We start from the raw sequence: 72089 nt of genomic DNA, 5'->3' as shown, positions 1-72089 counted from the left end.
CCTCAAGACTGTCCCCATATGCTCCACCAATATGTAACAGGGTACTTGGGCTTCAGGAAAGTCCTTGAAACCAAAACCTTAGGTCTGCGTCTACTTTTTTTTTTCCCCAAGGTAGAGTCTCCCTCTAGCCCTGGGTGACCTGAAATTCACTATGTAGTCTCAGGGAGGCCTCAAACTCAAGGTGATCCTCCTACCTCTGCCTCCTAAATGCTGGGATTAAAGGCATGTGCCACCACACTGGGCTTTTATTTTGTTGTTGTTTTGCGCCATCTGCTTTTAATCAAAGAATTGATTTAAAAAAAAAAAAAAGACTGAGAAGGATAATTATTAAATTATATTTACTTAGAGAAGTACAGAGCCACGGAAAGGCACCCATGTGGCTAAAGACTCCACTTGGAGGGCCTGGGAAAACCATGGAAAGAAAATAAGGTTTAAAGAGTTCCTGTCCTGTGTGGAGCAGGTGGGGGTAAAGAGCTCATGTGGAGGGTAAGGGCTAGGAAGCTCTCTCCTGGACTCGGCCTAGCCCAGGCCCAGCTGAGGAGAAACTTGCCAACAGCTGGAATTTCCCAAGTGATCAGGCAGCTCAGAGCCTTTTAAAATATATTTTATTTTTAGCTGGGTGTGGTGGTGCACACCTTTAATCCCAACACTGGGAAGGCAGAGGTAGGAAGATTGCTGTGAGTTTGAGGCTACCCTGAGACTACATAGTGAGTTCCAGGTCAGCCTAGGCTACAGCAAGACCCTACCTCTTAAAAAATTTTGACAGAGGGAAAGAGAGAGAGAGAGAACGGATACACCAGAACCTCCACCCACACAAATGAATTCCAGATGCATGTGCCACCTTGTGCATCTGGCTTACATGGGTCCTGGAGTATTGAACCTGGGTCCTCTGGCTTTGCAGGCAAGTCCCTTAACCACTAAACCAGCTCCAGCCCACAACTTACTTTTAGTAGGAGTTCTGCATCCCTTATAGTGTAATTTTTAAAAATCCCTTTCCTTTATTTTTGAAACTACTAGAGTCAGTGAAGTCAATTCTTGTGTAGTCTATCTCCATTATGAGTTATCATAAGCCTTTGAGTAGATATGTCCATATATCCAAAGGGTTATTTTCTACCATGAATCATTCAAAAGGCAGTGAAGGTCTCAATACATTTTTACATACGTAAGTTTTTTTCAGTTTGAGTCATCTCATGATCTCAAAACAAACAAACAAACAAAAAACAATCAACCAACCAACAACAACAAAAAGACACAAAACCCTGAAGGCCCGTGTTTTAAAAATCTTCATTCAACTTTCCACCAGTGAAGTTTTCAACACATTTGAAAAATGGAAAGTCTGAATGCTTTCACATTGTTCACATTCAGTTTATTCTGCACGGAGTTTTCCCCACCACTGTGAGTTCTTTTATGTGAAGTAAATATAGATGAAAGAAGAAATTACCACATTGTTTACATTCATGGCATTGACAAGTTTGGGATCTTTCATATATTTGAGGGTAACAGGGTTAAACAAAGAACTTACACATTGTTTACATTAATAAGTTTTTTCTTCAATATAAGTTTGTGTAATTGAAGTGAACTGTGACACATAGAGGCTTTACCACATTGATTTCATAATGGTTTTTCTCTGGTATGATTTCTTCATACAACTGAAGATAATTATGTTGTCTAAAGGTCTTACAGTATCTTTTGCACTCATACGTTTTTTTTTTCCAAAATGAATTATTAATTCATTACAGAAGAAAACTGTGGTGTCTAAAGTCCTTACCATTGTTTACATTCACAGTTATTTTCAACAGTGACTTTTTTCATGTCTTTGGAGTAAACAGGGATAAATGAAAGATTTACCACATTGTTTACATTCATAGGGGTTATGCAAAGCATGTGTTCCTTTATGTCTTTGAAGGGAACTATGACCCTTGAAGGCTTTACCACACTGATTACATTCATAGGGTTTTTCTCCAGTATGAACTCTTTCATGCAATTGAAGGGAACTGTGATATCTAAAGACTTTACCGCATTGGTTACATTCATAAGGCTTTTCTCCATGATGAGTTCTTTCATGTGACTGCAGGGAGCGGTTACTTTGTAAGGCCTTATCACATTTTTTACAATGTTTTTTCCCAGTATGAGTTCCTTCATGTAATCGAAGAGAACTGAGACGACTAAAGGCTTTATCACATTCTTTGCATTTATAGGGCTTTTCTCCAGTATGAGTTCTTTCATGTAATTGAAGGTACCTCTGAAGTCTAAAGGCTTTACCACATTCTTTACATGCATATGGCTTTTTTCCATTATGGGTTTCTTCATGTGATCGAAGGTAACTGGGACGACTAAAGGCTTTGCCACATTGTTTGCATTCATATGGCTTTTTCCCAGAATGAGCTTTTTCATGCAACCGAAGGGAATTGAGATATCTAAAGACTTTACCACACTGTTTGCATTCATAGGGGTTTTCACCAGTATGAGTTCTTTCATGTGTTTGAAGCAAACAGGGATACATGAAAGATTTACCACATTGCTGACATTCATAAGGCTTTTCTCCAGAGTGAACTAATTTATGTCTATGAAAGGAACTGTAATGGCTGAAAGATTTACCACACTGTTTACATTTGTAAGACTTTTCCCCAGCATGGATTATTTTATGGTGTTTAAAAGAACTGTGATGTCTCAAGACTTTTCCCCATTGTTTACATGCAAAGGGCCCTTCTCCAGTATGAATTCTTTCATGTCTTTCAAGGGAACTGGGAGAACTCACAGCTTTTCCACAGTGATTACATTCATTACATTTTGCTGCACTGTGAGTTCCTCCTTGTGTGCAAAGTGAGCTAGGACAAACAGAAGCCTTCCCACATTCCTTGTATTCATAAGGCATCTCTTCGCTGTCAGTTTGTGTATCTGTTCCCAATAATCTATGCAAACCTAAGGATTTTAAACACATCTCATATTCACAAGGTTCTTCCACAGTGGGAGTTCTCATGGAAGTTTGAATACCTCTAAGAGAACTTAGGGTATTTTCATCTAGTTTACATTTATATCGTGCCATTCCATATTCCTCATGCTTGTATGGTTTGTATCCAGACTGAGAAAGGTTATGCCTGTTAAGGGATGAATAACATAAGAAAACTTTCCCACACATACTGCACTCACATGGATTTACTCCAATAAAAGTTTCTGTGTGCATACTGAGATGTGATATTCCACTGAAGGTGTCTCCAAATGTATCACCTTTGTTATCATAGAGTGTCTCTACAATGAAACTTCTGTAAGAAATGAGAAGCACATTAGTAATAATATATTTACTAATGACACATTGTTCTCACAATGTAGTCAGTTTCCTAGTACTGTTTCCAAATGAAGTGTTTTACAAACATTTGAACTGCTTCCTCACAATGTACTACATATTCTTAGTGAAAATTTACTAATGAGTAAATTTAACATTGTGCTTATTTGCTTAGTTTGCTTGCTTTTAAATGTTCATGGCACATTAAGTTTACCCTAAGGGACATTTTCTTCCACTTGTGTATGTAGATTACCTTATGTTCTTTCTACGATTTTTAGGATCATCTTCAGTGCTCTGGTCTTTCAATTTGATTCCTAAAATGTAGACACAGAAAACGTATTCAAAATTACAGAAAAAGTATGAATTTCTAGCTTTAGTGACCTGGCTAACTTATTCACCAAATTCTTCCCTTTCCATATTCTAAACTGCAGTACAGCATTAATAACCAAGAAATACTTGTTCTCTAACAGACAAATGAAAGATGATGATATTCTTACCAACAGCACTGAGGTTCTGGCAGGTCTCCAGCATCACATCTCTGTACAGATTCTTTTGAGAAGGACCAAGCAAAGCCCACTCCTCTTGGGTGAAGTTCACAGCCACATCCTCAAAGGCCACCATGTCCTAAAACAGACCACATACTTGAGTAAAACAATAGGTCAGGGGCTAGGGACATGGCTCAACATTGCTGTCCAAGTATGAGAGTCTGAGACTACTCAATTTCAATGCTCCAGCACCCATGTAAAAAGCTGGATGTGGTCATGCACAATCTATAACCCCAGTCTGCAGGGAGGTGGGGAGGAGACGAAATCACTTGAACTTGCTGTCTGAAAATGTTGAATGAGCTGAGCATGGCGGCACAAGCCTTTGATCTCAACAACTGGAAAACAGAGATAGGAGGGTCACTGTGGGTTCAAGGCAAGCCTGGAACTAGAGTGACTTCCAGGTCAGCCTGGGCTAGAGTGAGACCCTACCTGGAATAAAACAAACAAAAATGTTAAATGAGAGACACTATTCCATGTGAGCACACCGATAAGTAATAGAAGACACCTAACATTCTCTTCCAGCCTCTGAAACTGCATGTGGCCACACACACACCTCAAAAATAAGGAAAGAAACAGTATGTCAGACTGCCAGGACTGTGAACCTGCACTCAGTTGACAAGATCTTGTCGTAATTCTGTGGTTTATGCATATTTATTTCATGGCACAGCAGTTCTTATGATACCACTATTCAGAAAGAAAACAGCAGTAGTAGGGACACTCATTAAAGGGCCCAAAGAGTGGGCTAACCCAATCTATGTACAGTGGATCTTTACTACCTGTTATAACAAACTCCTGCCACCTGCAGTACAGAAGAACATTGACATTAGCAGTCATTAGACTGTTTGTTCTTAGAAATTTCTGCTGACATCTTTTGAGTTTCATTGGCAGAGGGAAGTTAAAATTTTGAGTTGTTTGCCATGTAAGCATAAGTACCTGCGTGTGTCCCGGAATCCATGAGAGAGATGGGTGAGGTGGATGTGCTACTACTCTCAGCACTACAGAAGGGGAGGCAGGATGCTTGGGGATTGCTGGTTAGCCAGTTTAGTTGAATAGGTGGGCTCTGGATGTAATAAGACCTTGTCTCAAAAACTGTGGGTAAGAGCAACTGAGATGACATCTGGCACCGACCTCTGGACTCCACATGCTCACAAGTGCACAAGTATCCATGCACAAATATGTGCAGACTCACACATGCATTAACTTGCATGCATATAATGCTTGCACACCAAACACACACAAACAGTAATTTACTTGGAATAAATGAGTGATGTAAATATGGCATTTCCTCCTCATCTGTTTTCCTTCTGAAAGCCTATTAACTTGTTCTAGATTCACAGATTACCTAAAGGATCAGCCTAAAAGACATGCTTGGCAATGAGTCCAATGGGCTCTCCTGGAAGACACTATTTCACACATGTTGTCAAACAACTTCTTAAATGGAGAAATGAGCCAATCCTATATAATTACATGATTACATGACAGAAAGCATTTAGAATGCTGAAAGAAGCTTTCTCCAGGTCAAATTTCACTAAGTACTAAATGTGATAGTTCATCAGTACTTCATCATTCTAATTCAATACTTAATTATTCTAAAAGAACAATTTTTGAACTTCTATTGGGTAATTTCAAAGCAGAATTTTGGGACAAAAAACAGCATTTTTTTTAAAAAAGAACTCAACGTAGCCATGTGTGTTGGTATGGGTTTATGGCTATAGCATTCTGAGAATAAGATGGAAGAGCCATTTGATCCTAGGAGTTCAAAACCAGCCTATGAAATGCTGTAAGACCTCCATCCTGGAGGGAAGGAGAGGGAGAGGGATGTTACAACAAAAATGTCACATCTTCCACATTATACTTATAAAGTCCCATGACTCTCTAAAACAGACATTATTAGTAGTTGCCAAAATCATTTTTCATCCTACTAGGGACAAGTGTCTAGTAATTGACAAAGTGTTTGAACAACAGTGTGATGTCTTACCTAACATGCATCAGGAATCTTAAAACTACATGTGAACACAGGCAAAAATAAATTTTCCACCTTTAACAATGAAGCCACCACCAAATGGCACCTAACCCATGATGACCCAGGATGGCTCATGCAGACACCTGCAGAATAACTACAAATAATGCAGTGTCTTACATGAATGGCCAGTGTCAAGATAAACAACTTAAGCTGTAAAAAGTACTTCTCAACAAAGTAACTAGATGCCCATACTCCACCCAGTTGTGGAATTCTTGAACCAAGAGACTTCAGTGTGGATTTTCTAGGTTGGCTTATAGCTAAAGTCCTCTTTAGCACAGCAGAAGAGCTATTATAAGGGATATCTGAGTTAACAACCTGGACATCTTGGAATGGGTACTCATGTCTTCTGAGGCATTAGTTCTCCCAGACCGTACTCTTTTTTTTTTTTCTTTTTTAATGTTGTGTATTTGTTTGCTTTCGTGAGAAAGGTTCTAATGTATTATATAGGCTGGCCTCGAACTTCATATGTGGCCAAGGATGACGAGCTCCTCATCCTCCTGTCTCCAATCCCAAGTGCTAGGATTCCAACAGGCGGTATATGCGATGCTTGGGATGTGAGCGAGGGATCCTAATCCGCTAGGCAAGCTCTACACGTCGGCAGCAACCCCCGCTGGCTTCCCGACGGACCCCAGAAGCACCACGACGGGGACCCGCGCCGCCTCTCGCGCCGGGTCGGCGGAGCTGCCCAGAGGCCGCAGGGCCGAGGTCCGGGTCACCGCCCCGAGCCCAGCGGACCGCCCAGGACGCCGCTCCGGCCCCGCCCCGCCCCGCGGGGAGGACGCGACCCCGAGCCCGCGGCGCCAGGGCGGCTGCGCGGGGAGGCCGGAGCCACCGGCGGCTCTGGCGGCTCCCGGCCGGTCCTCCCGGTCTGAGGACAGCCGGCCCCACGCTCACCATGTCCCGGCTTCGGGGCTCGCCCGCGCCCCGCAAGCAGCTCCCACAGCCCGGCACACGGCCCCGAGGCGCCTCACACTGCCGCAGACGTCAATGGCGGCGACCGCACAGAGCTGCGCTAGGCCGAGCGCTGACCCCACCCCCGCCCCGCCACGGAGGTCCTGATTGGCCCGCGCTCCCCCTGTGAGCCTTGAGAGACAGGAGCTTCCCTAGCTGAAATGGAGAGGACCACTGCATCCTTCCCCGCCCGGGCTTCAGTCCCTGAGACAGAATTTGCCCAGCTCTCGGGATACTTGCATTCAAACAAAACTTGAGCTTGGCCTCATGGAGAAGGCCTTGCGCTCTTGATGAACTCAGTAGGTTCTTTCTCCTGGTCTAGGGTCGCTAGTGTGCACAGTATTATAGACTCGATGTCGATGGACTGCTCCCCTTGTCTCAAAGCCTGAAGTGCGCCCCGCCTACCACAGCATCAATTGCCCAATGGCCTCCAAAATCAGAAATATCAGGTAAGGCTTGCCAGGGATTGCTCACATATCTTCAACTGCATATTTTCAGGTAGGAAAACAAAAACAAATAAACAAACAAAAACATGCCAACCTGAGTGTGATGTTGCACACCTCTCATCTTGGAGTTGATAGAAAGACAGGCAAAATGATGGGGCCATGATAAGGGGGAGTCCATCACCTCAAAGTCTGATTAAAGCCTTTCATCAGCCAAACATTGCAGCTGGGTGTGATAGTGGACGCCTTTAATCCCAGCACTTGTAGAGGTAGGAGGATCGCTGTGAGTTCGAGGGAACCCTGAGACTACAGAGTGAATTCCAGGTCAACCTAGGCTAGAGTGAGACCCTACCTTGAAACACCCCCCCCCAAAAAAAAGAAAGAATTGCAGCTCAACTGACTTGGTTATGAGATACAAGACCAAAATTGCAAGGGTCTTGTTAATATTTCTTATGCTCATGTGCCGTTAGGGGGAAAAAAGGAGATCATAGAAAATGGATTATTAAGTGCCCATAATAGGCCATAAAAATAATGCCTTGACAATGAATCCAAGGCAAGATGGTTCCCATGAGCTGGAGGGCCTGTGGTTCTGCTCTAGCTAACAGTGAGGCCCTAGTGAGATTCTGAGCATGTACACCAGAGCCTGAAATTCCTGGTCATTGTGGCATGGCTCAGGTGATGCGTAGCTCTTCTTGTGTACATAGGATTCAGAAAGGCTTATGTCTGGTTCTGAAGGTCTGCTTCTGTCATGAGTTGCTCCAGAAGGCAGAGGGCAATTGGCTTTTTTCTGTGTCACACAGCCCATAGTGCCCACCTGAAGAGGGAAGGTACCTGTGTGTTGGCTTGTTCAATTCCCTGTGGGAAAAAGCTTGCAAGGGGCCCCTCACCTGAGCCTGGTCTCCCAGGGGCAGGTCTGGTCCAGGTAAAGCTAGCAACCCTTTCTTTGAGTTTCCAGGTAGAAGCTGAGAAGAGACCTTTGCAGGTCCTCCTGTAGGGCCAATGTGATCACTGCCCTTGCCGTGATGGAGGTTCTTTTGCTACAGGGGCCAGAAAGGAGCATGCTCTTGAGGGTTCCCTGCTCCCTCAATGGGACGTGTGCCCAGGGCACTCATAAGGTTCAGACAGGTTGCGATATCTCTCCAATCAGTGCAACAAGAGCCTAGGTAGACCATATCCTCACCACTAATAATGCTTCTGACATTATAGGTGGGGGTGAGGTGAGCAGAGCTGTGGAGGTCCTGGAGCTTCTGCTGCTCTGCCATGGCCCATGGATCACTGGAGGTTCCTGACTATGGTGAGGCTTCCTATTTGCTGCCTGCTGGTCAGAGTTTGGAGCTGTTCAGTTCTGGAACCAGACCTGGATTCTGTCTTTTGGACCAGTTTAAGCCTGGCAGAGGAGCCAGGGGATCAAATCCTCTCAAAGATATCCACCAGAGCTCTGATTTCAGCCCCACCAATGCCTGTGCACTGGTGTCTACCTGATGGATGGCCACCTGGTGGAGCCCAAGGTCCAGGCTGTTTCTAGGGCTGACAGGGCCCTTGGGCAATAAAAAGCCAGCAGATTCCCGTCAGCTGTGCCTCAGATGTACTGTCCTTTGGTTCCGGAACCAGGTTATATGCGAGCCACAGGCCACATATTTTTTAGGCCATTTGTCCTCTAATCCTTGTCCCTGCATTGTGAGCAAAACCTGCTTATGGGACATCCGGTTAAGATGGCAGCGTAGGCACCATGCCAAAGCAGCTGGGGGGGGGGGGGGAATACCAAAAAAAAAACCCAGAAACTCAGCAAAATGCACACTTTTACCAAAAAGTGAGGTGTACAGGAAATTGAAATGGTAGTGGAGAAGTAGAAGAGATCCAGAGCATCCAGATCCCAACAGGCCCACAAAAGCGGCCCCGTCAGGTCCACTGACTGTGGCAGTGGCAGCACACCAGAAAGCCACCAGGCACAGCTCGAGCCACAGGAAAAGCCAAGTGAGGGGAGCTTCCACTCACAGTGGAGCTCTCCACAAACACTAGAAACGTGAAGGGAGAGTGGCAGTGAACGATGGAGGAGCAGATTGCAAGGTAGAAGAACACATGCAACAGTGAGAGAACTAGAGCAGCAGAGGCTCCCTCCCCTCCCCTAACACCTGTGCCCAGCTCCAGCAAACAGAGCAGCAGTCCCGGGACCGGCAACGCCAACTTTAGCCGACAGCAAGACCCAAGCAGAAGCAGAATCTGGCAGCAACATCAGCAGCTCCGGCACCGGCAACAGCGACTACAAAGGCAGCAGATCCAGCAGCAGCAGCTCCAGCAGTAGCACGGGCGGTTCCAGCAGTGGCAGATAAAGCAGCAGCAGCAGTGGCAGCAGCAGTGGTGGATCCAACAGCAGCAGCTTCAGCAGCAGCAGTAACGCTTCCAGCAGCAGGGGTGCCAATCTGCAGGGCCACAGTTGCCAGGCTCGGTTTGCCCCACAGGAAAAGCCAGTGCCCAGCTCCAGAAATCAGAACAGCAGCCCGACGACCCAGGCAGCAATTTGACTGAGACCAAAATCATCCAAGGTAACTGGGATTGCACCAAGGAAGGGTCTCACTTGGTCACAAGCTGACTTGGATCCCTCAACAGACCAGAAATCTTAACCTCTTTGTTGATAGAGGATCTGGTCGTTATAATAACTACTTTTGCAGACATACTCGGGGCTGTTTTTGATTGAATGTGTACAGTGTTTAGTTAAATTTTAGAATCTACCTGTATTTTATTCCACTCAGCCTGCTTGAATACTCCTATAGCAGGGAAACTCAACCCCTAAGAACATCTTTGTAGATACTCTGAGAGTCTGAAGAGCCACACCTAACACATTAAGGTCCTACCCTGAAAATATATTACATCAAATCAATTGATACAGCTAAGAATACACAGCTAGCTAGAAAATCCAAGCATTACCTTAATCCAAGATGCACAAATATATACATTATAACACAAGAAACACTAAAAAGCAAGACGATATAAATCCACCTAAAAGTATTAATGCATCAGAAATGTCCTCCAGTGAGAAAGAGTTAGAGGAAATGCCTGAGAAAGAGTTCAAAAGAATAATTATAAATATGTTCAAAGAGGTCAAAGACCAAAAGAAAACAATCAAAGTAGAAATCAAAGAGGAAATCAAAGGAATCAAAGAAGAGGCAGGACACCAATTTAATGAAATAAAGAAGGCAATACAAGACATAAATAGGGAAATAGAAATAATAAAGAAAAACCAGTCAGAATTACTAGCAATGAAGAACACAGTTAATGAAATAAAAAACTCTGTAGAAAATCTCACCAGTAGGATGGATGAGGGAGAGGACAGAATATCTAACCTAGAAGACCAGGTGGTAGACCTAATGCAGTCCAACAAAGAGAAAGACAAACTTATAGAAAAGTATGAGTGGGAATTTCAAGATATTCGGGACACTATGAAAAGATCCAATATAAGAATTCAGGGCATAGTAGGAGAAGAACTCCACTCCAGAGGCATAGTAGGCGTTTTCAACAAAATCATAGAAGAAAATTTCCCCCAAATTGGGAAAGAGGTGCCAATGCAGATACAGGAAGCCTTTAGAACCCCAGCCAGACAACACCCAGAAAGAACCTCTCCTCGCCATATTATAATCGAACTTCCAAACACACACACCAAAGAAAAAATATTGAAAGCAGTTAGAGAGAAAAATCAAGTTACCTACAAAAGCAAGCCCATCAGGATTACAGCAGATTATTCAACACAAACTTTTAAAGCCAGAAGGGCTTGGAGTGATATATTCCAAGTTCTGAAAGATAACAACTGCCAACCAAGGTTAATTTATCCTGCAAATTTATCCATTCAAATCGATGGAGAAATAAAGACATTCCATGACAAAAGCAGGTTAGAGGAGTATTTGAAGACAAAACCAGCTCTACAGAAAATACTTGATAGAATCCTCCATGCTGAACAAAAGGAAAAGCACACATATAAGGAACCTAGGAAAAACAAGCTATACTCAAATGCCAGTTAACAGAAGAGAGCACAGGTAGAACCAGAAACACACACACACAAAAAAATGGCAAACATAAATACACACCTTTCAATAATATCTCTTAATATCAACGGCCTCAATGCCCCAACGAAAAGACATAGATTTGCAGACTGGGTTAAAAACCAGGATCCTACAATTTGTTGTCTCCAAGAAACTCACCTTTCTACAAAGGATAGACATTATCTTAGGGTGAAAGGTTGGAAGACGGTGTTTCAAGCAAATGGGCCTAGAAAACAAGCAGGGGTTGCTATCGTAATATCAGACAGGGTAGACTTTAGTCCGACGTTACTCAAGAACGATAAGGAAGGTCACTTTATATTGATTAAGGGCAGACTCCAACAGGAGGACATTACAATCCTAAACATATATGCACCTAACATGGGGGCTCCCAAATTCGTCAAACAAACACTATTAGAACTAAGGTCACAGATAACACCAAACACAGTGGTGGTGGGTGACTTTAACACCCCACTCTCATCAATTGACAGGTCGTCCCGGGAAAAATAAACAGAGAGGCATCTGGACTAAATGAGGTCATAGAAGGAATGGACCTAACAGATATATACAGGACATTTCATCCAAAGGCTACAGAATATACATTCTTTTCAGCAGCACATGGAACATTCTCTAAAATAGACCATATATTAGGACACAAAGCAAATCTTAACAAATTCAGGAAAATTGAAATAATTCCTTGCATTCTATCTGACCACAATGGAATGAAACTACAAATCAGTAGCAAGAAAGGCTATAGAACATACACAAAATCATGGAAACTAAACACTACACTACTAAATGATGAGTGGGTCAATGAAGAAATCAAAAAGGAAATCAAAAAATTTATAGAGTCAAATGATAATGAGAACACAACATACCAAAATCTCTGGGACACAATGAAGGCAGTTCTAAGAGGTAAATTTTATAGCCTTAAGTGCCTATATTAAGAAATTAGAAAGGTCGCAAGTAAACGACATAATGCTTCGCCTTAAAGCCTTGGAAAAAGAAGAACAAGGCAAACCAAAAATCAGTAGACGGGAAGAAATAATAAAGATTAGGGCAGAAATTAATGAAATAGAAACAAAAAGAACAATCCAAAGAATTAATGAAACAAAGAGTTGGTTCTTTGAAAGGATAAACAAGATTGATAAACCCTTAGCAAATCTGACCAAAAGAAAGAGAGAAGAGACACAAATTAATAAAATCAGAGATGAACAAGGTAACATCACAACAGATTCCAGAGAAATTCAAAAAATCATAGGGACATACTATAAAAGCATATACTCCACAAAGTATGAAAATCTGAAAGAAATGGATGATTTCCTTGATATATGACCTACTTAAATTAAATCAAAATGAGATTAATCACTTAAATAGACCTATAACAAACATGGAGATCTGAACAGTTACCAATAATCTCCCAACTAAAAAAAGCCCAGGCCCAGATGGATTCACTGCTCAATTTTACCAGACTTTTAAAGGAAGAGCTAACACCATTGCTTCTTAAGCTTTTCCAGGAAATAGAAAAAGAAGGAATTCTACCAAACTCCTTCTATGAGACCAGCATCACCCTGAGACCAAAACCAGGCAAAGATATAACAAAAAAAGAAAATTACAGACCAATCTCCCTCATGAACATAGATGGAAAAATTCTCAACAAAATATTGGCAAACAGAATACAAGAGTATATCAAAAAGATCTTTCATCCTGACCATGTAGGCTTTATCCCAGAGATGCAGGAATGGTTCAACATACGCAAATCTATAAATGTAATACATTACATAAAAGGGTTGAAGAACAAAAATCACATGATCTTCTCATGGGATGCAGAGAAAGCATTTGATAAAATCCAATATTCCTTCATGATAAAAGTCCTACAGAGACTGGGAATAGAAGGAACATATCTCAATATAATAAAGGTTATTTATGACAAGCCTACAGCCAACATATTACTAAATGGGGAAAAACTGGAAGCTTTTCCACTAAAATCAGGAACAAGACAAGGGTGTCCACTGTCCCTACTTTTATTTAATATAGTTTTGGAAGTCTTAGCCATAGCAATAAGGCAAGAGACACACATAAAAGGGATACAAATTGGAAAGGAAGAAATCAATTTATCATTATTTGCAGATGACATGATTCTATACATAAAGGACCCTAAAGACTCTACTAGCAAGCTGTTAGAGCTGATCAAAACCTACAGCAATGTAGCAGGATATGAAATAAATACACAGAAATCAGTAGCCTTCATATATGCTAACAACAAACACACAGAGGATGAAATCAGAGGATCACTCCCATTCACAATTGCATCAAAAAAAATAAAATACCTTAGAATAAACCTAACCAAGGAAGTAAAGAATCTATACAATGAGAACTTTAAAACACTCAAGCGAGAAATTGCAGAAGACACTAGAAAGTGGAGAAACATCCCTTGTTCCCGGATTGGAAGAACCAATATTGTGAAAATGGCAATCTTACCTAAAGCAATCTACACATTTAATGCAATCCCTATCAAAATTCCAAAGGCTTTCTTCATGGAAATAGAAAAAACAATCCAAAAATTCTTTTGGAATCACAAAAAACCTCGAATATCTAAAATAATACTGAGCAACAAAAAAGAGGCTGGTGGTATCACCATACCTGATTTTAACATATACTACAGAGCCGTAGTAACAAAAACAGCCTGGTACTGGCACAAAAACAGACATGTAGATCAGTGGAACAGAATAGAGGACCCAGATGTAAGCCCAAGTAGCTATAGCCACCTGATATTCGATAAAAATGCCAAAAATACTCATTGGAGAAGAGACAGCCTCTTCAGCAAATTGTGTTTTGAAAACTGGATATATATCTGCAGAAGGATGAAAATAGACTCTTCTTTCTCTACATACACAAGAATTAAGTCCAAATGGATTAAAGACCTTAACATCACACCTGAAACTCTGAAGCTGCTAGAGGAAAAAGTAGGGGAAACCCTTCAACATATTGGTCTTGGCAAAGACTTTCTGAATACAACCCCAATTGCTCAGGCAATAAAACCACAGATTAATCACTGGGACCTCATGAAATTACAAAGATTTTGCACCGCAAAAGACACAGTGAAAAAAGCAAAGAGGCAACCTACAGAATGGGAAAAAATCTTCGCCAGCTATATATCTGATAGAGGATTTATATCTAGGATATACAAAGAACTCAAACAGTTAAATAATAAGGAATCAAACAAGCCAATCAAAAAATGGGCTATGGAGCTAAATAGAGAGTTCTCAAAGGAAGAAATACGAATGGCATATAAGCATCTAAAAAAATGTTCTATGTCACTAGTCATCAGGGAAATGCAGATTAAAACTACATTGAGATTCCATCTCACTCCTGTCAGATTGGCCACCATCATGAAAACAAATGATCATAAATGTTGGCAGGAGATGTGGAAAAAGAGGAACCCTTCTGCACTGCTGGTGGGAATGCAATCTGGTCCAGCCATTGTGGAAAACAGTGTGGAGGTTCCTAAAACAGCTAGAGATTGATCTACCATATGACCCAGCTATAGCACTCCTAGGCATATATCCAAAGGACTCATCTCATTTCCTTAGAAGTACATGCTCAACCATGTTTATTGCTGCTCAATTTATAATAGCGGGGAAATGGAACCAGCCTAGATGTCCCTCAACAGATGAGTGGATAATGAAGATGTGGCACATTTATACAATGGAGTTCTACTCAGCGGTAAAGAAAACTGAAGTTATGAAATTTGCAGAAAAATGGATGGACCTGGAAAGTATTATACTGAGTCAGGTAACCCAGGCCCAGAAAGCCAAGCGCCACATGTTCTCTCTCATATGTGGATCCTAGCTACAGATGACTGGGCTTCTGCGTGAGAATGAAAATACTTAGTAGCAGAGGCCAGTAAGTTAAAAAGGAGACATGAAGGGTAGAGAAAGGAAGGGAGGAGGATACTTAATAGGTTGATATTGTATATATGTAATTACAATGATTGTAATGGGGAAGTAATATGATGGAGAATGGAATTTCAAATGGGAAACTGTGGGGTTGGGGAGGGAGGGAATTACCATGGGATATATTTTATAACCATGGAAAATGTTAATAAAAATTAAAAAAAAAAGAAGGAAATCAAAAAATTTATAGAGTCAAACGATAATGAGAACACAACATATCAAAATCCCTGGGACACAATGAAGGCAGTTCTAAGAGGTAAATTTATAGCCTTAAGTGCCTATATTAAGAAATTAGAGGGCTGGAGAAATGGCTTAGCGGTTAAGTGCTTGCCTGTGAAGCCTAAGGACCCCAGTTCGAGGCTCGCTTCCCCAGGTCCCACGTTAGCCAGATGCACAAGGGGGCGCACGCGTCTGGAGTTCGTTTGCAGAGGCTGGAAGCCCTGGCGCTCCCATTCTCTCTCTCTCCCTCCATGTGTCTTTCTCTCTGTGTCTGTCGCTCTCAAATAAATAAATAAATAAATAAATAAATAAAAAGAAATTAGAAAGGGCGCAAGTAAATGACCTAATGCTTCACCTTAAAGCCTTGGAAAAACAAGAACAAGGCAAACCAAAATCAGTAGATAGGAAGAAATAAGAAATATTAGGGCAGAAAGTAATGAAATAGAAACAAACAACCAAAAAAAAAAAAAATCCAAAGAATTAATGAACAAAGAGTTGGTTCTTTGAAAGGATAAACAAGATTGACAAACCCTTAGCAAATCTAACCAAAAGAAAGAGAGCAGAGGCACAAATTAATAAAATCAGAGATGAAAAATGTAACATCACAACAGATTCCAGAGAAATTAAAAAAAAAATAGGGACATACTATAAAACCATATATTCCACAAAGTATAAATCTGAAAGAAATGGATGATTTCCTTGATTTATGTGGCATGCCTAAATTAAATCAAGATGAGGTTAATCACTTAAATAGACCTGTAACAAGCATGTAGATCCGAACAGTTACTAAGAAAAGCCAAGGCCAATATGAATTCACTCCTGAATTTTACCAGACCTTCAAGAATAAGCTAACACCATTGCTTCTTAAGGTTTTCCATGAAATAGAAAAAGATCATTCACCCTGACCAAGTAGGCTTTATCCCAGAGATGCAGGGATGGGTCAATATGTATAAATCTATAAATGTAATACATTATATAAATGGCTTGATGGACAAAAAAAATGATCATCTCATTAGACGCAGAGAAAGCATTTGACAAAATGCAACATCCCTTCATGATAAAAGTCCTACAGAGACTGGGAATAGAAGGAACATATCTCAATATATTAAAAGCTATTTATGACAAGCCTATAGCCAACATATTACTAAAGGGGAAAAAACTGGAAGGTTTTCCACTAAAATCAGGAACAAGACAAGGGTGTCCACTGTCCCCACTTTTACTTAATATAATTTTGGAAGTCTTAGCCATAGCAATAATGCAAGAGACACACATAAAAGGGATACAAATTGGAAAGGAAGAGATCAAGTTATCACGATTTGCAGATGATATGATTCTATATATGAAGAACCTTAAAGACTATACTAGCAACTGTTAGAGGTGATAAAAACCTACAGCCATGTAGCAGGATACAAAATAAATACACAGAAATCAGTAGCCTTCATATATGCTAACAACAAACACACAGAGGATGAAATCAGAGAATCACTCCCATTCACAATTACATCAAAAAAATAAAATAAAATAAAGTACCTTTGAATAAACCTATCCAAGGAGTAAAGAATCTCTACAATGAGAACATTAAAACACTCAAGCAAGAAATTGCAGAAGACACTAGAAAGTGGAGAAACATCCCTTGTTCCTGCATTGGAAGAATCAATATTGTAAAAATGGCAATCTTACCAAAAGCAATCTACACATTTAATGCAATCCCTATCAAAATTCCAAAGGCATTCTTCATGGAAATAAAAAACAATCCAAAAATTCAATTGGAATCACAAAAAACATCGAATGTCTAAAATAATACTGAGCAACAAAAATAAGGCTGGTGGTAACACCATACCTGATTTTAACCTATACTACAGAGCCATAGTAACAAAAACATCGTGGTACTGGTACGAAAACAGACATATATAGATCAATGGAACAGAATAGAGGACCCAGATGTAAGTCCAGGTAGCTATAGCCACCTGATATTCACTAAAAGTGCCAAAAATACTCATTGGAGAAGAGACAGCCTCTTCAGCACGTGGTGCTGGGAAAACTGGATATTTATCTGTAGAAGGATGAAAATAGATTCTACTTTCTCTACATGCACAAGAATTAAGTCCAAATGGATTAAAGACCTTAACATCACACCTGAAACTCTGAAACTGCTAGAGGAAAAAGTAGGGGAAACCCTTCAACGTAAGGGTCTTGGCAAAGACTTTCTGAATACAACCCCAATTGCTCAGGCAATAAAACCACAGATTAATCACTGGGACCTCATGAAATTACAAAGATTTTGCACTGCAAATGACACAGTGAGAAAAGCAAAGAAGCATCCTACAGAATGGGAAAAAAATCTTTGCCAGCTACATATCTGATAGAGGATTAATATCTAGGATATACAAAGAACTCAAGAAGTTTAATAATAAAGAATCAAACAAGCCAGTCAAAAAATGGGCTATGGAGCTAAATAGAGAGTTCTCAAAGGAAGAAATACAAATGGCATATAAGCATCTAAAAAAATGTTCTACGTCAGTAGTCATCAGGGAAATCCAGATTAAAACTACATTGAGATTCCATCTCACTCCTGTCAGATTGGCCACCATCATGAAAACAAATGATCATAAATGTTGGCAGGGATGTGGAAAAAGAGGAACCCTTCTACACTGCTGGTGGGAATGCAATCTGGTCCAGCCATTGTGGAAATCAGAGTGGAGGTTCCTAAAACAGCTAAAGATTGATCTACCATATGACCCAGCTATAGCACTCCTAGGCATATGTCCAAAGGACTCATCTCATTTCCTAAGAAGTACCTCCTCAACCATGTTTATTGCTGCTCAATTTATAATAGCTGGGAAATGGACTAGCCTAGATTTCCCTCAACTGATGAGTGGATAATGAAGATGTGGCACATTTATACAATGGAGTTCTTCTACTCAGTGGTAAAGAAAAATGAAGTTATGAAATTTGCAGAAAAAATGGATGGATCTGGAAAGGATTATACTAAGTGAGGTAACCCAGGCCCAGAAAGCCAAGCACCACATGTTCTCTCTCATATGTGGATCCTAGCTACAGTTGATTAGGCTTCTGCGTGAGAAGGAAAATACTTAGTAGCAGAGGCCAATAAGTTAAAAAGGAGATATAAAGGGAAGAGAGGAGGGTACTTAATAGGTTTGTATTGTACATATGTAAGTACAATGATTGAGATCGGTAGGTAATATGATGGGGAATGGAATTTCAAAGGGGAAAGTGTGGGGGGGGGGAGGGAGGGTATTACCATGGGATATTTTTTTATAATCATGGAAAATGTTAATAAAAATTGTGAAAATAAAATAAAATTAAAATTGAAAAAAAAAAGCTGCTTGCAGGGCTTCTTTTTGATGAGGTTGCAAAACATCCTCCTTGGTGAGGAGTCTGTGGGCAGAAGTGCCTCAATGTGCCCCTTAGAGTGAAACAAGTTCCTTCCGGGGGGCAGGGGTAGTAGCAGTCGCTTAACCATTCTTCAGAGGGCCCAAGAGTAAATGGCCACTGTGTTGTGTGCCTAGGGCTCCTAGAGCCTCCTGTATGGGGTCTTAGACTGGGCAATGCTTCCTACCCACTGTTCTGGACAGGGAAATGAGCTATTGTTCCTGAAACCAGATATGATTCTGTCCTCAGGAGCCCTATCTTTTGCGCCAGTGCCTCTCTGGAAGCAAAGCCAAGGACTGGTTACACTCAAAGCCTTGCACTAGGATTCTGGCATGACCTGTGTGTTTGCACTAGTGTGTTCCTTCCCCAAGTGAGGCTTGTGGTGCACATGGCCCAGGCTATACCTGGAGTGGGTGGGATTCTTGTGCAGAGGCCTCCAGATGTCAGTTGGCTCTGTCTTGACTGTTGTATTCTTTGACTCTTTTTTTTTTAATCTTCATTAGCATTTTCCATGATTATAAAAAAAATCACATGGTAATTCCCTCACTCCCCGCCCCCACTTTCCACTTTGAAATTCCATTCTCCATCATATTACCTCCACATATCAATCATTGTACTTACATACATACAATATCAACCTATTAATTGCCCTCCTCCCTTCCTTTCTCTTCCCTTTATATCTCCTTTTAAACTTACTGGCCTCTGCTACTAAGTATTTTCCTTCTCACGCAGAAGCCCAATCATCTGTAGCTAGGATCCACATATGAGAGAAAACATGTGGCACTTGGTTTTCTGGGCCTGGGTTACCTCACTTAGTATAATCCTTTCCAGGTCCATCCATTTTTCTGCAAATTTCATGACTTCATTTTTCTTTACCGCTGAGTAGAACTCCATTGTATAAATGTGCCACATCTTCATTATCCACTCATCAGTTGAGGGACATCTAGGCAGATTCCATTTCTCAGCTATTATAAATTGAGCATCAATAAACATGGTTGAGCATGTACTTCTAAAGAAATGAGATGATTCCTTTGGATATAGGCCTAGGAGTGCTATAGCTGGGTCATATGGTAGATCAATCTTTAGCTGTTTAGGAACCTCCACACTGGTTTCCACAATGGCTGGACCAGATTGCATTCCCACCAGCAGTGTAGAAGGGTTCCTCTTTTTCCACATCCCTGCCAACATTTATGGTCATTTGTGTTCATGATGGTGCCCAATCTGCCAGGAGTGAGATGGATTCTCAATGTAGTTTTAATCTGGATTTCCCTGATGACTACTGACGTAGAACATTTTTTTAGATGCTTATATGCCATTTGTATTTCTTCCTTTGAGAACTCTCTATTTAGCTCCATAGCCCATTTTTTGACTGGCTTGTTTGATTCTTTATTATTAAACTTTTTGAGTTCTTGTATATCCTAGATAGTAATCCTCTATCAGATATATAGCTGGTGAAGATTTTTTCCCATTCTGTAGAATGCTTCTTTGCTTTTTTCACTATGTCCTTTGCAGTGCAAAATCTTTGTAATTTCATGAGGTCCCAGTGATTAATCTGTGGTTTTATTGCCTAAGCAATTGGGGTTGTATTCAGAAAGTCTTTGCCAAGACCAATATGTTGAAGGGTTTCCCCTACTTTTTCCTCTAGCAGTTTCAGAGTTTCAGGTGTGATGTTAAGGTCTTTAATCCATTTGGACTTAATTCTTGTGCATGTAGAGAAAGAAGAATCTATTTTCATTCTTCTGCAGTTATATATCCAGTTTTCACAATACCATTTGGTGAAGAGGATGTCTTTTCTCCAATGAGTATTTTTGGCATTTTTATCAAATATCAGGAGGCTATAGCTACCTAGACTTACATCTGGGTCCTCTATTCTGTTCCACTGATCTACATGTCTGTTTTTGTGCCAGTACCACGCTGTTTTTGTTACTATGACTCTGTAGTATAGGTTAAAATCAGGTATGGTGATACCACCAGCCTTATTTTTGTTCCTCAGTATTATTTTAGATATTCAAGTTTTTTTGTGATTCCAAATGAATTTTTGGATTGTTTTTTTTTTTATTTCCATGAAGAATGCTTTTGGAATTTTGATAGGGATTGCATTAAATGTGTAAATTGCTTTTGGTAAGATTGCCATTTTCACAATATTGATTCTTCCAATCCAGGAACAGGGGATGTTTCTCCACTTTCTAGTGTTTTCTGCAATTTCTCATTTGAGTGTTTTAAAGTTCTCATTGTAGAGATACTTTACTTCCTTGGTTAGGTTTATTCCAAGGTACTTTATTTTTTTTGATGGAATTGAAACTGGGAGTGATTCTGATTTCATCCTCTGTGTGTTGTTAGCATATATGAAGGCTACTGATTTCTGTGTATTTATTTTGTATCCTGTGATATGCCTGTAGGTTTTGATCAGCTCTAACAGTTTGCTAGTAGAGTCTTTAGGGTTGTTTATGTACAGAATCATGTCATCTGCAAATAATGCTAACTTGATCTCTTCCTTTCCAATTTGTATCCCTTTTATGTGTGTCTCTTGCATTATTGTTATGGCTAAGACTTCCAAAACTATATTAAGGAAAAGTGGGGACAGTGGACACCCTTGTCTTGTTCCTGATTTTAGTGGAAAAGCTTCCAGTTTTTCGCCACTTAGTAATATGTTGGCTGTAGGCTTATCATAAATAGCTTTTATTATATTGAGATATGTCCCTTCTATTCCCAGTCGGTGTAGGACTTTTATCATGAAGGGATATTGGATTTTGTCAAATGCTTTCTCTGCATCCAATGAGATGATCATGTGATTTTTGTCCTTCAACCCATTTACATAATGTATTACATTTATAGATTTGCGTATAGTTAACCATCCCTGCATCTCTGGGATAAAGCCTACTTGGTCAGGGTGAATGATCTTTTTGATATACTCTTGTATTCTGTTTGCCAATATTTTGTTGAGAATTTTTGCATCTATGTTCATGAGGGAGATTGGTCTGTAATTTTCTTTTTTTGTTATATCTTTGCCTGGTTTTGGTATCAGGGTGATGCTGGCTTCATAGAAGGAGTTTGGTAGAATTCCTTCTTTTTCTATTTCCTGGAAAAGCTTAAGAAGGAATGGTGTTAGCTCTTCCTTAATGGTCTGGTAAAATTCAGAAGTGCATCCATCTGGGCCTGGGCTAAAAAAAACTAAAAAGAAGTTGGGAGATTATTGATAACTGTTCAGATCTCCATGTTTGTTATAGGTCTATTTAAGTGATTAATCTCATTTTAGTTTAATTTAGGTAGGTCATATAAATCAAGGAAATTATCCATTTCTTTCAGATTTTCATGCTTTCTGGAGTATATGCTTTTATAGTATGTCCGTATGATTTTTTGAGTTTCTCTGGAATCTGTTGTGGGTTACCTTTTTCATCTCTGATTTTATAGTTTGTGTCTCTTCTCTCTTTCTTTTGGTCAGATTTGCTAAGGGTTTATCAATCTTGTTTATCCTTTCAAAGAACCAACTCTTTGTTCATTAATTCTTTGGATTGTTTTTTTGTTTCTATTTCATTAATTTCTGCCATAATCTTTATTATTTCTTCCCGTCTACTGATTTTTGGTTTGCCTTGTTCCTCTTTTTCCAAGGCTTTAAGCTGAAGCATTAGGTCGTTTACTTGTGACCTTTCTAATTTCTTAATATAGGCACTTAAGGCTATAAATTTACCTCTTAGAACTGCCTTCTTTGTGTCCCAGAGATTTTGATATGTTGTGTTCTCATTATCATTTGACTCTATAAATTTTTTGATTTCCTTCTTGATTTCTTCATTGACCCATTCATCATTTAGTAGTGTATTGTTTAGTTTCCATGATTTTGTGTATGCTCTATAGCCTTTCTTGATACTGATTTGTAGTTTCATTCCATTGTGGTCAGATAGAATGCAAGGAATTATTTCAATTTTCCTGAGTTTGTTAAGATTTGCTTTGCATCCTAATATATGGTCTATTTTAGAGAATGTTCCATGTGCTGCTGAAAAGAATGGATATTCTGCAGCATTTGGATGAAATGTCCTGTATATATCTGTTAGGCCCATTCCTTCTATGACCTCATTTAATCCAGATGCCTCTCTGTTTATTTTTTTCCAGGATGACCTGTCAATTGATGAGAGTGGTGTGTGAATGTCACCCACCACCACTGTGTTTGGTGTTTTAATAGTTTTAATAGTGTTTGTTTGATAAATTTGGAGCCCCCATGTTAGGTGCAAATATGTTTAGGATTGTAATGTCCTCCTGTTGGAGTGTGCCCTTAATCAATATAAAGTGACCTTCCTTATCTTTCCTGACTAACGTTGGACTGAAGTCTACCTTGTCAGATATTAGGATAGCAACCTCTGCTTGTTTTTTAGGCCCATTTGCTTGAAACACCATTTTCCAACCTTTCACTGTAAGATAATAACTATCCTTTTCAGAAAGGTGAGTTTGTTGGAGACAACAAATTGTCGGTTTGTGCTTTTTAACCCAGTCTGCAAACCTATGTCTTTTTTGGGGGCATTGAGACCGTTGATATTAAGAGATATTATTGAAAGGTGTGTAATGTTTGCCTTTTTTTTTTTTTTTTGTGGTTCTGGTTCTACCTGTGCTCCCTTGTGTTACCTAGTATTTGAGTATTGCTTACAATACTTACAAGATGGGAAAGCTGCAATGTTAAAAGAAAGGGTTCAATTTCTACAGACTAAGACAAACATTCCCAGTAACATAAAGGACACCTTCAGATATAACCTACAGCTAATATCATACTTCATCGTGAAAGATTGAATGGATTTTTAGCATTTGGAATAATAAGAATTTCATTCTTACTCCTCCTATTCATCATGGTACTAGGAAATTTTAGCCAGTCCAATAGGCCAAAACTTGAGGTTGTTTTTGAACATTTAGAACTGAATAAATAAAACTATATTCAAAAGTTTGAAAAAGTGTTCATGTTTTAGAGACACATGCTGAGCCATTTATGGATGGAATGATATGATATCAGGATTTGTTTTAGGATGACATGGGAGAGAGGAAGTGGATGGGAGGAGTATTGAAACATGATTGGTCATGAGTCAGTTATTGTGAAAACTGAGTGCTAAGTAGATAGAGATTTGTGATACCATTCAGTATGTGCTTGCATTTCTTCAGAATAAACTTTTTCTTTTGCACAAAAAAAAAAAAAAATAGCTACAATTTTCTTACCAATTGCACCTAGTACAGTCTGGTTCTTGGGATCCTCCTTATAAGTGTGAACCCTGGCCTGGCTCAATGCTTCAGCCTTCATCCCACAGAAAAGCTGCTGTGCCTCTCTGTTCTCTCAAGAAAAAGTCTGTTTGTAGAGATCAAGTCTGGTGTTCTCTTTTGCTTTTCTCTTACACTTTCCTTACAGAGCAACCCTTCAGTGGGGCTCACTCTATCGGGGTTTCCCCCATGGATGCTCCTTCCTCAGATTTGGATGAGGGTTTACTTACAGAGCATGAGACCCCAAAGCAACACTTCAGTGGGGTTCACTATATCAGGATTACCCCCACAGATGCTCCTCCCACAGTCTTGGGGTGAGGGCTTACTTACAGAGTAAGAGACTCCAGAGATACAACCTCAGTGGACCTCATTGTTCCTAGATCTTTTCCTCTTTATTTATTCTATCTCCCCTCTGAGGTCATAAGATCTTGCACGTTGTATATAGCTGGCTGGGGGGGGGGGCCTAAATCTCAGGTGAGGGGGTATGATGACCCTCCCCACACCATCTTTTGTGAGTTGACCCAGCTGATTTTGGTAAAGCCGGCAATAGTTGTTTATTCCTTTCAATGTGAGGAAAATTTGCCAGACAACAGGGATCTTTATCCAAGCAGCAGTCTTAGCTTTTCTACATCTGAAAGTGAATAACTCAAACCAGACACAGAAGTAGAATAAGCAGCTGGGCATGATGGCACATGCCTTTAATCCTAGCACTCAGAAGGCAGAGGCAGGAGTATCGCCATGAGTTCGAGGCCACCCTGAGAATACAGAATAAATTCCATGTCACGCTGGGGCTAGAGTGACACTGTGCCTCAAAAACAAAAAACAAAAACAAACAAAAGCAACAACAACAAAAAAGAAATAGAATGAGCAAAGAAGCAGATACACTTTAGAAACCAAGTGGGCCAAAGGTGAGCAGCCATGTTCCAAATCCTAGCAGGCATAGGGATTATATTTCTCCTTTCTATTTTTCCTCCTGTTTTCTCCAAGGTGGACTTTTCCAAGAAAGGGTTGTGTTTGTCTCAGAAGCCCATTTTACCCGGAATTATGAAGTATATGATACACAAATATGTGTAGGGGTACAAGTGCCCCTGCTGCAGTTACCTTCTCATTGCTGGGACAAAACACATGACCAAAAGCAGCTTATGGAAGGAAAAGGTTTATTTCTGGCTTACAAGTTTCAAGGGGAAGTTTCACCATGGCAGAGAAAGCATGGCAGAAGGTGACAGCCAGGTTTCACATCTCTACCTCAGCAGGTAGGAAGTAGAGCAAGGTCAGTTCAGCAAGTGGGGCTTAGCTATAGAACAACAAGGTCCATCCCCAGGGACACACCTCCTCCAGCAAGGCTCTACCAGCTGAGGATTAAGTATGAGGCTTAATCACAAATACACGAGGCAATGAGACCCATTTTACATTTAAAATACCACAGCCCCTAATATTAAAAAGTTTACTAAAGGAAAGAGTGACAGACAGCATCCTGCATGTGGCAAAGAAGCAAATACACTCTTTAGAAACCAAGTGGGCCAAAGGTGAGCAGCCATGTTCCAAATCCTACCAGGCATAGGGATTATATTTCTCCTTTCTATTTTTCCTCCTGTTTTCTCCAAGGTGAGGAAATCCCTGAAGCCAGTTTGAGCTGACACAGGTCTCACTCTGTAGCACAGGCTCCTCTGAAACTTACTGTGCAGCCCATGCTAGCTTGTACTGCACAGCAATCCTCCTGGCTTCCATGTCCCCAGCCTGTCCACCATGCCTGGCTAGAAGTTTTTCCCTTTCTTCCTTTTCTCCTTCCCTTCCTCCCCTTCCTCCCTCCTTCCCTCCTTCCGTCCTTCTTTTCTTCCTTCCTTTTATCCTGACTCCATTCCTTTCTTCTTTTCTTTTTGATGCTGGGGATGGAACCCAGGTATAAAAGTCACCTTCTCGTTGCCTGGACAAAAACTCCTGACAAGACATGGCTTATGGAAGGAAAGGGTTTGTTTTGGCTTAACAGTTTGGAAGGGAAGTTTCATCACAGCAGGGAAAGATGGCAGGAGCAGACAGCTGGGTATCTCATCTCAGCAGTTCTGAAGAAAACATATGCAAATAATACAGCATTTCAGTTCATACTTAACTATGTACATCATGAACTGCAATCCTTTTGAACTGCAGTCATCTGTCCTGGAGCTGCCACCACAGAAAGGCCAGTAACACTAGTGATGTCTTCCTTCCTGATAGGGAATGCTGTCTCATGGTGTTAGATCTTTCTGGAATGCTACTTGGAAGCACACCTGTGTTTTCTCATGGCTAGTTAAAGGAATGGATTAACAGCAACTAAAACCACCATTGTGATGTTTTATTTTGTTATAAGAGTATTTCATTTAAAAATGGGGGAACTTTACTTCTCTTTTTCTTCTTCTTTCTTTCTTTCTTTCTTTCTTTCTTTCTTTCTTTTTTTTTTTTTGTTGTTGTTGTTTTGAGGTAGGGACTTAGCTCAAGCTAAGCTGGAATTCACTCTGTAGTGTCAGGGTGGCCTCAAACTCATTGCACTCCTCCTACCTCTGCCTCCCGAGTGCTGGGATTAAAGGCATATTCTACCACTCCCAGCCTTCTTTCTTTCTTAAAACAAACAAACAAAAAACTTTATTTTATTTATTTGATGGGGGTGAGTACACCAATGCCTTTAGCAGCTGCAAATATTCCAGACGCATGCACCACTTTGTACATCTGGCTTTTGTGTGTCCTGGGGAATCAAACCTGGGTCCTTTAGCTTTGCGGCAAGCACTTTAATCGTTAAGCCATCTCTCTAGCCTGGAAACTTTATATCTAAGAATGGCACAAAAACTAAGCTTAAATGACAGACAGCTGGGATTCAAGCTTGTATCTTGAGTACTTGGGAACAACAAATGAAGGTGGTGGCCAGGGTGGCTTTGAACTGGGCACTCATTCTGTGACTCATCAACATTTTTGCATCTAGTGGAAGGCTTTGTGTTAAATGCGCTTATGTCAAGCAAGATTCAAGGTTTGTTTTTTTTTCAGAACACAATGAATTGCCTTTATTTTGCATTTAGTGCCATAACAGGAAGTGGGAATACTTAAGTGTGGCTGGAGACCAGATCCACTATTGTCACAGAACTCCTTTGTGCTCTCTTTTGTGAGGGTTGAGAAGCAGCAGCAGAGAAACCAGAGTCCTCCCCATGAAGATCCTCTTGTTCCACTTGTCATGCTCCACATTGACCTCATAGATTGTCAAGGTAACCATCAGGAATCTCTTTAAAAACCTTCAGTGTTTAAAAGCAAAACAATTTCAGGAAAAGGACATGACTAGGGAATAGTGTGTTTCTAAGTTTTTTTCATGTGGCCTCTTTCCAGGTACAACCCAGGACTCTGAGCACTGGTAAGTTTGAGTCACCCCTGGAGACTGGTCTTTTCACCTCTTCAAAACACAAGCTAAAACCATATCAGGTGATGGTGACTGTGAGAAGTTTGTGTCAACTTGATCTGCTTAGGAATCCACAGACATTCTGTATGAGTGGGTATCTAAGCTTGCTTCCAGAAAGGATTAACTAAAGGAGAAATCCTTCCCCAGCGTGAGCCCTTCTCCCAGAGTGAATGGCCCCTCTTGGGGATGGGGGGGGGAGGTGGTCCTTTATCTAAGGAAGCCTGGAAAGAAAAATATCCCCTCCTCTCACCTGGCTGTCAGTGCTGCTTGCTGCTCCCTGCTTGCTGCTTTCCAGCACGGACTGAAGACCAGTGGCTCTCCAAGAAGCCTCCAGGCCTTCAGTGCCAGATTGGGACTACTGAGGCATCCAGTCTTGTGGACTGAACAGCTTCCGGGTTCCTTGACTCTCAGGCCTGCAACCTTCTGTTGGACTGCTGTAAACTAATCCAATAAATTCCCTTTTAATACAATTCATTCTATCCATTCTGTTCCTCTAGAGAACCCTTACCAATACAGTGACCACGGGGTGGCAGGGCTTGTGGGAAAAAACCCCCCCAGGGGGTCCCCACGCTCTGCCCGAATAAGGCGACACCCCAAATCACTCACTCACGAGAAGCGGTCTTGATGCAAACTGCAAGAGGATTTTATTCCAAGCGCGCTGGGGCCCACAGTCGTACACCGCACAGGGGTAGAGGACTGCAGAGCCCCGAATGCAGGAATGGGGTAGTTTTTATAGGGTTTCTAACAAAGCCTGTGTATTAGACCAATCATTATTTAATATCAGGAGCCCCTGCAGGGTGTTAGCCAGTCAGTTTGTGCCACCCCACAGTTTCTAAGCCAATTAGTTTACTTTGCTCAAGCCCCTCATGGACCAATCACTCTCTTATGACTATGACCTTGGTGGTCAGCGTTTGCGCAGGTCCTTGGGTGGGAGTAGCAGAGTGTGGTATCAGTCTCCTGTGACCTTGGAGGTCAGCACTTGTGCAATTCCTTAGGTGGGGGTAACAGAGTATGGTATCAGCCTCCTATGACCTTGGTGGTCTGAGGCAGGCTGCTACAGCCTATGGTGCGAGTTACTAAGGCTAAGGCTTACAGTGTAGGCTACTAAGGCTTACAGTGTGGGCTATTAAGGCTTATGGTGCAGGCTATTTACAGAAACTAAATAAGTGGTTTACTTTATTATTTATTTCCCATCCCTGAGGGCTATCTCATGCCCTTTTTACCTAGTTTTATATTAGGAGTGGGCTCTGATACAATGAGAAGAGGGATTCTTTACTTGCTTCTGACAGAGAGTAAAACCTGGAGTTTGAGGTATGCAGGTGGCCCGCTTAAGCTCCCTTTGGAGCGTGATAGTATTTCTGAGCTTCTGAATTCTTGGGCCTTTCAGGCTGAGGTCCCAAACCTCAATTCCCAGACTGATGGCCAGTGAATAAATGTGTTTCTAGAAGTAAGGGAAAGAGATCAGATTCTTCCAATTTTACCTGATGGCTGTGAATACATCAAGGAACAGTCCTAGATGTGTAAAGTGGTAACCAACAATAAGGAAGTGGAAGAGGAGGGAGAAAGCTGTATGCCTCCATGAAGGTTGGGCAAAAGAGATGGAGAACCCATGACTTCACCCCTGAAGGCCATTTTCAGGGGGAGAGGAGGGCTATACTCTATGTTTCAGCCAGGGATGGGAATAGAAGATGGTGATGACAGGATAGTAGCTTAGAAGAGAATGCCATTTAAGACTTTAGGAAGCAGGGGTGCAGGCAAAGCACCCCCTACACCCAGCCCTTTCATGACAGGAGAGAGGGCTGGGGTGGGGCTAGGGAGAAGATAGGCCTAGACCATGTAACCACTGCTTTCGATGGGAATTGATTTAAATATATCTTCTCAATCCCAGAAGTTTAACTCTGTGGAAGTAGTTACACTTGACAGGATGATCTGTTATATAGTATAACTTATGTATTTCAAATCAACCAAAAACTCAGTATCTCAAAGTAAATTGCCTTTGAACAGGAGCTTCCTGTCTTTGAGATCTAGATGTATCTAAAAATGTTATTACTTTGGAAAATAAAGACAGCTTTGATTGGATGGGGTAAGACCTAGGTTCTTGATTAGTTGCTGTCATTCTATCCTGGTGGTGAGGGAATTTCAAATCTTCTTTCACCATTGTTAAGTGCTAAAGCTCATGCAGAAGACCTTTGCTGCATGAATTCTGCCACTTTGCTAGCACCATATGGCTCTTAGATCTACCACTCCAGGAGAACTAACAACTCCATTAACATTAATTTTTGTTACAATTGTCTAGAGGGGGGTACTTCTAGATACTTAGGTCCACATTCTATTTTAATGTTATGTATTTAGTTTTCACAAATTGTCTCAGCTTGTGGGGGACTACATCTTGCATCTCTGTCACTAGAAGCCCAAAGGATTTCTTTTATCCTATTCCTCAGTATTCACAAGTAGCATGTTACAGAAAAGTTAAAATGATTGTGTCATAGTTTTGTTATGTTTCATATCCTAAAATGACAGGAAACCTTGCCAATAAGATCTTTGACTATTCAGAATTGCTGTAATTGCACACAAATCAGTAAACCAATTTAATATAGTATTCTCTTCTAATTCATTTGATATCTGTAAGATTGAGAGTAATATCTCTTTTATTTGGGGAGGGGAATGAAGATTATGGTGGATGGAATCCAGAAATTTTCACATGCTAGGCAAGTACTGAACCACTGAGACTTAAAATTTTTATTTTATTTTAAGACTGTCTCACTAAGTTGCCCAGGCTGGCCTTGACCCCAATCTGTATCCCTGTCAGGTCTTGAGCTTTCAATCCTCCTGCCTCAGCCTCCCAAGTGCTGCAATTAGAGGACTCTTCCACCAACCACAGCTCTACTTTCATTTGTGAAATTAGCTATTTGAATTTCATTTTTAAAATTAATAATTTGCACATGTGTGGGTGTGTGCATGTGTTATGCCAAGGTCTGTTATCACTGCAAACAAACACTAGGCAGATAGTTGTGCTACTTTATGTGTCTTGCTTTATGTTGGTGGTTGGGGAATTGAATCTGAGCCAACAAACTTTACAAAGAAAGCATCTTTAGGGCTGGAGAGATGGCTTAGCAGTTAAGGTCCTTGCTTATAAAGCCTCACGATCGAAGTTTGATTCCCCAGAACCCACATAAGCCAGATTCACAAGGTGGTGCATGCATTTGGAGTTGAGTTCATTTGCAGGGCTAGAGGCCCTGGTGCAGTCACTTTTTTCTCTCTCTCAGAACTAAATAAATAAAAATAAAAAATAATTTTTAAAAGAAGGTACCTTTAACCACTGATCCACCTCCTCAGCCCCTCTGCTTAACTTTTAAAAATCAATATACCTAAGGGTTTATCATTTATGCTTATCTTTTATTTATTTTTTTTTAATTTTTTTATTTTTATTATTTATTTGAGAGCGAGAGACACAGAGAGAAAGACAGGTAGAGGGAGAGAGAGAGAATGGGCGCGCCAGGGCTTCCAGCCTCTGCAAACGAACTCTAGACACGTGCGCCCCCTTGTGCATCTGGCTAACGTGGGACCTGGGGAACCGAGCCTCGAACCGGGGTCCTTAGGCTTCACAGGCAAGCGCTTAACCGCTAAGCCATCTCTCCAGCCCTATGCTTATCTTTTAAAAAAATCAACTTTTGGTATCATTGATGATCTTTCTTTCTTTTTTTTTTTCTTTTGCTTTTTCGAGCTAGGGTCTCACTCTAGCTCAGGCTGACCTGGAAATCACTTTTTAGTCTTAGGGTGACTTCGAACTCATGGCAATCCTCCTACTTCTGCCTCCCACGTGCTGGGATTAAAGGCATGTGCCACCACATCCGGCTTCATTGGTGTTCTTTTGTTTCTTTTATTTATTTATTTGTTTAAATTTTATTTTATTTTTGAGAGACAGAGAAAGGGAGAAAGGCAGAAAGAGGATGGGTGCACCAGGGCCTTTCAGCCACTGTGAAAGGACACGTGTGCCCCCTTGTGCGCATTTGCGACATTGCAAGCTTGCCTCACTTTTCTGCGTTTGATTTTATGTGGGACCTGGAGATTTGAAGCTTCTTAGGCTTCGCAGGCAAGGGCCTTAACCGCTAAGCCATTTCTCTAGCCCCACCCTCTTTATTTTTGAATCTTTATTTCATGAACCAGAGAGTTTTAATCTCTACCATTTTTTTCCCTAATACATTGTTTCATACATTAATCAGTCTTGGCATAATATTTTTTAGTTTATAAGATAGGTTTTCATGTAGCCCAAGTGGACTTAAACTCTTGATTCTCCATCCTCCACCATACTGAATGGTAAATGGAATAAGGGGTGTGAGCTGCCATGCCAGGCTTGGCATGTGTTATATTTGGGGTTGAACTGTGCAGCCTGAAAGATAAAGTGTGAGCAGCCCTTGGCGTCCCTTGCTGGAATTTTAGATCTTTGCAGGATACCAGGTCTTGTTCCAATTTTACCTGGGGTGGGCAGGTCACCCTTCCAGGTCTGAAGCAAGACAATAACTGTTGGAGAATTGAATGTGTATTGGACTACGCTTACTAGCGACCTTGTGCCCCAGAGGAAGAACAGTAAGTGCTGACTGATTTCACCAAGCCAGGAAGGCCAGCTCCAGAGGCCAGGAGCAGAGGCCAGGAGCAAGTTCTGCTCCGACGCAAATTTCTCCAGAGATAGGTGGGTTTGCATTGAGGTTGTCCCTGACATTCAGTTCCATTCATCCGCCCAAGGGGGCGTCTCCTGTCATTCAGGCGGCAAGTATGAACTCTAACCAATCAGGGCCTCCGTGGTGGCGGGCTGTCCAATGAGCAGCGCCAGTGGGCGGACTCTGGACTGAGGCTCCCCTGGGCTGCTTTCCGGCGCCGCCATGCTGCTGTCTCCGCCTCCGCTGCCCTTTGAGGCGCCTCCCCGGCCCCTGTGTGCGGTGGGCGCCGCCAACCTGGGCTGCTTGCGGGGCGCGGGCGAGCCCGGAAGCCGGGACATGGTGAGCGTGGGGCCGGCTGTCCTCAGACCGGGAGGACCGGCCGGGAGCCGCCAGAGCCGCGGGTGGCGCCGGCCTCCCCGTGCAGCCGCCCTGGCGCCGCGGGCTCGGGGTCGCGTCCTCCCCGCGGGGCGGGGCGGGGCCGGAGCGGCGTCCTGTGCGGTCCGCTGGGCTCGGGGCGGTGATCGGGACCTCGGCCCTGCGGCCTCTGGGCAGCTCCCCGGTACCTCGTCGTGGTACCACCGTGAAAGCACACCGCTGAACGGAGGTCGTCTGGGGTCGCCGTGTGGTCCCGAGTTCTGAACCTCGCTTCTCCGTTCGGCTTAGGATCCATTTGGAATGACTTTTGGGAGTTGTCACGTGTGTCCAGATTGAGTCTCACTTACCCAGTGTTTCAGGAACATTTGTTGTGAACTTTCCTCATTTGGGTTTCCTTCGCTCTTTTGTCAAAAATCTATTTGAGTGTATTTTTGTTGGTCTATTTCTGCTTTTCCTGTTCTGTTGACTTCTCAATTATATAGTTGTAAGGAAAGTTTGGAAGGAAGAGACTGATACGAATCTCAACTGCAAAGAGCAAAGCACAGGGCCTGAGAGGTTAACACCTGAGGTTCCAAGATAAGAAAAAGGGGAATCTTCTTGTACCTTTTCAGGTGCAATTTTTAAACCCCACATAGTGAGTTGTTGTTCCATGTTTATTGGAATTCTTAAAGACAGTGTGTGTTTACTATTTACCTATTTTAGTATTGTGTTGATGTGTTGATAGGTGGTTTTCTGGAACCCAGACTGGCCTGGAACTGTGTGTATCCAAGGGTGACCTTAACTTCTGAGCTTTCTTTGTCCTTGTCTGGGTGGATACAGGCCTGCACCACCACACCTAGTTTCATACTGTCCTGGGTGTTTGACCCACGGCTTCCTTCATTCTAGGCAAGCTCTCTATGGAGTGAGCTACGTGCTTAGCCCCGTTAAAGAATTTTTTACTTTTACATTTTGTGAGCTGTGTGCGCGTGTGGCGTAAGCACGTGTATGTGCTGATGTCCTCCTCCTGGGCTGGTTTGCAGCAGCCAGAACACAGGGTAGGGCATGACTCTCCATCACTTACCAGCCTATTTTTTCTTTGCCATTGAGTCTGTTACTGATTCCTGAGCTTGCCAATCATGAGCCCCAGTGATTCTCTGGTTCCCACTCCCTGCAGGAGTGGGCTTACAGATGTGTGTGGCCACACCTAGCTGTTTACATATGTTCTGGAGACTTAAACAGTCTCAGACCTCCTCAGGCTCTCAGGCTTGTGCAGGAAGTACGCATAACCATCTTTTACCCTGTTGCATGATTTTTATTATTGAACTTGTTGCACAATGGTCAAATACATTGATTCTTGAATTTCTCCTTTTTTAAAAATTTATTTTATTTTTATTGAGAGAAAGAAAGAAGCAGATAGAGAGAATGGGTGCTTCAGAGCCTTCAGCTAGTACAAATGGACTCCAGACACATGTGCCAACTTGTGTATCTGGCTTTACATGGGTATCGGGAAATCAAACTTGGGTCCTGTGGCTTTACAAGCAAGTAACTTAACTGCAAAACCATCTCTCCAGCCCAAATTTATTTATTTATTTATTTTGGTTTTATGTCCTTATTCATGCCAAACATGCACTCTAGGCTAAGCTTCACCCATAGTCTGAATTTTGAAGTTTGGATTGGTGCAATATAACACACACGCACGCATGCGCACACGCATACACACATATCTGCATTAATTTCCACTTGGTGATGGTGTATACTTTTGTTTTTGGTGGGGGGGGGGCGGGGAGACAGAGAGAGTGAGAAAGAAGAGCAAAAAGAGAGAGACCCACTTTGTAGCCTAGGTTGGCCTGGAATTCAGTATTCAGCCCAGGCTTGAACTTACGGCTGTTGTTTCTTAAGCCTCCCAACCATTCTGCTTACAAGCATGGCTCACTATACCCACCTTGTGCTATAGTATTTATTTATTTTGTTTTGAGGGAGAGAATTGGCACGTCAGGGCCTCCAGACACTGCAATCAAACTCCAGAGGCATGTGCCACCCTGTGCGCATGTGTGACCTTGTGCACTTGCATCACCTTGTCTGGCTGACTTGGGACCTGGAGAGTTGAACTTAGGTCCTTAGGCTTCATAGGCAAGCACTTTAACCACTAAGCACTCTCTCTGGCCCATTGTGCTATAGTATTTAAAAATTCAATCTGCTAAATGTTTGTTGGGTACTTTTGCATTTGTCTATTGATTAATGTTTTATCTGTCTTGTTTGGTAATAGAGTACAGTTGACTTTGGTTTGAATTAGGAAGTGTTCATCTGGAAGACATTGTATATAATCCTTCTTATTTAACTTTTTATTGACAACTTCCATAAATGTATACAATAAACCCTGATAATTCCCTCTCTACCCTCACATAGCCACCCTCCATCATATTCCCTCCCCATCTCAATTAGTCTCTCTTTTATTTTGATGTCATCATCTGTTCCTCCTATTTTTGCATGCACTGCAAGATCATGGATATCCAGGCCATTTTGTGTCTGGAAGGTTGCACTGTGAGCAGTTCTAACCTTTCTTTGGCTCTTACATTGTTTCTACCACCTCTTCCATAATGGACCCTGAACCTTGGAAGGTGTAATAGAGGTGTCTCAGTACTGTACACTCCATTGTTATTGCTTCTCAGGACTGTGTTGCCTTTTGAGCCAGTGGTCTCCACCATCTGAAAAGAGAAGCTTCTGTAACCAAAAGTGAGCGTAGTGTTAATATATGGGTATGAACATTAAAAAAAAAGTGCTTACAGGGCAGTTTGAGGGGCATAATATATGAATTTAGCCAGACAACAGCAGGTGTTATTCCCCTAGGGCTCATGACCTCCCCCACCATAGACTTTTTTGTTTGTTTGTTTTTCAAGGTAGGGTCTCAATTCTAGTCCAGGCTGACCTGAAACTTACTGTACTCTCAGGGTGGCCTTGAACTCTCAGCGATCCTCCTACCTCTGCCTCCCAAGTGCTGGGATTAAAGGCATGTGCCACCACACCTGGCCCCAACCATAGACTTTTGACTAGGTTTTCAGTACTAGGCATGTAGTACCTCCTGTGGAGTGGGCCTCCAGTTCACTTAGAGAGCAGTAGGTTTCCCCCATAATAGACTGCTATTGAACCACTTGGCACATTTGGCTTGGCTGATCAATCTTAAGGGATACATACAATGTAGCTTTTACCAGCTTTTTGTCATCTGTTCCACAGGGAGGATTTTTCAGCTCAGCTCCAGCTTGATTTCTCAGTGACCTTGCAGCTCAAGCACATGGAGTCTTCAGCAATGGGTCCTTTCTTACCATCTATTCCAGGTGGGAATCCAAGAACCTTGGCAGTGACCTATAATGTTTTGGGGACATCAGGGACCTCCCTGGCCAACAATGCACTGGAAGATATCCCATCCTTAGTACATAAAGTTTTTTGTTGTTATTTATTTTTATTTATTTGAGAGCGAAAGAGAGAGAGAGACAATGGGTGCTCCAGGGCCTCCAGCCACTGCAAACGAACACCAGATGAGTGCTCCCCCTTGTGCATCTGGCTAATGTGGGTCCAGGGGAATCCAACCTCAAACGGGGGACCTTAGGTTTAACAGGCAAGAGCTTAACCACTAAGCCATCTCTCCAGGCCATGTGTCACTTTTTTTTATCTGGCAAGCTTTAAATAAAAGTGGGGACAGTGGACACCCTTGTCTTGTTCCTGATTTTAGTGGAAAAGCTTCCAGTTTTTCCCTGTTTAGTAATATGTTGGCTATAGGCTTGTCATAAATGGCTTTATTATATTGAGATATGTTCCTTCTATTCCCAGTCTCTGTAGGACTTTTATCATGAAGGAATATTGGATTTTATCAAATGCTTTCTCTGCATCCCATGAGAAGATCATGTGATTTTTGTCCTTCAACCTGTTTATATAATGTATTACATTTCTAGATTAGCATATGTGGAACCATCCCTGCATCTCTGGGATAAAGCCTACTTGGTCAAGGTGAATGATCTTTTTGATATACTCTTGTATTCTGTTTGCCAATATTTTGTTGAGAATTTTTGCATCTATGTTCATGAGGGAGATTGGTCTGTAATTTTCTTTTCTTGTTCTATCTTTGCCTGGTTTTGGTATCAGAGTGATGCTGACCTCTTAGAAGGAGTTTGGTAGAATTCCTTCTTTTTCTATTTCCTGGAAAAGCTTAAGAAGCAATGGTGTTAGCTCTTCCTTAAAGGTCTGGTAAAATTCAGCAGTGAATCCATCTGGGCCTGGGCTTTTTTTAGTTGGGAGATTATTGATAACTGTTCGGATCTCCATGTTTGTTATAGGTCTATTTAAGTGATTAATCTCATTTTGATTTAATTTAGGTAGGTCATATAAATCAAGGAAATCATGCATTTCTTTCAGATTTTCACACTTTGTGGAGTATATGCTTTTATAGTATGTCCCTATGATTTTTTGAATTTCTCTGGAATCTGTTGTGATGTTACCTTTTTCATCTCTGATTTTATTAATTTGTGTCTCTTCTCTCTTTCTTTTGGTCAGATTTGCTAAGGGTTGATAAATCTTGTTTATCCTTTCAAAGAACCAACACTTTGTTTCATTAATCCCTTGGATTTTTTTTTTTTGTTGTTTCTATTTCATTAATTTCTGCCCTAATCTTTATTATTTCTTCCTGCCTACTGATTTTTGGTTTGTCTTGTTCTTCTTTTTCCAAGGCTTTAAGGTGAAGCATTAGGTCGTTTACTTGCGACCTTTCTAATTTCTTAATTTAGGTACTTAACGCTATAAATTTACCTCTTAGAACTGCCTTCATTGTGTCCCAGAGATTTTGATATGTTGTGTTCTCATTATCGTTTCACTCTATAAATTTTTTGATTTCCTTCTTGATTTCTTCCTTGACCCATTCATCATTTAGTAGGGTATTTTTTAGTTTCCATGATTTTGTGTATGCTCTATAGACTTTCTTGCTATGGATTTGTAGTTTGATTCCATTGTGGTCAGATAGAATGCAAGGAATTATTTCAGTTTTCCTGAATTTGTTAAGATTTGCTTTGTGTCCTATTATATGGTCTATTTTAGAGAATGATCCATGTGCTGCTGAAAAGAATGAATATTCTGCAGCCTTTGGATGAAATGTCCTGTATATATCTGTTAGGTCCATTCCTTCTATGACCTCATTTAGTCCAGATGCCTCTCTGCTTATTTTTTCCCGGGATGACCTGTCAGTTGTTGAGAGTGGGGTGTTAAAGTCACCCACCACCACTGTGTTTGCTGTTATCTGTAACCTTAGTTCTAATAGTGTTTGTTTGAAGAATTTGGGAGCCCCCATCTTACGTGCATATATGTTTAGGATTATAATGTCCTCCTATTGGAGTGTGCCCTTAAACAATATAAAGTGACCTTCTTTATCTTTCTTGACTAATGTTGGACTGAAGTCTACCTTGTCAGATACTACGATAGCAGCACCTGCATGTTTTCTAGGCCCATTTGCTTGAAACACCGTCTTCCAACCTTTCACCCTAAGATAATGTCTATTCTTTGTAGAAAGGTGAGTTTCTTGGAGACAAGAAATTGTAGGATCATGCTTTTTAACCCAGTCTGCAAACCTATGTCTTTTGGTTGGGGCATTGAGGCCATTGATATTAAGAGATATTATTGAAAGGTGTATATTTAAGTTTGCCTTTTTTTTTAAGCTGCTTTTGTCGTGGGATGTCCTTATTTCTCCGTCTATTTGAATGGATAGCTTTGCAGAATAAAGTAACCTTGGTTGACAGTTGTTATCTTTCACAACTTGGAATATATCACTCCAAGCCCTTCTGGCTTTAAAAGTTTGTGTTGTATAATCTGCTGTAATACTGATGGGTTTGCTTTTGTAGGTAACTTGATTTTTCTCTCTGACTGCTTTCAGTATTTTTTTCCTTGGTTTGTGTGTTTGGTAGTTTGATTATAATATTGTGAGGAGAGGTTCTTTCCAGGTTTTGTCTGGCTGGGGTTCTAAAGGCTTCCTGTATCTGCATTGGCACCTCTTTCCTAAATTGGGGGACATTTTCTTCTATGATTTTTGTTTGAAGACGCCTACTATGCCTTTGGAGTGGAATTCTTCTCCTTCTACTATGCCCTGAATTCTTATATTTGATCTTTTCATACTGTCCAGAATATCTTGAAATTCCCACTCATACTTTTCTATAAGTTTGTCTTTCTCTTTGTTGTACTGTATTAGATCTGCCACCTGGTCTTCTAGCTTAGATATTCTATCCTCTTCCCTCATTCATCCTACTGGTGAGATTTTCTACAGTTTTTTATTTCATTAACTGTGTTCTTCATTGCTAGTAATTCTGACTGGTTTTTCTTTATTATTTCTATTTCCTTATTTTTGTCTTGTATTGCCTTCTTTATTTCATGAAACTGGTGTCCTGCATCTTCTTTGATTCCTTTGATTTCCTCTTTAAGTTCCTCTTTCACTCCTTTGATTTGTTCTCTGACTTCTTTGAACATATTTACAATCATTCTTTTGAAATCTTTCTCAGGCATTTCCTCTAACTCTTTCTCACTGGAGGACATTTCTGATGCATTAATACTTTTAGGTGGTTTTATATCGTCTTTCTTTTTAGTGTTTCTTGTGTTATAATACATATATGTTTTTGCATCTTGGATTAAGTTAATGCTTGGATTTTCTAGCAGCTGGGTATTCTTAACTGTATCAATTGATTTGATGTTATATATTTTCAGGGTAGGAGCTTAAGGTGTTAGGTGTGGCTCTTAAGACTCTCGGAGTATCTACAAAAGTGCTTCTAGGGGTTGAGTTTCCCTGCTATGGGAGTATTCAAGTAGGCTGAGTGGAATAAAATACAGGTAGATTCTAAAATTTAACTAAACACTGTACACATTCAATCAAAAACAAACCCAAGTATGTATACAATAGTAGTTATTATAATGACCGGATCCTCTATCAACAAAGAGGTTAAGATTTCTGGTCTGTTGAGGGATCCAAGTCAGCTTGTGACCAAGTGAGACCCTTCCCGGGTGCAATCCCAGTTACCTTGGATGATTTTGGTCTCAGTCAAGTTGCTGCCTGGGTCGTCGGGCTGCTGTTCCGATTTCTGGAACTGGGCACTGGCTTTTCCTGTGGGGCAAACCAAGCCTGGCAAGTGTGGCCCTGCAGATCAGCACCCCCGCTGCTGGCACTCCTGATGCTAAAGCTGCCGCTGCTGGGTCTGTAGCCGCTGCTACTGCTTTGATCCATTTGGAATTGATTCTTGTGAATGGAGAGAGATAAGGATCTATTTGTATCCTTCTATATATGAGTAGCCAGTTTTCCCAGCACCATTTTTGTTAAAGAGGCTTTCTTTTGTCCAGTGAATTTTTTTGGCACTTTTGTCAAAAATCTGATGGCTGTAGCTTCCTGGGTTACATCTGGGTCCTCTAGTCTGTTACCTTGATCTACATATTTGTCTTTTTGCCAGTACTGTGCTATTTTGGTTACTATAGCTCTGTAATATATCTTAAAAATCAGGTATGGTGATACTGCCACCTTTTTTTTGTTGTTGTTGTTGAATTGTTTTGGTTATTCAAGGTTTTATGTGCTTTCAAATGAATTTTGAATTTAAAATTTAAATTTAAAATTTTCATGAAGAATGTTGTTGGTATTTTGATGGGGATTGCATTAAATGTATAAATTGCTTTTGGTAAGATTAGCATTTTCAGAATATTGTTTCTTCCAATCCAATAACATGGGATGTTGTGGTGGTTTGAGTCAGGTGTCCCCCATAAACTTAGGTGTTCTGGAGGTTAGGTTCCCTGGCTGATGGCAATTGGAAATTAAAGCCTCCTGGAGACAGTATAGTGTTGGGGGTGGGCTTATGGGTGGTATAGCCAGTTTACCCTTGCCAGTGTTTGACACACTCTCTTGTGTCTGTTGTCCACTTAGGTGGGCCATGGGGTGATGTTCACGCTCTGCTCATGCTACCATTTTCCCCTGCCACAATGGAGCTTCCCCCTTGGGTCTGTAAGGCAAAATAAATCTCTTCTTTCCCACAAGCTGCTCTTGGTTGGGTTATTTCTACCAGCAATGTGAACCTGACTGCAGCAGATGCCTTCCTAGTGTCTTCTGCAATTTCTCTTTTTAAATAATTTAAAATTTTTTATTTTTATTTATTTGAGAGAGAGAAAGATGCACAGAGAGGGAGATATGGGGGAAAGATAAAGAATGAACATGCAGACTTCCGGTTAAGATGGCGGCATAGGTACCATGCCAAAGCAGCCTGTGGGGAAAAAAGTCCAAAAAAAACCCCAGCAAAATACACACTTTTACTAAAAAGTGAGGTGTATAGGAAATTGAAGCAGCAGCAGAGAAGTAGAAGAGATCCAGAGCATCCAGAGCCTGCACAGGCCGGCAAAAGCGGCCCCGGCAGCTCTGCCAACCAAGGTGGCGGCAGCGTACCAGAAAGCCGCCAGACTTGGCTCAAGCAACAGGAAAAGCCAGGTGTGGGGATTTTCCACTCACACCGGCACTCTCCACAACTCAGGAAACCTGAGGGAGAGCGGCAGTAAGCAACGGAGGAGCAGACCACGAGGTAGAAGAACACGTGGAACAGCGAGAGAACCAGAGCAGCTGCGGCTCCCTCCCCTCCTCCACCGCCTGAGCCCAGCTCCAGTGAACAGAGCAAAGGTCCTGGGACCTGGCCACGCCACCTTGGGCCAACAGCAGGACCCAGCAGCTCTGGCACCGGTAACAGAGACCCCAGCAGCAGCAGCTTCAGCAGCAGCAGTGGTGGGCCCAGCAGCAACAGCTTCAGCTACTGACAGACCCATCAAAGGCAGCTTTAACAGCAGCAGTTCCAGCAGCCGGGGTGCTGACCTGCAAGGCCACAGTTGCCAGGCTCGGTTTGCCCCGCAAGGAAAAGCCAGTGCCCAGCTCCAGAAATCAGAACAGCAGCCCGATGACCAGACAGCAACTTGACTGAGACCAAAATCATCCAAGGTAACTGGGATTGCACCCGGGAAGGGTCTCACTTGGTCACAAGCTGACTTGTATCCCTCAACAGACCAGAAATCTTAACCACTATGTTGATAGAGGATCTGCTTGTAATAATAACTACTCTGGCATACATACTTGGGGCTGGTTTTGATTAAATGTGTAGTGTTTAGTTAACTTTTAGAATCTACCTGTATTTTATTCCACTCAGCCTACTTGAATTCTCCCATAGCAGGGAAACTCAACCACTAGGAGCACCTTTGTAGATACTCTGTGAGTCTTAAGAGCCACACCTAACAACTTAAGCTCTTACCCTGAAAATATATACCATCAAATCAACTGATACAGCTAAGAATACCCAGCTAGCTAGAAAATCCAAGCATTAACTTAATCCAAGATGCAAATATATATACATTATAACACAAGAAACACTGAAAAGCAAGATGATATAAATCCTCCTAAAAGTATTAATGCATCAGAAATGTCCTCCAGTGAGAATGACTTAGAGGAAATGCCTGAGAAAGATTTCAAAAGAATGATTGTAAATATGTTCAAAGAAGTCAGAGAACAGATTAAAGGAGTGAAAGAGGAACTTAAAGAGGAAATCAAAGGAATCAAAGAAGATGCAGGACACCAATTACATGAAATAAAGAAGGTAATACAATACATAAATAAGGAAATAGAAATGATAAAGAAAAAACAGTGAGAATTACTAGCAATGAAGAACACAGTTAATGAAATATAAAACTCTGTAGAAAATCACACCAGTAGAATGGATGAAGGAGAGGACAGAATATCTAAGCTAGAAGACCAGGTGGCAGATCTAATACAGTACAACAAAGAGAAAGACAAACTTATAGAAAAGTATGAATGGGAATTTCAAGATATTCTAGACACTATGAAAAGATCAAATATAAGAATTCAGGGCACAGTGGAAGGAGGAGAATTCCCCTCCAAAAGCATAGTAGGTGTCTTCAACATGTCTTCTCCATGCTGAAGAAAAGGAAAAACACACATATAAGGACCTTAGAAAAAGTGACTTCTGGTCAAGATGGCGACCGCCTAGCTACGCTACACACAACAAGGGGAAAAAAAGGCAAGTATTTAAGGGAAGTTAGGAACTTTTTGAACAGGGAGGGCACAGATTGGGGTAAAAGAGGGAAGCACACACCCACGCGACCCACGCCCCGCCACCCCGCCCGCCGCAAATCGCCGCATCGGGCGCGGCCCGTCGACCAGTGCGCACCAAACCCCACGTGCCCCCGCGCGTCCCACAACTCCCGCGCCCCACGCCCGCGCACCCCCCCTGCACCACCCCCCAGCGCGCCCCTGCCCCGCAGCGCGCCCCACGCTCCCTATCCACACACGGCAGGCACAGCCCCAGCGAACCGAGGCTTCCCATGCCCGGGTGCCCAGGCCTGCCCCGCGCCCCCCACGCACCCCAGACCCCCGCGCCCCACCCCCGCGCGCCTCGAGACCCCCCCCGCCCGCCCCACCCCTGGCACCACCCCCGCGCGCCCCACACTCCCTATCCACACACGGCAGGCGCACCCCAAGCGCCCCGCGCGCCCAGGCGTGCCCCGCGCCCCGCCCCCCTGCGTGCCCGAGACCCCTGCGCCCCACCCCACGCGCCTCGAGCCCCCCATGCGCCCCGCCCCCGCTTCTCCCCCCCCGCGCGCCCAACGCTCCCTACCCACACGCAGCAGGCACGCTCCAAGCACTCCGCAGCGTCCCGCACCCAGGCGCCCAGGTGTGCCCCGCGCCCCCCGCATGCCCCAGACCCCTGCACCCCACCCCCGCGCTCTTTGAGCCCCCCCCTGCGCTCCACCCCCGCCGCGCGTCCAGAGTGCCCCTCGGCGTCCCGCAGCATCCTGCACTCCATCTTACCTCAGCGTGCTCACCTCTGCGCGACCGTGACCCCCTTGACCCCCTCCCCCACGCGACCTGCCCCCTCCCCCCCCGCAAGTCCAGAGCACCCCGCGGCATCCTGCGCCCCCCGCGCCCACCCCAGCGCCCCGCGCTCCTAGCCGCCCTCCCACCCGCGCCCCGGAGCATCCGTGCCCTGAGCCCCATGTGCCCTGAAGCGCCCCCTGCCACCCTCCCCGCGCCCCTACCCTGCACGCCCCTCGTCCCCCTGCCGCACGCGGCCTGGGCACCTCCGCGCGTCACGTGCGCGCTCCTGCGTGCCCAGGCGTACCCTGCGCCCCCTGAGCGCCACCCCCACGCGTCCTGTGCCCCGGCGTGCCTGAGCGTGCCCCGCCCCCCTCCACGCCCCGCACGACCCCCTCGACCCCCCCCGCAAGCCCCACCCCCCCACGCATCCAGAGCACCCTGTGGCGTCTCTTGGCATCCTGCACCCCGTGTGCCCCGCGCCCCCTCCCCACACGCGCACCCTGCGCCCCCCGCGCACCCCCCACGTGCCCTGTGCCCCTAGCCCCCCATGCCTCCCGCACGCTCCCCCCCCCTGCGCACCCCGTGAACCCCTGCGCACCCTGCGCTCCCCCCCACGCTCTCTGGTGCCCCGCACACCCCTGCGCCCTGCACACCCCCCCTGCATGCGCACCCCCCGCACCAACAGCACGCCCCTCACCCCCTGACTGATCAGAGCACCCCACGCCCTCCGCCCCTCCAGGGCACCCCACCCCGCGCCCCCTGAGCCCTACTGCCTCCCACACAACCCACCCTGTTTGCCCGGTGCCCCGGCACACCCCGACCACCCCCGCCGCGTGCCCCACTTGCTCCATACACACCATCGCACCCCGCGCCCCCTTCCGCCCACCCGCCCACGCACCCTCCGCACATCCTGCATGGCTGTGCTCTGATCAGGTACCCACCAGTCACGCCTGCCAGCCTGCTGCACTCAAGCTGAGACCTCCTACCTCGCCCTTGTTCTCTGATCCTGCGAGTAGACCAGCCACGTGGTGCTCGGTTCGCAGGCCTGTAGGGGCCACCCCTGCCGTGAATAGGTGGCTGCCAGATCCCTTGCTGCTGTGCTCACATCACTTGCCGCCGGTCAGCTTCTGCTGTGTCCTGATTCCGTACCCACATCATCTGCCTCTGCACTACAATTGCACGTGCAGCGGGCCCACTCCCACAGCAAGACCCACATAAGTCCACACTGAGTCACTAGTGCCAGTGCAGGTGCCATCCCCTACCTGTACATCGCCACCCATCCCCCACTTCCCTGAGGCAGAAGAGCACAGACTGTTTACAGATCCCAGTGTACCCAGCCAGAATCTAGGCACCTTTAGGGCTTGCTACCTCAGTCCCCTTTCAAGCTCAAAGGCAGGCAGCTTAGGTGCATTACTGGGTGAGAATTCAGGCAACTTTGGTGCCCCTGTCAGGCTATAGGTAGGCGGCTTTGGCAAGAGTGAGCAAAAACCCAGGCTGCTTACAACTGCCCCAGGCTGCCTTGGATTCGCATTAAGCTAGATCCCAGGCTGCTCCACCCACCTACCTGCCCATACATTGACATGGGTAGACCACCACGCAAAAGAAATAACACGAAAAATAAAATGAAAGAAAATCCAGACAGATCACCCAGTCCAACAAGGATCACAACTAACCAAAACATAGAAGAGTGTTTAGGATCAGAACATCAAGTAGAAGCAATGAACAATGCAACCCTGACCAAACTACTGCTAGAACTGACAGGAAAGCTACAAAGTATAGATAATCGTATGGATGCTACCATCACTAAGCTAGAGCAATATGATAAGACACTGGAAGGAATTCAAAGAGATGTAAGAGAGTTGAGGGAGTGTGAAAAAAAAGAGGACCTTAAAAATCAGCTGGCCACACTAAATGAAAACATAAAGAAATGCAAGGATGATTTCCAAGAATCATCAAGAAAATCAGAAAATGAGGTGAAAAGGGAGCTGGACAGAGCGATGGAATTGATACATAGGAAAGTAGTAGAAAATGCAAACTTAATTGAACAAGTCCAAAACTCGCTAGAGGCTCTCAAGAATAGAGTCAGCGAAGTGGAAGATAGAAATTCTGATCTGGAAGACAGGATGGAAGAAACAGTTCGAGAGTCCAAAAATTTCAGTAAGTTCAAAAGTTCCTGTGAACAGAACATGAGAGAATTGTGGGATACACTTAAACGTCCTAATATCAGAATCATTGGAATACCAGAAGGAGAATTTCAGACCAAAGGCATGGAGAACTTATTTAACACAATAATTGAAGAAAACTTCCCCCGTCTCTTAAAAGAAAGGCCCATCAAGATTCAAGAAGCAAACAGAACTCCTAACCAAATAGACCAAAGGAGAAACTCCCCAAGGCATGTTATCATTAAGACTCTAAACATTGACACCAAGGAAAAAATCCTAAAAGCAGCTAGGGAAAAACAGCACACCACTTTCAAAGGAAACCCCATCAGAATTACTTCAGACTTCTCAATGGAAACCCTGAAAGCTAGAAGGGCCTGGAATGATACTCTCCAAACTCTAAGGAACTATGGCTTCCAACCCAAACTACTCTACCCGGCAAAAGTCTCCCTTATAATAGATGGTGAAAGGAAAACTTTCCGTGACAAAACTCAGCTTTACAATTATATGAACACAAAACCAAACCTACAGAAAGTACTCCAGGAAATTCTCCACAGAGAAGAAACAAATAACCAAACACAAATGCCTACAAGAAGCAGATCACAGCAACCAAACCCAGAGTAGATAGGAAAAAAAAAAAATTAAATTCCATGGAAATGCCAACACACCTCTACCACCACAACATGACAGGGGTCAAATCAAATCTCACAGTCATCACCCTAAACATTAATGGCCTTAATTCACCAATCAAGAGACACAGGCTAACAGGGTGGATCAAAAAATTAGACCCCTCAATCTGCTGCCTTCAAGAAACCCACCTTACCACTAAAGACAGAAACCTCCTCAGGGTGAAAGGGTGGAAAACAATATTCCAAGCAAATGGGAATAAGAAACAAGCAGGTGTAGCTATATTAATATCAGATAAAGTTGACTTCAAACCAAAAACAATCAAAAAAGACAAAGAAGGCTACTTCCTACTTGTAAAGGGAACAATCCACCAAGAGGATATTACAATCATAAATCTGTATGCACCAAACACAGGGGCACCGCAGTTCATAAAACAAAACCTACTTGACAATAAAACTGAAATAACCACCAACACCATCATAGCTGGGGACTTTAACACACCATTATCAGTAATAGACAGATCACCCAAACAGAAGCTCAACAGGGAAGTAAGAGAGCTCAACAAAACCATAGAACACTTAGACCTAACAGACATCTACAGAACTTTCCATCCCAAATCCACAGACTACACATTCTTCTCAGCAGCCCATGGAACATTCTCTAAAATAGACCATATACTGAGTCACAAAGATAGCCTCCACATATTTAGGAAAATCGACATAATTCCCTGCATGATATCAGATCATAATGCTATATTCCTAGAAATCAACAACAAAATAACCAGCAAGAGCCCCAACGGCAACTGGAAACTGAATAGCACACTCTTAAACAATAAATGGATAGTGGATGAAATAAAAAATGAAATTGCAAAATTCCTGGAATTGAATGACAATGAGAACACATCATACCAAAACTTGTGGGACACAATGAAGGCAGTCCTCAGGGGAAAATTCATAGCACTCAATGCCTTCATAAAAAAGACAGAAAGATCCCAAATCAATAGCCTAACCATCCACCTAAAGGCATTGGAAAAACAAGAAAAATCCAACCCAAAGAGCTCCAGAAGGAAAGAAATAATTAAAATCAGAGCAGAAATTAATGAATTGGAAACCAAGGAAACAATTAAGGCAATTGACAAAACAAAGAGCTGGTTCTTTGAAAAAATAAACAAGATTGACAAACCTCTGGCCAATTTGATCAAGCAAAAAAAGGAGAGACTCCAAATTAACAAAATTCAAAATGAAAAAGGAGAGATCACAACAGACATCAGTGAAATCGGCAGAATCATCAGGACTTATTTCAAAAACCTCTACTCCACAAAACTGGAAAATGTGGAGGAGATGGATAAATTCCTGGATGCATATCATCTACCAAAGCTAAACTCAGAGCAGATCAGCCACCTCAATGAACCCATCACGCTCATGGAGATTGAAAAAGTAATAAAAAAAACCTCCCAAAAAAGAAGAGTCCAGGACCAGATGGATTCCCAGCTGAATTTTATCAAACCTTCATGGAAGAACTCAAACCAATCTTCCTAAAACTGTGCCATACAATTGAAGAACAGGGAAAACTACCCAACTCCTTCTACGAAGCTAGTATCACCCTAATCCCAAAACCAGGCAGAGATGCCACAAGAAAAGAAAACTATCGGCCTATTTCCCTAATGAACATAGACGCAAAGATCCTCAACAAAATTCTCGCAAACCTTGGGCTGGAGAGATGGCTTAGCAGTTAAGCGCTTGCCTATGAAGCCTAAGGACCCTGGTTCGAGGCTCGGTTCCCCAGGTCCCACGTTAGCCAAATGCACAAGGGGGCACACGCGTCTGGAGTTCGTTTGCAGAGGCTGGAAGCCCTGGCGCGCCCAATCTCTCTCTCTCCCTCTGTCTGTCTTTCTCGCTGGCAAATAAATAAATAATTTAAAAAAAAAATTTCTCGCAAACCGAATCCAACAACATATCAAAAGCATTATCCACCTTGACCAAGTGGGATTTATCCCAGGAACACAAGGGTGGTTCAACATATGAAAATCTGTCAATGTAATACACCACATAAACAAGCTTAAACATAAAAATCACATGATCATTTCGATAGATGCAGAAAAGGCCTTTGACAAGATACAACATCACTTCATGATCAAAACATTGCAGAGAATCGGCATGGCCGGTTCACATCTTAATATAATAAAGGCAATATACAAAGCTCCAAAGGCCCAAATAATACTTAATGGAGAGAGACTGGAGGAATTCCCATTGAGATCAGGAACAAGACAGGGATGTCCTCTCTCACCTCTGCTTTTCAATATAGTCCTGGAAGTCCTAGCCCAAGCAATAAGGCAGGAGAAGGACATAAAAGGGATACAATTTGGAAAGGAAGAAGTTAAGTTAGCTCTATTCGCTGATGACATGATTGTATATGTAAGAGACCCGAGAGACACCATCCCAAAACTCCTGAAGGTGATTAACTGAAAGTAGCAGGATACAAAATCAATGCACAAAAATCGGTAGCATTTCTGTATGCAAATGACAAAAACACAGAAAAAGAAATAAAGGACATAGTCCCATTTTCAATAGCAACAAAAAAAAATAAAATACCTTGGAATAACGTTAACCAAGGAAGTAAAAGATCTATACAACGAAAATATAAAAACTCTCAAAAAAGAAACTGAGGAGGACTTGAAACGATGGAAAGACCTCCCATGCTCCTGGATAGGCAGAATTAACATTGTGAAGATGACAATCCTACCAAAGGCAATATATAGATTTAATGCAATTCCAATTGAAATACCAACAGTGTTCTTCACAGAGATAGAAAAAATGATCTCAAATTTCATATGGAAAGGCAGAAGGCCTCGCATATCCAAACATATCCTCAACAAAAGAAATACCTCTGGTGGCATCACCATACCCGATATAAAGTTATACTACAAAGCCATAGTAATAAAAACAGCAAGGTACTGGCATAAAAACAGGAGTGTAGACCAATGGAATAGACTTGAGGACCCGGATTTTGGGCCAAGCAACTATAGCTACTTGATATTCGACAAAGGCCCAAACAATATAGACTGGAAAAAAGATAGCATCTTCAACAAATGGTGCTGGACAAACTGGATAACCACATGCAGGAAACTAAAACTTGATCCACACATTTCACCGTGCACAACACTCAAATCCAAATGGATCAAAGACCTCAACATAAGACCAGAAACTCGAAAATTACTGGAAGAAAATTTAGGAAGTACTTTCCATGATATAGGAATGGAAAAAGACTTCCTGAATAAAACCCCAGTGGCTCAAGTTCTTAGACAGTCACTCAACCATTGGGATCATATGAAGCTGAAGAGTTTCTTTACAGACAAGCATATAATAAGCAAAGCCAATAGAATACCCACAGAATGGGAGAAAATATTTGCAGGTTATCCAACTGATAGAGGCCTTATCTCTAGAATTTACAAAGAACTCAAAAGTCTAAACAATAAGAAGACAAATACCCCACTCACAAAATGGGGCACAGAGTTAAACAGGAAATTCACAGAGGAAGAGATACAAATGGCAAACACACACCTAAGAAAATGCTCATCATCCCTAATCATCAGAGAAATGCAAATTAAAACAACTATGAGATCCCACTTTACCCCAATAAGGATAGCCAACATCAAAAGGTCAAATGAAAATAAATGCTGGTGAGGATGTGGAGAAGCAGGGACACTCATTCACTGTTGGTGGGAATGCAGGATGGTACAACCACTTTGGAAAGCAATATGGAGACTCCTGAAAAAGCTGACTATAGAAATACCAACAGACCCAGTTATACCATTACTGGGCATGTACCCTAAAACCTTCAAACCAAAAGCCAGAGAGATTTGCTCAACCATGTTTGTAGCAGCTTAATTCGTAATAGCTAAAAGCTGGAATCAACCCAGATGTCCATCATTAGAAGAATGGATAACAAAGATATGGTATATCTACACAATGGAATTCTATACAGCAGTAAGAAAAAACGACATAAAGAAATTTGAGGAAAAATGGTTGAACCTGGAACAGATCATTCTCAGCGAACTTACCCAATCACAGAAAAAAAATCGACACATAGTCTCACTCATCTGCAACACCTAAACTGAATCTGCCCAAGATGCCTTACATACCCAGCAAGCACCTCATGGGCTAGACAATAAGATGGATGGGAGGGCGGGGAGGGAATCAAAGGGTGGAAAACAGTAATCCAGACCCAAGCGTCAATTGTACCATAAAATTCTACTTCCTAAAAGACAGACCAAATGGCTGAACCTTCACTAGACCCTTACAGGAAACACATGAACCACAAGACACTGGAGAGGGTAGGATCAAGACTGACCTAAATCTCCTACATCTTCCCTCCCTCCCTCTCCCCCTCTCCCCTCTATCTCTCTCCACTCTAACTCTTGTATATTAGTTATGTTTTTCCTCAATTTAATAGTGGACACTGACCTGTAACCCCCCCACTTCCAGCTTGGGCATACCATCCACAATGAGCTTTTGATCAGAGAAACCTACAAGGTTTCCCAAAACAATGACAGACTTCTGTCAGAGTAATTGATGACCCACCAAAGGCCAGTGGTAAGACCCTATTGCTGAAGACTCCATATGCAGCTGACGCGTAAAATGGAATGACATGGCTGGAAGCCAGGAGAGAGTCAGTCCCCAGACAGTCAACGTGTCTAGTGCCAGAAGGCGTTACATAGGCAACTGGGGGAAATGACCAAGATCTATCCAAGCAACACATTGTTTAACCTAATTAGCAACAAATAACCGGATGTGATGCCCACACAAGTGCAATAGTGGTACACAGCCATGGTGAGGAATCAATTCCTCTTGAGTTGGCTAACTGATCCACTCAGTGGTACTAGACCCTTAGCTGGAGCTGGGAAACAAGTCAGAACCATACCCAAACACAAGCCCACTCTACAACATCAAGCTACCATCAATCACGGGGTATAAGAGGGCCTACACCTATCAAACTGTCTATCAAAAAAGTAAGTGTTATCTCAATTTTCCAGGTGCTAACTTACTCTCTGTTGGAGAATCTGCTTCTCTTTTCCAGATAGATGCAGAACCTAAGAAGAGAGCTGCCCCAACATACCTCAAAAGGGGCCCAACTGAAACTAAGGACAACTGGCGAAATAAGCAAGGGTGATGTTTTCCTGTGAACCGGATACCAGCACAAAGGGGGAGGAGATTGATCCAGAGAAAAATCAACTCCTACCAAATCAGAGAGCCAAAGCCTCAGAGGCCCCCAACACCTCAGCACTGAAGCAAACCAAAAATGAACCCAACATGGCTCAGGGAAATCTTGCGGAAGAGGGGGCAGAAAGAATGTCAGAGTCACATGTTGGGTCATGATTTGCAGAGACATTTATCATACCAATAACTGGGGGCTAACTCCACAATGCACGACCCATTTTCATTAACAAGGAGGGTCTAATGGGAGGGGGTAGATCACAGATGAGCCTAAGTAATGGTACCAAACTGTCTGTATTTCCTGAAAAGAAAACTAATAAATTAAATTTAAAAAAATACAAAAAAAAGTACCCTAGAAAAAACAGGCAATACTCAAATACTAGTTAATACAAGAGAGCACAGGTAGAAATGGAACCACACACACACACACAAAAAAAAAGGCAAATATAAATATACACCTTTCAATAATCTCTCTTAATATCAACGGCCTCAATGCCCCAACCAGAAGACATAGGTTTGCAGACTGCTTAAAAAGCAGGATCTTACAATTTGTTGTCTCCATGAAACTCACCTTACTACACAGGATAGACATTATCTTAGGGTGAAAGTTTGGAAGACGGTGTTTCAAGCAAATGAGCCTAGAAAACATGCAGGTGCTGCTATCGTAATATCTGACAAGGTAGACTTTAGTCCAACATTAGTCAAGAAAGATAAAGAAGGTCACTTTATATTGATTAAGGGCACACTCCAACAGGAGGACATTACAATCCTAAACATATATGCACGTAAGATGGGGGCTCCCAAATTCATCAAACAAACACTATTAGAACTAAGGTTACAGATAACAGCAAACACAGTGGTGGTGGGTGACTTTAACAACCCACTCTCAACAATTGACAGGTCATCCCGGGAAAAATTAAGCAGCGAGGCATCTGGACTAAATGAGGTTATTGAAGAAATGGACCTAACAGATATATACAGGACATTTCATCCAAAAGCTGCAGAATATACATTCTTTTCAGCAGCCCATGGAACGTTCTCTAAAATAGACCATATAATAGGACACAAAGAAAATCTTAACAAATTCAGGAAAATTGAAATAATTCCTTGCATTCTATCTGACCACAATGGAATCAAACTACAAATCAGTAGCAAGAAAGGCTATAGAGCATACACAAAATCATGGAAACTAAATAATGCACTACTAAATGATGAATGGGTCAATGAAGAAATCAAAAAATTTATAGAGTCAAATGATAATGAGAACACAACATATCAAAATCTCTTGGACACAATGAAGGCAGTTCTAAGAAGTAAATTTATAGCCTTAAGTACCTATATTAAGAAATTAGAAAGGTCACAAGTAAACGACCTAATGCTTCACCTTAAAGCCTTGGAAAAAGAAGAACAAGGCAAACCAAAAATCAGTAGATGGGAAGAAATAATAAAGATTATGGCAGAAATTAATGAAATAGAAACAAAAAAACAATCCAAAGAATTAATGAACAAAGAGTTGGTTCTTTGAAAGGATAAACAAGATTGATAAACGCTTAGCAAATCTGACCAAAAGAAAGAGAAGAGACACAAACTATAAAATCAGAGATGATAAAGGTAAACCACAACAGATTCCAGAGAAATTAAAAAAATCATACGGACATACTATAAAAGCATATACTCCAGAAAGCATGAAAATCTGAAAGAAATGGATAATTTCCTTGATTTATATGACCTACCTAAATTAAACTAAAATGAGATTAATCACTTAAATAGACCTATAACAAACATGGAGATCTGAACAGTTATCAATAATCTCTCAACTAAAAAAAGCCCAGGCCCAGATGGATTCACTGCTGAATTTTACCAGACCATTAAGGAAGAGCTAACACCATTCCTTCTTAAGCTTATCCAGGAAATAGAAAAAGAAGGAATTCTACCAAACTCCTTCTATGAAGCCAGCATCACCCTGATACCAAAACCAGGCAAAGATATAACAAAAAAAGAAAATTACAGACCAATCTCCCTCATGAACATAGATGCAAAAATTCTCAACAAAATATTGGCAAACAGAATACAAGAGTATATCAAAAAGATCATTCACCCTGACCAAGTAGGCTTTATCCCAGAGATGCCTGGATGGTTAACTATACGCAAAGCTATAAATGTAATACATTATGTAAATGGGTTGAAGGACAAAAATCACATGATCATCTCATTGGATGCAGAGAAAGCATTTGACAAAATCCAATATCCCTTCATGATAAAAGTCCTACACCGACTGGGAATAGAAGGGACATATCTCAATATAATAAAAGCTATTTATGATAAGCCTACAGCCAACATATTACTAAATGGCGAAAAACTGGAAGCTTTTCCACTAAAATCAGGAACAAGACAAGGGTGTCCACTGTCCCCACTTTTCCTTAATATAGTTTTGGAAGTCTTAGCCATAACAATAATGCAAGAGACACACATAAAAGGGATACAAATTGGAAAGGAAGAGATCAAGTTATCATTATTTGCAGATGACATGATTCTGTACATAAACAACCCTAAAGACTCTACTAGCAAACTGTTAGAGCTGATCAAAACCTAGAGGCATATCACAGGATACAAAATAAATACACAGAAATCAGTAGCCTTCATATATGCTAACAACACACAGAGGATGAAATCATAGAATCACTCCCAGTTACAATTCCATCAAAAAAAATAAAGTACCTTGGAATAAACCTAACCAAGGAAGTAAAGTATCTCTACAATGAGAACTTTAAAACACTCAAGCGAGAAATTGCAGAAGACACTAGAAAGTGGAGAAACATCCCCTGTTCCTGGATTGGAAGAATCAATATTGTGAAAATGGCAATCTTACCAAAAGCAATCTACACATTTAATGCAATCCCTATCAAAATCCCAAAAGCATTCTTCATGGAAATAGAAAAAACAATTCAAAAATTCATTTGGAATCACAAAAAACCTCGAATATTTAAAGTAATTCTGAGCAACAAAAATGAGGCTGGTGGTAACACCATACCTGATTTTAATCTATACTACAGAGCCATAGTAACAGAAACAGCATGGTACTGGCACAAAAACAGACATGTACATCAGTGGAACAGAATAGAGGACCCAGATGTAAGCCCAAGTAGCTATAGCCACCTGATATTCGATACAAGTGCCAAAAATACTCATTGGAGAAAAGACAGCCTCTTCAGCAAATGGTGTTGGGAAAACTGGATATATATCTGCAGAAGGATGAAAATAGATTCTTCTCTCTCGCCATGCACAAGAATTAAATCCAAATGGATTAAAGACCTTATCGTCAGACCTGAAACTCTGAAACTGCTAGAGGAAAAAGTAGGGGAAACCCTTTGACATATTGGTCTTGGCAAAGACTTTCTGAATACAACCCCAATTGCTCAGGCAATAAAACCACAGATTAATCACTGGGACCTCATGAAATTACAAAGATTTTGCAATGCAAAGGACACAGTGAAAAAAGGAAAGAGGCAACCTACAGAATGGGAAAAAATCTTCACCAGCTATATATCTGATAGAGGATTAATATCTAGGATATACAAAGAACTCAAAGAGTTAAATAATAAGGAATCAAACAAGCCAATCAAAAAATGGGCTATGGAGCTAAATAGAGCATTCTCAAAGGGAGAAATACGAATGGCATATAAGCATCTAAAAAAATGTTCTACGTCACTAGTCATCAGGGAAATGCAGATTAAAACTACATTGAGATTCCATCTCACTCCTGTCAGATTGGCCACCATCATGAAAACAAATGAACATAAATGTTGGTGGGGATGTGGAAAAAGAGGAACCCTTCTACCCTGCTGGTGGGAATGCAATCTGGTCCAGCCATTGTGGAAATTAGAGTTGAGGTTCCTAAAACAGCTAAAGATTGATCTACCATATGACCCAGCTATAGCACTCCTAGGCATATATCCAAAGGAATCATCTCATTTTCTTAGAAGTATGTGCTCAACCATGTTTATTGCTGCTCAATTTATAATAGCTGGGAAATGGAACCAGCCTCGATGTCCCTCAACTGATGAGTGGATAATGAAGATGTGGCACATTTATACAATGGAGTTCTGCTCAGCGGTAAAGAAAAATGAAGTTATGAAATTTGCAAAAAAGTGGGTAGACCTGGAAAGGATTATACTAAGGGAGGTAACCCAGGCCCAGAAAGCCAAGTGCCACATGTTCTCTCTCATATGTGGATCCTAGCTACAGATGATTGGGCTTCTGTGTGAGAATGAAAATACAGAGGGCAGTAAGTTAAAAAGGAGACATAAAGGGAAGAGAATGGAAGGGAGGAGGGTACTTAATAGATTGATATTGATATTGCATATTGTATATGTGTAAGTACAGTGATTGAGATGGGGAGGTAATATGATGGAGAATGAAATTTCAAAGGGGAAAGTGTGGGGGAGGAGGGAGTGAATTACCATAGGATATTTTTTATAAGCATGGGAAATGCTAATAAAAAATTTGAAAAAAAATATTCACTCTAGAAAGATATTTGAATGGCTGTGTAGTCAATCATACTCCCAGGGACCAGTAGTGGGAGAATTGTTTCTGTCCTGTTCTTTCCTTTCTTAGTAGCTCAAGGCTAGCATTTGAAGTATTGCATCAGGAAATGAGTGTTTGAAAACCAGAGAACTGTGTGAAATATTTCAAATGAATGTACACTCAGAGCTTTGTGGTGGTTTGATTCAGGTGTCCCCATAAACTTAGGTGTTCTGAGTGCTAGCTTCCCAGCTGATGAGATTTGGGAATTAATGTTTCCTGGAGGTAGTGTATTGTTGGGGATGGGCTTATGGATGTTATAGCCAATTTCCCCCTTGCCAGTGTTTGGCTCTCCTGTTGCTATTGTCCATCTTATGTTGGCCAAGGTTTGATATGCACCCTCTGGTCATGCCATTGTTTCCCCCTGCCATCATGGAGCTTCTCCTGGAATCTTTAAGCCAAAATAAACCCCTTGTTTCCCCAAAATCTGCTCTTGGTCAGGTAATTTCTACCAGCAATGGGAACCTAACTGCAACAGCTATTATTCCCATCCATTCTATCATATCCCTGTATGGGCTATTTTAGGACTTGGTGTCCTTTCAGGATGTGACTGTGAACTTCACCCAGGAAGAATGGGCTTTTCTGGACCCTTCTCAAAAGACTCTGTACATAAATGTAATGCTGGACACCTGCAGGATTCTTGCTTCTGTCAGCAAGAATGTCGTCATCCCTTCACTTTGTTGAAGAACAAGTCTTCTGTGGTACTGATACTTTTCTGTGGTTTGGGATGTGGAAAGGGAGGAATTTTCTGAATATGTCAGGCATGTTTATAATGTACATTGAACCTCTAAACTAAAATTTCTCTATAACTCATAGTAAGTTTTTTGGTTCTATGGTTTTGGAAACCAGTGGGAAAAACAGAACTTTGAAAACCAGAGCAAACATTTTCAGAGAAATTTAACGTAACTTGTATACATAAATAAGGAAGTATCTCTGAAGGATGAGTAATCAAATATATCAAGTAAATCTAACTTTAAATTTATTTATTATTAGAAAAGTATCACTAAAGATATGTACTTCGGCATAAGAAAGCTGTTCAGCCAGGTGGGGTGGCACTTTAAACCCAGAACTCAGGAGGCCAACGTAGTAGGATTGTTGTGAGTTCTAGGCCAGCGTGAGATTACATGGTGAAATCTAGGTCAGCCTGGGCTATAGCAAGACCCTACCTCAACCACCACCCCCCCAAAAAAGAAAGAAAGTTCACTGGAGAGAAGTCTCAGTGGTTAAGGCACTTGCCTGAAAAGCCTAAAAACGTTCAACTCTTCAGGTCCCATGTAAGCCAGACACACAGTGACACAAGCATGCAATGTTGCATGTGTACACAAGGGGGTGCACATGTCTGGAGTTCGTTTGCAGTGGCTGGAGGCTCTGACACACCTATTCACTCTCTCTCTCCCCACCTTTCTTTTTTTTTAATTAATTATTTATTTATTTGAGAGCGACAGACACAGAGAGAAAGACAGATAGAGGAAGAGAGAGAGAATGGGCGCGCCAGGGCTTCTAGCCTCTGCAAACGAACTCCAGATGCGTGCGCCCCCTTGTGTATCTGGCTAACGTGGGACCTGGGGAACCGAGTCTCGAACTGGGGTTCTTAGGCTTCACAGGCAAGCGCTTAACCGCTAAGCCATCTCTCCAGCCCTCCCCACCTTTCTTTGTCAAATAAATTAATAAATAAAAATAAAATAAAATATTTTTTTTAAAAAGGCCAGTTCATTGGGCTTGCCTTAAGAAAGGAAGGAGAGGAAAGGGGAGGGAAGAAGTCAGTGTTGCAAAATAGCTATCATGGGAACAGCACATAAAACTGTCCATATTAATATTGCTGTTTTGATAATAACTCCTTGGCTGTTGAGCTTGTACCTATTAATCCATTTGCTCTTAAACCTTCCTGATATTTCCCTCATTTGGGGAAAAGTGTAAGTTTGACATGTACTAATAAGCCAACAGTCATTAGTTCAACGACTATTAATGGTATGTTTGTCACTTTTTACAGAAGATACATGATAGAGATACTCAATGTGAGTCAAGAAGGTGGTCAGTTTGGAGAAACTTTCTGGACACCAAATCTCAGCAGGAGTTTGAAAGTTTCTACTGTAGTAAAACCATGTGAGCCGGGCGTGGTGGCGCATGCCTTTAATCCCAGCACTTGGGAGGCAGAGGTAGGAGGATCACTGTGAGTTCGAGGCCACCCTGAGACTACATAGTGAATTCCAGGTCAGCCTGGGCCAGAGTGAGACCCTACCTCGAAAAAAAAAAAAAACAAACATGTGAATGCAGAATGTGTGGAAAAGGTTTCCAGTGTCATTCATCCTTTAATAGACACAGCCTACGTCACACTGAATACAAACCATCTGAACATCAGGAGTATAGTAAAAAGCAGCATACATATAAACAGTGTGGTAACGCCTTTACAAGTCCCAATAACCTCCAATTACATAAAATTACTCATACTAAAGAAAACCCTTATGAATGGAAACAATGTGGTAAAACCCTTGGTTCTTCCAGTTCCCTTCAGTTGCACCAAAAAACTCATAATGCAGAAAAACCCTATGAATGTACACAGTGTGGTAAAGCTTTCAAATGTCACCATTACCTTCAAGTACATGAAAGAGCTCATGCTGGAGAAAAGCCTTATGAATGTAAACAATGTGGTAATGCCTTCAGAAGTTGCAATTACCTTCGCATCCATGAAGGAACTCATGAAAAACTCTACGAGTGTAAACAGTGTGGTAAAAGTCTCAGTTGTTCCAGTTCCCTTCAGTTACATAAAGGAATACATACTGGAGAAAAACCTTATGCATGTAAACACTGTGGTAAAGCCTTCAGGGGTTTCAGTCATTTTCGTGTACATGAAAGTTCTCATAGTGAAGTAAAATTATATGATTGTAAACAATGTGGAAAGACTCAGTTCCTCAAGTTCTCTTCCACTGCATGAAAGAACTCATACTGGAGAAAAGTCTTATACATGTAAACAATGTGGCAAAGCCTTCAGAAGTCTCAGCCATTTTAGAAGACATGAAATAACTCATACTAGCAAAAAACCTCATCAATGTAAACAATGTGGTAAAGCCTTCAGATATCCCAGTAAACTTAGAATACATGAAATAATTCATACTGGTGAGAAACCTCATGAATGTAAACAATGTGGTAAAGCCTTCAATTATCTTAGTAAACTTCAAGGACATGAAAGAGCACATAGTGGTGTTGATGATTGTAAACATTGTGGTAAAACTCTCAGTTCTTCCATTTGCCTGCAACTACATGAAAGAACTCATACTGGAGAAAAACCTCATGAATGTAAACAATGCGGTAAAGCCTTTGGACATGTCAGTACTCTTCTAGGACATGAAAAAACTCATGCTGAAAGAAAACCCTATGAATGTAAACAATGTGACAAAGCCTTCAGAAGTCGCAGTAATCTTAGAGTACATGAAAAAACTCACACTGAAGGAAAACCATATGTGTGTAAGCAGTGTGGTAAAGCCTTCAGGGCTTTCAGTTATTTTCGAGCACATGAAAGAACTCATACAGAAGGAAAACCCTATGAATTTAAACAATGTGGTAAGTCTTTTATCTACCGCTGTTTGCTTCAAATGCATGAAAGGTCTCACACTGGAGAGAAACCCTATAAATGTAAGATTTCTAGTAAAGCCTTTACTTGTATCTCCTTCCTTTGAAGACATGAAAGAACTTATAGTGGTGGAAACCTTATGAATGTAAACAGCGTGGTAAAACCTTTAGGATTCTCTGTTACCTGCAAACACATGAAAAAGAATTCATACTCAGGAAAAAAAAAACCTATGAATGTAAACAATGTGATAAAACCTTCAGAAGTCTCAGTTATTTTTGAATACATGAAAAAACTCATTGTGGTTTCTATAAGTGTAAACAGTGTGGTAAGATTCTTAGCTGTTCCAGTTCCCTCCAACTACATGAAAGAACTCACACTGGAGTAAAACCCTATGAATGTAAACAGTGTGGTAAGTCCTTTACTTACCTATGTATTCTTCAGATGCATGAAAGATCTCATACTGGAGAAAAACTCTATAAATGTTATACATGTAGTAAAGCTTTTCTTTATCCCAGTTCACTTCAAATCCATGAAAGAATTCATACTGGTGAAATGCCTTATGAATGTAAACAGTGTGATAAAGTCTTCAGACTTAACAGTTCCCTTTGAATGCATGAAAAATATCATGTTCAAGGGATAATCCCATGAATGTAAACCATGTATAGGAATATTTAAACTTTGTTTTCTTTCAAATGTATGGGCATACTCCTCTGAGGAAAATCTAATAAGACAAATATGAGGTATTTTTTAATCATGAGAAATTAAAAAATGGAAGAGATGTGTTAAGACTCATTTGATGACATGACACAACTCATTCTGTCAGGAAACCCTGTGAAGGAGTGGGATGCGGGGATACCCTCATTTCTAACACATCATGTAAAGACACATGGTAATGCAAAACATATATGAATGAACACTTGAAACCCTAGCAGTTTGGATTTTAACAACTATACTAAATTTTTGTGAGAAATTCCAATGTAAGGAAATCCTTTAATTTAAATATGTTGAAATCCTCATGCAAATTAACTAAATAATGTTCACAATATCATGCCATGAATGAAATGTTGCACAAGATTTATGTATTTACTGGTTATAAGTTACATGTTTACTGCTTGTTGGTATATTTCAAAGGCCCTGGCAGGGCCTGATGGTATCAGTCTATAATTCCAATTATTTGGGTGGTTGAAGCAAAAGCATCTTGAGCTCAGTGAATGCCTTGGCAGCTTAGTGAAATAAAAGTAGAAGAGGCGGGCTGGAGAGATGGCTTAGCGGTTAAGCGCTTGCCTGTGAAGCCTAAGGACCCTGGTTCGAGGCTCGGTTCCCCAGGTCCCACGTTAGCCAGATGCACAAGGGGGCGCATGCGTCTGGAGTTCGTTTGCAGAGGCTGGAAGCCCTGGCGCGCCCATTCTCTCTCTCTCCCTCTATCTGTCTTTCTCTCTGTGTCTGTCGCTCTCAAATAAATAAATAAAAATTTAAAAAAAAAAGTAGAAGAGGCTTGTATAACTCATTGGTAAGCACTGGCCTGCCATTCATCCCCAGGTTCAACCCACAGTACTACCATTAAAGGAAAAAAATGAAAAGATTTCTAGACTATTAGTTTCAATGTCTTTTGCAGGGAAACATTGAGGTGAAAATTCTACATGTAGAGCCATGTCCCTTAACTGTGGATATACTTGGTTATATATTCATTTTTATTAATTTCATTACTATGTGTAGTTTGAAATGTTTGGTAACAGTAAAAGTAGATATTTGATGATTATAAAATTTAACTGTTGATCAGCTCTGAAAAACCTTGTTTTTTTTTCTATCCTGCATTATCAAATATTCAGTTGTTTAAATTTTTTCTGTTAAAATAAGCATATACATTGACATGCAAATTTTCTTTATCTTTAATAAATGGTGAAAGTATATGTTTACCAAAGAATAGTTTTCCTATGGTTTTCTTTATGACTTGTTATTATTAGATATTTGATTTGTATACTCATCTCTTTTGATTTTTTTCCATACTTAATATTTGTGGGGGGGGGTTGTACATGTAGCTGTGTATGTGTAGAGAGTTTCTCTTCCTTTCCCCCTTGCTGCTGCCACTGTGAGCTCTCAGATTATCCTGCTCTGTCTCCCGTTGCCATAGGAGGAATGTTGGAATTAGAGGCACATAAGCCACTTTGTATTCAGCTTTATTTTAGTGCTAAGGAGTATCAAACTGGGTTTGTGAGGCTTGCAGCCGAGTGCCTTTAATCTCTGAGCCATCCTTGGCCTTTGTATTCCTTCCTTGTATACCTATATACCCAACTTATTGAAGAAGTTTCTGGGTGTATGGGGTCATGAGTGGAAAGCATTTAATTAGCTCCATGGTGAACATTTTATCTCCAGCTCATGACACTATTTCTGGACATTGTCAGACCTTTGCAAGGTGGAGTCTTGTTTGAGGAAGTGGGTCATTGGAAGGAGGGTCATCAAAATAAAATTACAGCCTTAACTAGTCCTTGGCCATCTCTAACTCTCCTTCCTGTGCTTCCAAGGTTGATTAGGTGAAGAGTCCTAGGCCTAGAGTCCAGCTGCCATGGAACCACTGTCAGGTTGCCGTATGCATGATGATGTACTGCATCACTTGAAAGCACAATAAGAAATACTTCCTGAAGCTGGGCGTGGTGGCACACGCCTTTAATCTAAGCAGCACTTGGGCAGCAGAGGTAGGAGGATCAGCATGAGTTCAAGGCCACCATGAAACTACATAGTGAATTCCAGGTCAGCCTGGACTAGAGAGAGACTACCTCAAAACAACAACAAAAATCCATCCTTAAGCACTTCAGATGTTTTATCACAACATGGAGGAAAAAAGTAATGCACTCATTTGCTGACTTATGCAGAGTGTAGACCTCACATAATTTGTCCAGGGCTGGAGAAATGGCGTGGTGGTTAAGATGCTTGCTTGCAAAGCTAAAGGACCTAGGTTTGATTCCCCAGCCAGATGCACAAGGGAGTGCACACATCTGGAGTTCATTTACAAACAAACAAACAAAAACCTCTCTCCAAGCTGGGTGTGGCTATGCCTGTGTTTAATCCCAGCACTGAGGAAGCAGAGGTAGGATCGCCATGCATTCAAGGCCAGCCTGAGACTACATCGTGAATTCCAGGTCAGCCTATGCAAGAACGAGACCCTACCTTGAAAAAAACAAAAGAAAAAAAATCCTCTCATTGTTTACCTCCTGTTTTCCTTGACTTGTTTGTAGGTCAGAGGATGGGGCATTAGAGTTAGGATTAGAGTTAACGGTTAGGGATGGGGCTAAAGAGTTAGTCTTAGAGGAGTTTAGGTTGGGACTAGATTTAGAAGTAGGAATAGGGAAATGAGTCTGGGGTAAGGTTTACAGATTAGAGGTTAAGTTTGGGCAAGGGGTAGAGTTTAAGTTTTTAAATTTAGAGTTGGTTTAGATAAGGTTTTGTGTTTCAAGTTTATCTTTGAGGTTGGGTTTGGAATTACAATTCATGTTGGTTAGTACTGGGATTAGAGGGTTTACAATTAGGGTTAGGATTAAGGTTATTTTTACTTGTAGGTTATGTTTACAATTTCAGATTACAAGGTTAGGACTTGCCTTAGAGATATGCGTTTGGAGTCAGATTTAAGTCTGGGACTTGTTAAGGGTTAGAATTTAGGGTGAAGCAGTTTATGTAGGTGGTTATGGTTAAGATTTAAAGGTTTAGCTGAGTGTAGTGGTACAAACCTTTAATCTCAGCACTCAGAAGGCAGAGGTAGGAAGATTGCTGGGAGTTTGAGGCCAACCTGTGACTACCTAGTGATTTCCATGGCAGCCTAGGCTAGAGTGAAACCCTACCTCAACAGAACAATAAATAAATAAATAAATAAGACTGAGAGGGGGAGGGGACATGAGAGAGAGTGGAGTTGCAAAGGGAAAAGTGGGGGATAAATAACTTAAAAAAATTAAAGAATTTTGTTGTTAGGGTTAGTATTAAGGTTTAGAGTTAAGGTGTGGAAGGTTAATGATGAGGGTTATGGTTTAGGGATAAATTTTCGGGGTTAGGGTCAGAAAGGAGTTAGGGTTAGAGAATTTGGGTTTAGAGAGTATGGTTAGCAATAAAGGGTTGGCTTAAGAGTTAGGGCTTATGGCTAATGGTGAGAAAGTTTTTCAGGTTTGAGGTTTAGAGTTACATGGTTTAAGATAATGAGTTAGTTTTAGAGTCAAATTGAGGATTAGGGTATGAAATTAATTTTAGGGTAAATTCTAGAGAATTAGGGTTAAGGTTAAGCTTATGGGTCAGTGGTTGGAGTTAGTTATCAGACTTAGTTTTCTTTCATAGGGTTACATTTTGTATTGGATTTAGAGGTTAGGGTGAAGGTGTAAGGTTAGTGATTGGATTTAGAGTGTTTAGTTAGGGTGTAGGGGTTAGTGTTAGGGCTCTGATTAGGTGTTAGGGTTGGGTTGGGAATATTAGGGTTAGTTTTTAGGATTTATCAATTAGAAGTTAGGGTTACATATTGGGCTTAGGTATTTGCTTATGTAGGAAGTTAGGCTTTTTAGGGTTAATTTTGTGTTTCATTTTATAGTTTAGGCTTTTGCATTTAGACATAAGGTTAAGTTTGGGTTAGAGTAAGAAGCTAAGGCATAAAGGGTAAGGCTTAGGGTTAGAGGCAGGCTTAGGGAATAGGGTTTAAGGTTATGGATAGGCTTAAGGTTTAGGGTTGTTAGGGTTAGGGATGTTAGGATAATGTTTGGTTGGTTTGACCTAAAGAGTTAACGTGGACCTTCAAGGTTTGACATTAGGGTTAAGGTAATAATCTAGTTCTATATAACAATCTTCACATTTGATCATTTCCCTTTCATTGGGGATTTCTTTCACTTCAAAGATATAAAGATGTGAACTTTCTACATTGTATGCTTCATAGTTATGTTCATGGCAGTTGTTTTCATGTAATAGCATTCCATTGTGCATACAAACCACATCTCTTGATCCATTCATCTAGTAATGGGCCTCTTAGATGATTAAACCTGGGCACACAGGTATCCACTTGTGCTATCAACTTTCTTTTTTTTTAATATTTTTTGGTTCATTTTTATTTATTTATTTGAGAGTGACAAGGAGAGAGAGAAAGAGGCAGATAGAGAGAGAATGGGCACGCCAGGGCTTCCAGCCACTGCAAACGAACTCCAGACACGTGCGCCCCCTTGTGCATCTGACTAACGGGTCCTGGGGAATCAAGCCTCGAACGGGAGTCCTTAGCCTTCACAGGCAAGCACTTAACCACTAAGCCATCTCTCCAGCCCTGCTATCAACTTTCAAGCATATTCTTAAACACGGGTGGAGTTTTCTCTTAAGATGAGGCTAGTGACATGGTCACTTCCTGGCACTAGTGTGAGAATGAAGTAAAACACACAGTCAACAAAACTGGGGTGCAGAGTAAATCCCATGTAAACCTTACCTGTAAAACTTTTATTTTTATTTATGTATGTGTGTGCATGTATGTGCACACACACATATGTGTGCCAGGGCCTCTTGTCACTACAAATGAACACCAGACACTTGTGCCCTGTTTTGTGTCAGTCTTACATGAATGGCTTGGAAACTGAACCCATAGCCAGCAGACTGCATAAGCGAGACCTGTCTTCCCAGCCCTGTTACTTTTTAGATTTTAAATAATTATTTCTTATGAAATATTTGAGACTCTAAAATATAGACCCTATGATAATGAATGTAGTGCTTCCATTTAAGAAGTTCACCTACAGATGGTGCACACTGGTGTCTGCTAACTGCATCCTTCCTATTCCAGAAGTGACCACAGTCACCATCTGTCATTCAGTTGTAATATTTAAATCAGTTCTACTCTTCCAAGTGAGAGTTTGAGCAAAAGAAAAAAAATATCATGGCTGGAGGGATGGTTTACAGTTAAGCCGTTTGTCTGCAAAGCCAAAGAACCCAGGTTTAATTCTCCAGGACCCACATAAGCAGATGTATAAGGGGGAAATGCTTCTGGAGTTCGTTTGCAGTCGCTGGAGCCCTGGCATGCCTATTCTCTCTCCCTTTCTTTCTCTCTGTCAAATAAAGAAAGAGGGGGGGTAGAAAGAAAGAAAGAAGGAAAGAAAGAAAGAAAGAGGGAGGGAGGGAGGGAGGGAGAGAGGGAGAGAGGGAGAGAGGGAGAGAGGGAGAGAGGGAGAAAGAAAGACAAAGCAAAAAAAAATGACAGTTTGGGCATCTGCAGGATACTGATTTTTAAAACATAAGTTAAAATGATATACTATGTCCTTTTTAATTTCTTATTCACTGTTTTCAGAAAAAGATTTAAATGTATGTTATTAACCTTTAGCAATTCTAATCTTCCTTGAGAACAATGCCCTATGGATTATGCCAAAGTGTCTCACATATGAGGCTCTGAAAGATTCATATCCCTCTGGTTCTACTGACACCTGTGGACATGCTTAAATTGACTCACCAGTTCACCTATAGATGAGGACTAGATTCTGCAGAAATGGCCACAGCTAGGCCTTTGTAGCTGACTGGGGAAGACAAGCCTCCTCAGGAGCCTTCTGTAGGAGGTGCTGACCTCTGGAAGACTGATGGTGTGAAGAAGAGAGGTGCAGCCCCTCCAGCAGCAGCCAGGAGAAGGTGGCCATGCAGAGGACTTGCACATAGCCCCTGTAGGAGTGCCTCCTAACCTTCTCCACTCACTTGAACCCAGATAGTCTCTAGCCAGCTTGACCTAGGAATTCCTTGTCTCTGCCTGCTGAGCACTGGATTACAGACAAACCACCACGCCACCTAGCATTTAGATGGGTACTGGAAAGCCAAACTCCAGTCCTCACACTTTACTAACAGAATCATCACCCCAGATCCCCTGGTTTAGCAAGTTCCTGAATGGGAAGATCAGATAAACTTGTAAAATTGGTGGGTAATTCCAAGTTTAGAATTTTATACTTAGGGGCTTATTAACTGATAGACTACTGGAAGTCAGAGAAATAAGTGAGTCCTCACTCAAAATGAAACTCTCCCTGGACATAGTGAGTCTTCAGTACAAACAAGCTTACAGATTAACATGTCAGTCTCTCAAAGTGTGATGGCTCATGCTGAGTGTCATCACATGATGCCAAATGACAGAATCTGTGCCTGGATACCTAGGCTTCACCTTTACCCCACATTCCACTTTCCTCAGTCTAGTCCCACCAGCTGCCTGCTGTCACAAATCCAGTTAGAATCAGACACTTGGTTAAAGGAAGAAGTTATTTTAGTGTTGACAGTACCTTAAGATTCATATTCTCCTATTCATTCCTCAAGTCAGTTTAAAGCCATGGAAAAACGTAAATAGATTAGGTTAGATTTAGATTAGATTTCAGTGTAACTGAGGGAAAGGGGAGAGAGGAGGAAGGGAATTGCAAATGAGAAAATGAAGGCAATCTTTTCAAAGTAGACACATTTGGATAAGGGCTGTTGGGTATTTGTATGGTTTTTATTTTTGCAACGTATTTGTAGAAAATGTTTTCCAAGAACATGTTTAAAAATAAATAATATGGGAGAGGCTTGTCAGGCCCTTCCCTTCCCTGAGGAGTAATTGGCAGCAAATGGTTGCTGGGGTAAGGAGAGTTTCTCCAGTAGTGTAGTCACATATAAATTGGCCATACATGGTCATGCAAGCAACCTAATTAAACTCAGTGGATCACAAAAAAGACATCAAAGTAGAAGTGGGACTAGTTGAGAAGTCAGCAGGAGTGGGAGGGGACAAAAGAAGGTGATGGGGCTGAATATGATCAAAATACATTATGATCAAATGTGATCAAAATACATGATTATTAAAAAATAAATATTTCTGGGCTGGAGAGATGGCTTAGCAGTTAAGTGCTTGCCTGTGAAGCCTAAGGACCCCGGTTCGAGGTTCGGTTCCCCAGGTCCCACGTTAGCCAGATGCACAAGGGGGCGCACGCATCTGGAGTTCGTTTGCAGAGGCTGGAGGCCCTGGCGCGCCCATTCTCTGTCTCTCTCCCTCTATCTGTCTTTCTCTCTGTGTCTGTCGCTCTCAAATAAATAATAAATAATTTAAAAAAATAAAATAAATAAATATTTCTAAAATAGATGCTAGTTCTTGAGGTGATTTTAAGACACACTACATTTTGAAATCGTGAAAGATAAAGCTACAATCCTTAGTGTATAAAGAGCTCCAAGCTGGTCGTGGTGGTGCACGCTTTTAATCCCAGCACTTGGTAGGCAGAGGTAGGAGGATCGCCATGAGTTTGAGGCACCTCTGAGACTACATAGTGATTCCAGGTCAGCCTGGACCAGAACGAGACCCTACCTTGAAAAAAAATTAAATAAAGAAAGAAAGAAACAAAGAACTCCTATGAAGTAATAACAAAAGGATGCAAACACATTTTTTTCTTTGGGCAATAAATAAACATGCTTCATTTCACTCATAATAAAAATACAAATATTGGGGCTGGAGAGATGGCTCAGTGGGTTAAAGGCACTTGTTTGAAAACACTGATGGCCTGGGCTCTATTCCCTAGTACCCATGTAAAGCCAGGTGTACAAAGTGGCACATACATCTAAAGTTCATTGACAGTGGCAAAAGGCTCTGGTGTGCCCATCCCCTCCACTCCTTGCAAGTAAATAAATTTTTAAAAATACAAATATTTTTCTAAATATATTTATATATTAAATAGGTAAAATACAAGTTTGATATCATTTTTATGGTGATAGAGAAAGTGATATATGTGGTAAGGGAAGACAATACTTACCAGCATGAAATTATGAATTTGACCTAAGAATCAGCCTGAATGTGTTGTGAAATATGAGATAAATTAATAGTATATGAATTGTTGAAAGTTGTGTTAACAAAGGATTTGATAGGCAATCTCTGGCTCACTCACATAGGCTGGAATTGAACAATGTGTTTTTAAAACAGCAAGCAGAGAATGGTGACACACATCTGTAATCACACTACTTGGAATCATGAGTCCCAAGCCAGCCTGGGCCATGGCAAGGCTCGCTCTCCAAAACAAAAGTGTGCTTCAATAAGTATGACTTGCTAACTTTATGAAGACAAAAAATAAGGAACTGAGAGACAAATATTAGCCTATTTTTGATATGTCTAAAGCAACCCTATGTATATGCATGGGAAATACAGAACTTTGATTGTCTGAGGCCCTAGAGGCACAGAGGTCTGCCAGTGGGAATGGGGGAACTCTTCAATGTTTCCTCTCTTACCATGTTTGAATTTCAAAGTACAAACGTGATACCTCTTACATAAAATAAAATATGGTAGATTAGAGCTGGAGAGATGGCTTAGCAGTCAAGGCACTTTCCTGCAAAGCCAAAGGACTTAGGTTCGAATTCCCCATGACCCATGTAAGCCAGATGCACAAGGTGGCGCAGGTGTCTGGAGTTTGATTGCAGTGGCTAAAGGGCCTGATGTTCTATTCTCTCTCTCTCTTTCTCTAGTAAATAAGTAAAAATTAAAAATTTGAAAAATGGTAGATTAAAATATGACCATTGTGTTAGGTCACAACAAGGCCTTGGAATTGTTTGGAACTTTGGGTGGCCTTATGAGATCTCAGCATTTGGCTGAGATTCACTTTGTTTTTCTCAGTGTGCTGATAGGAAACCCCCACTACCTGGGCTCAGAAAAGTGAGCCTGTGTTACTGGGAAAACTGAGGAAGTCACCAGCTCTTCTTGCTAGAGGTGGTGGCCAGCACAGCCCCAGAGCCACTTGTCCTTTCTGGCCCTCGTGACCTCTAACTGCCTCTGGCACCACCACATCTACCTACTGAGCTATGGGGACCCCCTATCTTGTAGACTTGTGGTACGAGAATGTCATTTTGCCCCTTATATCCACCCCTGATGTTCCACTATTTGATCAAATGATCATGTAGGTGTTGCTGTGATGTACTGCACATGGAATTTAGGTTCCTAATGCCTTGACTTCCATATACAGAGTTCATCCTGGTGGGCCTGACCTAATTGAATGAGCCTGTAATAATCTGGGTTCTCCATAGAAAAGCAACTTGCTGAGACAGTTCCCTGCTGGTCTTAATGTGGACACTGGTACACTGTGATAAGGCCAACAAGAGGGCGACAAGGGGAGAAGTGTGATGGCTTTGGGAACTGAGTGTGGTTCCTTACCGCCAGCCAGAAGCACTGGGGAGCTTAGTGGAGAACCCAGATGATGCTGCAGCCCCAGCTGATGTCCTGTTAGCCACCAATTAATAGAGCCCTCTCACTGCAGCCACACTGGGACTGTGCCCTGAGGCAGAGGCAGAGGCACAGCCCTCACTTGGGCCCTTACCCGGTCTGTACAGTGCAGCGCAAGCAGCACCAGGAAGCTGCAGAGGTGAGAGCAGTGGCAGATGGGCTGCGGGAGGGATGGGTCCTGAAGCCAGCCCCAACCCAATCCTGAGACGGCCAGGTAGGGAAGGCTGGCTCTGCAGGGACAGGACAGCTGTGAACTTAGACTGAGATCCACGGTGAGGGCTGAGAGGTTCTGGGTCACCCAGGCAGGTACCTTTGCAGCCTTTGGGCCATTGAGGGACCCTGGAACGGGCAGCACAGAGTTGCTGTGGCACTCCTTCATATCTGGGGACATTGAGGGACCCTACCTTTGCAGCTTTTGACCATTGAGGGACCCTGGAATGTGGCAGCACGGAGTTGCTGTGGCACTCCTTCATATCTGGGGACAAGAAGAGACTCAGCTCCTTCCCAGCTTGGCTCCAAATCCTCTGCCCTTCCCGCACTCCTTCCCCTTCCTGTGGCATAGAGCTCCCTTGACTGCCCCCTTGACCTGTGTGACCCTGCAGATCTCCCTCCTGGGGCTGCAGTTCCCAGCACCTGTCCAGCCTAAGCATATCTTCCTTGAATCTTAGATCTGAGTTTAAGGACAGGAGACACCTGCAAGCATGCAGCCCTGAGTGTTGGTGCAGACATGTTCCTACAGGCTCTGTGGTTCTGCCACTCATCCACGGTGGAAGGGAAGGGCTCTGGCAGATGTGGAGGCCTTCTGGAATTGGGATCTGCCAGGGGTGTTTGACACAGAAGCATCTGGAACCCCCCAGTATCTACTTCCCATTAGCAGCTATAGTTCCTAATTCCTCACGGTTTCCTAGGAGATGCTGGCCAGACTCAGATGTCCAGAAGCAGCAGGTCAGCCCCACCAGCCAGGTGCCTACCCTCTTCTGAAGATGAGGGAGAAGTGGCTCCTAGCTGAGGCAGGGGTGTTCCAGCAGTCTACAGTGTTCCAGCTTGAGGATTCAGAGCCCAGATGTACCACCCCTGGGAGCTTGTGGAAAAAATGATTTTGGCCTCTACTGGTGTGGTATGCTTATGGTGCACTGTACCAACCAGGTAAGGGGCCAGGTGAGAGCTATGCCTCTGCATCTGCCACCAGGCCCACTCAGCCTAAGTCTAAGACTCTAGCTCCTAGGGAAAGACTGAGGCCTGGCCTGATGACAGGGACAATACACCAGAGCACCCACCAAATGGGAGCCAGCTGGAGCTATCACCTATCCTGGCAGCCTGGGATAACCCAGGTTTTCCTGGTCTCCAGGAAGACTTCTTAACATCAGAATGCCTTGGAAGGCAGTGCTGAGAAAAATATGTCCTAGTAAGGCCAGCTGTTTCTAATGTCTGGGTGACCAGAGAGCGAGCAGGTATCATGAGGAAAGAATGACAAGTATTTCTGTTCTCTTTCCTCCTCCCACCTGATGGGACTGGCTGAGTGGGGCTTGGCTTCCATCTTGTTCACTGCTGTGAGATGACATCCTAGGGCCAAGATCAGTTCTGGAGCAATGGCTCATCATAAACATAAGCCAAATGCCATCCCTTTTGGTTTTTGCAAATGCAGGTGGATGGATGTGTTTACGAATCTCCCAAGTAGCCTTTGGGAGAGGGCTGTGAGACTCAGGCATTGAACAAGCTCTGGTGACCAAGTATTGACAGCCTGTGATACCCAGAGAATGTGGGAAAGGACACACTGGAGAGGATCCAGGGTTTTAGCCCATAACAAGGGTGTGATACAGGTGGATGTGTCCTTCCTGAAACACCAGTGAGCAGACTCTCACAATTACCTTTTCTCAGACCCCAGGTGTTGAACCTACAATCAAGACTCTGACTCTTGGCTGCTGAAGGTGCAATGAGGTGACCCTTGATCCTCACATGTAAGCCAGATGCACAAAGTGACACATACATCTGGAGTTCCTTTGCAATGGCTAGAGGACCTGGTATGTCCATCCTCCCTCCCTCTCTTTCTTTCCCTATGTCCCCCTCTCTTAAATAAATAAATGGAGGAGTCTCTTTTCTGAACCCAGAACTGCTGTTTAAGAGTCCCAGCAATTCTTTGGTCTCTGATCCCCACAGGATTGGTGTTACAGGCATGTGTGGTTATGCCCAGCTTTTTCATGTATTGGGACCCCTCCTCACGGAGGAATTCCAAACCTCGGGAATCGAGCGAGACCCCAAAGACTGACACAGACGCTTCTCGATGCAAAGCAGCAAGAGGTGTTTATTGTAGTGCCGGTGCACCGGGGCTCAACACAGAGTCCTCACGCAGGAGGGGTGAAGAGCCTCGAAAAGCAA

At 42.1% G+C, this 72089-nt stretch overlaps 1 protein-coding gene and 1 long non-coding RNA gene across 3 annotated transcripts; one reads left to right on the top strand and one right to left on the bottom strand.

Annotated features, from left to right (window-relative positions):
* Nucleotides 1–1349: 1349 nt before the first annotated feature.
* On the bottom strand, nt 1350–6823 carry LOC101608734 (zinc finger protein 14). Of its 2 annotated transcripts, none has more exons than XM_045151869.1 (4): nt 6746–6823; nt 3781–3907; nt 3537–3597; nt 1350–3263 (listed from the first exon to the last, which is right to left on the bottom strand). In XM_045151869.1, the coding sequence occupies exons 1-4, from the start codon at nt 6746–6748 to the stop codon at nt 1793–1795; spliced, it is 1662 nt and encodes a 553-aa protein (XP_045007804.1). In that variant the 5' UTR covers nt 6749–6823; the 3' UTR covers nt 1350–1792. The 2 variants fall into 2 exon arrangements, with proteins under 2 accessions (XP_045007804.1, XP_045007812.1); XM_045151877.1 differs by lacking the exon at nt 6746–6823 and adding an exon at nt 6167–6222.
* A 25552-nt stretch (nt 6824–32375) lies between these two features.
* LOC123457728 lies at nt 32376–71823 on the top strand. The gene is made up of 3 exons (XR_006635125.1): nt 32376–32488; nt 70622–70859; nt 71592–71823. It is a non-coding gene; the product is annotated as an uncharacterized LOC123457728 (long non-coding RNA).
* The last annotated feature ends 266 nt before the right edge of the window (nt 71824–72089 follow it).

Source organism: Jaculus jaculus, chromosome 1 (assembly GCF_020740685.1).
Source record: "Jaculus jaculus isolate mJacJac1 chromosome 1, mJacJac1.mat.Y.cur, whole genome shotgun sequence".
Taxonomy (NCBI): domain Eukaryota; kingdom Metazoa; phylum Chordata; class Mammalia; order Rodentia; family Dipodidae; genus Jaculus; species Jaculus jaculus.
This window is presented reverse-complemented; position numbering and strand designations above follow the sequence as displayed.

Excerpts from the sequence above, each read along its gene's own strand:
- LOC101608734 (XM_045151869.1), bottom strand. Across the intron at positions 3,598-3,780 it reads CCAGAACCTCAGTGCTGTTG|GAATCAAATTGAAAGACCAG; the intron begins GTAAGAATATCA and ends TCTACATTTTAG. Across the intron at positions 3,264-3,536 it reads AATCGTAGAAAGAACATAAG|AAGTTTCATTGTAGAGACAC; the intron begins GTAATCTACATA and ends CATTTCTTACAG.